Source organism: Adiantum capillus-veneris, chromosome 11, assembly GCF_014529385.1.
Source record: "Adiantum capillus-veneris isolate H3 chromosome 11, ASM1452938v2, whole genome shotgun sequence".
Lineage (NCBI taxonomy): Eukaryota > Viridiplantae > Streptophyta > Polypodiopsida > Polypodiales > Pteridaceae > Adiantum > Adiantum capillus-veneris.
In genome coordinates, this window is record NC_140941.1 from 49,240,625 (window position 1) to 49,312,713 (window position 72,089).

Sequence of the window (72,089 nt, forward strand, 5' to 3'; positions counted from 1 at the left end):
GAACCTTCTTGAGGTGCTCATTCTCCACAACGAGAACTCTTAAAGTACCATTCTCCATTGCAAGTGCGCGCAACTCTTCACCTTGTTTGTTGACGGTTTCTTGTAACGAGATCAAGTAAGCCACGATCATTGCTTCCGTTGTTGTAGATGATGTGGTTGGATTAGCATCCAAATTCCTTGGAGATTTTGCATCATTCTCCATGGCGAGTGTGGCTTTTCCACCCTTGCGAGTTTTGTCTGACATTGCCTTCAAGTCGGCAACAAAAACGCAAAGTTTTGACAGTTTTTTCAGTTCTGAGATGCTGTTACAGCAAAGCCTTCCATTACACAGAAAAATTCTGTCTTTACATCAATGCGTAGAGGGCTTCGTGCTCTTCGACTGAGGCTATAGATCACCTAAATCGGAGTTCGGATGAGCAAGTTATGGTCAAAAGAGTGAACTGTTGTCTACTAGGTCAAAGGGGGGACCTTTTTCAGCGAGTCCGGACAGAGGGTTGGCGCGCACACACACACACACACACACACACACACACACACACACACACACACACACACACACAGAGAACCCTTTTTCAGCGCAGTCCGGACAGAGGGCAGGCACACACAGAGAGAGAGAGAGAGAGAGGAGAGAGGAGAGAGAGAGAGAGAGAGAGAGAGAGAGAGAGAGAGAGAGAGAGAGAGAGAGAGAGAGAGAGTGCTGGAATATGGATGGCTCGCGAGGTGTGACACACACACACACACACACACACACACACACACACACACACACACAGAGGGGGATTGTCTCGCACCGTCAAGCAGGGTTTGTCAAAAATGTGTCGCACCTAAATATCGTGCCAGTTTCAATTTCAAAATGCAGGTTGAGGGCAAGAGGAAAGAATGAAATTCCACCCAAAAGTCAAGGAAAAACAGTGTTAAAACCCGAGAAGATAAACTTAGAATTTAAACATTTCCTCTTGACAAAATTAAGAAAAGGAAGTTTTTATGCTTGGAAAAACGGATTCTCCCGAATACTGTTGGCACGCTTCCACTCGAATGGTTTTTAGCAGATTGGCACTGAGCAGGGTCAGATTGTTGCGGGCATGACAACCTGTGTAGTTTTGGTAGCTTGAGCAAGGAGGATTGGGTAGCGCAGATCATAGGTAGGCGAAGAGTGGCCGTCGCAGTAGCAAGTGCAAAGAGCCCAGAGCAAAGAGCACCAAACGCTACAGAGTGGAGATCAAACTCCAAAATGCGCAAGGATCGAGGAGGGGATAAATATAGGGAAAACAAGGAAGGGGAGAGAGAGAGAGAGAGAGAGAGAGAGAGAGAGAGAGAGAGAGAGAGAGAGAGAGAGAGAGAGAGAGAGAGAGAGAGAGAGAGACGTGCCGCATAGGTGCAAGCCGAAGAGGGCGTCCAATTTCCACATGGGCACGAGGTTGTGATTTGTCGATGGACAACACGCAGCAGGCGGGGCATTATAGAGAACCCATCATAGTACAAGACATCGGCGTGGCACTCTATAGGAAGCACACCCGGCAAGAGCGCATGCTGCCCTATTGATAGTTGGCGATGGGGAGGTCCACAAAGAGAGAGAGAGAGAGAGAGAGATGAGAGAGAGAGAGAGAGAGAGGGGGGGGGGGGGGGGGGGGGGGGGGGGGGGGGGGGGGGGGGGGGGGGGGGGCTTTTAAGGCCTCAAAGGCTCAAAGCAACTCCTTGCACCGGGAAGAGCGCACGTTGTCCTATTGACAGCTGGCGATGGGGAGGTCCACAAAGATGAGAGAGAGAGAGAGAGGGGGGGGGGAGGGGGGGGGATGGGGAGGTGGCATTTAAGGCCTCAAAGGCTCAAAGAAACTCCTTGCACTTACCTCGCAAAAGAGAAAGTGGTATGGGGATCTCCTCTGCAGCACTGTGAAACAACGACACACAACGAGATCCAAAAGCGAGGTGGGGGGTGTAGGTGCACGTGATAAAGGGGGAGAGAGAAAGAAGAGAGAGGCCGGGTGTGTGTGTGTGTGTATGAGAGAGAGAGAGATAGATAGATAGATAGATAGATTTTATTATCGTCCTCGGAGGTCAAATATGACCTATGGGACCAAAGTTACATGTGATGTAGTATGTGTATGGCTGATGAGTGACTCTAGATGCTCCAAAATTGTAGTGATGAGAGTCGCAATGGAGAGCCCACACTTTGGCTGGGAGAGGAAAGTGTGTAGGTCTAAGTTATGGCTGAAAATGTGAGAGAAGCAAGTTCGGATGTGATCAAAAGCTGAGCACTCTAGTAGTGTGTGGTACTCAGACTCTCGAACTTGCAGTGAGCATAATGTGCACAATCGATTTGACTCTTCTCCATTGCCCCAACGCCCTATCTCGCATCGAAGGAAATGGGAGCTAAGCCGAATTGCTGCGATAGTGCGTATCGCGGACAAGGGAATAGGCTCAAGCATGTAAGTGTGAGTACGGTTTCCTCTCTCAGCGAAGAACATGGTTTTGTAGTTGGGGGCAATATAGGTGGTGTAATGTATGAAGCGTGACCCACCGGATATCTCCCAAGCCGTAATACATTGGCGTTGTAGAAAAGCTTCATTCACTTGAGAGTCAATTGAAGCATCATGTAGCAAGTGTAATGCATCCCATCTCCCAAACCACTTCTTTATGTCTTGCATCCATCCAGTGCTCAAGATCTTGCTTTTATGCGTCTTTTGAACTTTTTTTCTTGCTTCCCATGCAATTGTAGGAAGTTGATGTGAGGGGTTTTGACGCATCTTTATCATGTACTCCACAACCCTTTCCATGCCCATAACCTCAATTGGAAGAGATCCCGACTCAAGAAGTAGGAGCATATATGGTGTTTGTGTCTTAACTTGGAGAACGTTTGTAAGAAAACGCATTTGTACATTCTCAAACTCTTTCCAACTAGACTTTGAGATGCTCCCGCGCCACACTTCAACTCCATAAAGAAGAACCGGTGTCACCAATGCATCAAAAAGATACTTCTTGAGAACCCAACACTTGATGTTTCCCGCATTACACATGTTCTCAAATGCATAATATGCTCTCTTTACCGCTTCCAAACGACGCATAGCACATTCATGCCACTTGTGACTGGATGGAACCTCAAGGCCAAGGTACTTAAAGCTCTCAACAACTTCAAGTGTCTCGTTGTTGTACACAATGCATGGCTTCTCCTTATGGTTGGTTTTCACAAGCATAACCTTTGTTTTGGATTCATTTACAATCAGCCCACTATGCAAGCAAAATTTCTCAAGGACAACCATAAGCTTTTGTGCATCTTCTAAAGTGTGTGCTAGAAGCACTACATCATCCGCATACAACAAAAGCATGATTACCGCATTGCAAATATTCAACGCCTTCTTCTTGCATAAAGTCAAGTACCATTTGTTCCAATTGATCGATGCATAGACCAAAGAGAGTTGGTGACAATGGACATCCTTGTTTAACCCCAATAGTACTTACAAAAATTTCTGAAATTTCTCTTCCCATGCGCAATTGACAAATCACCTTCTCATAGATTCGAGAAACCGCAAGCATAAACTCACTTGGCACTTGGAGTTCTTTCATCCTTCTCCACAAATTGTTACGTGGAATCATATCAAAGGCTTTCTTAAATTCCACAAAACAATAATACAATCGCTTGCCTTTCAACCGACTTTCCTCCATGAGAACACGAAGAGTGACAAGATGATCAATGGTGCTATGGCATCGATGAAAACCCGCTTGTCCCTTTGCACGCTTGTCATTCTCTTCAGCCCAATCACTCAATTTCATCTCCATTATGCACCCAAACAACTTTGCCATAAGAGACCCAATCATTATAGTCCGGTAGTTGCTTACATTCTTTACATCCCCTCCTTTATGCAAAGGCTTAACCCAATTAGTACTCCAATCATAAGGCATACCATGTTGAAGTGCAAGGTTAAACATATCACACATCCACTCATGGGTAAAATCTCCCGTCCATTTGATCATCTCCGGATTGATACCTTGAAGATCTCCCGCTTTGCGAGTGGCCAACTTTTCAAGCCCACCGCATACATCCTCAATAGTAAAAAAAGACGGCATACATGGGAGTGAACCATAAAATGGCATTTTTTCACTATTTGCTTGCTCATATAATTGCCTACAATGTGTGTACATATCCACTAAACTCAAGTTACCAAAATTCTCAATCCGCTTGCCTCTCAAGTTTCTCCAAAATCTTCCACATGCATGTGCCTTTTCTTGGACTTGAAATTCTTGTTGCTTTACTTCCCATCTTCTTCTCTTCTTTTGAATCAATGCCTTGTATGTATGCAAATGATTTTGATAGTTGTCTTTGTCCATAATTGCATCAAGCTTTATCAAGGACTTTCGAGCATCTTGACATTCTTTATCAAACCACCTTTTGCGTGATCTATCTTTGTTGATACCATGGAGATGCTTTATGGCAAAGAGAGAGAGAGAGAGAGAGAGAGAGAGAGAGAGAGAGAGAGAGATCAAGGACCAAGGTGCACGGCAGCCAGTGCACAAAATTGCAGATGCAAGTGTAGCCTGTCTCGAACGACCTAGGGAGAGAGAGAGAGAGAGAGGACTCGCAGTGCTTGAAAAAACCTAGGTTTAGAGTAGTCCCACCTACAAATTTTGAAATTTACCTCTAAATTTTGTACTTGAAGGTAATAAAACCTTCAAATTTTGTCGATTTACCTCTGCTGTTTCACATGTGTAGGTTTGCCAAGTTTTTGGAAAAAAGTTTTTTTCAAGCATTGGCGAGGAGGTCCCGGGGGGAGGGGGGTTGCCGTTGCTGGTGATGGCCATGCCGCCGCCGAAGGCGGCGCCGTTTTACTAGTATTTATAATACTTTGAGTTCTTGGGAAGGCCATGGAATTTCACTTCAACCCTCAATTTTCAAGGGTGACCAATGACTACTTTTGCTTTCTAAAGCCATTTGAAGGGTGTGTTTCAATGTTCTGTAAAAATGTGTCTCAACTTATTATCGTGTCATTTTCAATTTCAAAAATGTCAATTCAGAGCAAGGGGAAAATGAGAAATTCCACCCTGAAATAGAGAAAACTACTACAAAAACCCAAAAAATGATGTAATTTTCTAAAATTTCCTCTTGGTAAATTCAAGGAAAGGAATTTTGCATGTTTGAAAAAAAGATTTTTTCCGAACACTGGTGGGTTTATTTTGCATTTTGAAGGCATAAAGAACTTCCCTCCATGTGTCATCTAAGGCTATGGTCATGCAAGGCTTAGTTGCCCGTTACATAGCTGACAATTTTTGATAGCGTGTAGCTTTTCACTGGCTTACTATGCCTAAAAGAGCATAATTTCAAAACTATGTCGGTTTCTTGCCGGTCAGTCCTTTTTCTCTTTCTCTCTCCTTTTTGCATCTCATTCTCTCTCACTATTTGTTGCTCCCCATGACGTTTTGAATTGTCGTGTCTCCCTTAATTAAAACTGTCGAAGCTTATAGACAACTAAGCTTTGCATGACCATGCCCTAATGAACCTCCCTTTGTAGGATTTCACGGACCTTCCATGTTGTAAATGATCTCTAGCCTAAGGTGCTCAAACCTCAATAACTGCATACATGTATCCATGTTTTGTCTGTATGTGTGTGTGTGTGTGTGTGTGTGTGTGTGTGTGTGTGTGTGTGTCTGTGAGAGAGAGAGAGAGAGAGAGAGAGAGAGAGAGAGAGAGAGAGCACTATGCCACTAGCAACTAGACAAAGAAAGAGAAAGAATGAGGTGGGTCACCAAAGACCAGAACCAAGACCTTGACTATGATAGCTACTCATGATCACGTATATGTACGATAGGCCAAGCGGTGGTGCTGCAAAATTTAGCAACAGTAACTTGGTTGTGAAGCAGAGTTGAATAAGGGACATGCATTGCTTGCGAGTGGGGAGCACTTGGTAGTAGCAAAATGTGTGTACATGGGTAATTTGCTCAAGCCACTGAGTGTTGGGGGGGCTGATAGCGAGAGGAAAAAGAGCAGATGGATTAGGTGGGAGCACCTCCAGCCATGAGTCGATAGACTGTATGTGTGTGTGTGTGTGTGTGTGTGTGTGAGAGAGAGAGAGAGAGAGAGAGAGAGAGAGAGAGAGAGAGAGAGAGAGAGAGAGAGAGAGAGAGAGAGAGAGTTCCCTTGGTAACCTCGTAGCCCTTCAAAAGTGACCCCGGAGCGTGGCACCAACCAAAGCCTATCTTGTTTCAACCAATAGAGGGTCATGAAAAGCATGTCTATGGCAAGTCATGGTTTGATAGCATGGCGCAACAAAAGCAAGTTGGTGAAAATCTGGTACATTGTCACTGGTTGATGAGCAGAGAGATATGGGCAATTTAAATTTAGTAGAAGTCGTTTGAAGGATGAGTCGCTCGCAACCATTTGGCTAAAAACACTCCATGTGCTCATTGAGAGAGAGAGAGAGAGAGAGAGAGAGAGAGAGAGAGAGAGAGAGAGAGAGAGAGAGAGAGAGAGCTATCCAACAAGTCCTCAGCTCAAAAGAATCAAGAAAAGGGGAAAAGGGGGAAAAAGACATAGCAGAGATCTACTCGATGAATCTTGATCTCAAGATCTAATATGAAAGAGAGAGAGAAAGAAGCAGAAGGCATAGCTACACATTTCTATCTTGCTAGAGTAATTCCAAGGACTATAGTTCTATTCTCCTCACATGTGGGTGAGTACAGAGACACACACACACACACACACACACCCCTACCTATATATGACTTCGTGTGTGTGTGTGTGTGTGTGTGTGTGTGAGAGAGAGAGAGAGAGAGAGAGAGAGAGAGAGATCTCCAATTGCCATGATTTTCTTAGCCATAGTAATGCGCGGGTCACATACTAGTATCTATCTATCAACATTAGAAGCTAAATGCATGGCAAAGAGATTCTGTCAACACATTGTACTATTCTTCTTTTTTGCATTACATACCATCCTTCTCTTTATTTTGTTGGTAATTCTCAAGAACCAGTTTCTCTTTCTTTACTCGTCTTCTGGGTGATTAGGTCTCCCCAATCTCAAAAAAATAAAAAGTCTTTCAAAACATATTAAGTGAGTAAGCGAAAGGTGAGTTCAAGAAATGAAAAGACAGATGAAGGTGAAAAATCAAAAGACCTTTTGTGTTTATATAAAGAGGTGGTCTACTTCACACTGTATATTCGTGTTTTTCTTTTCTTTATTTTTCCTTGAGCATTTTCTTTTCTTTAAAGTTTTCTCTCTCTCTCTCTCTCTCTCTCTCTCAAAGTTCTATCCCCGTCCTTTTCACGTCCAACTGATACTTTTGCAAATTTACGTGTTTCGTCATTGTCCATTGCTATGTACTATAGACTAGCGCATCATTTTTGTTGTTATTGAGAGAATCTTTGAATTGGAAATACCTTTAGTCTTTTTTTTTTTTTAAGCCATTGGGTGACTACTAAGAAGAAGAATATAGTGCATATGTTGTTTTTGGAAAAATGGAAAGTTATGTTAGAAAAAGGAACCATGTAGTGTTTGGAATGAGGTTCTAAGTCTCATTCTTGGAGAGCAAGTCCTTTCTATTTTTGTGATATTCAAATGGTTATGGAAGAGTAAACGTACACACTTTGTGAGCTCTGGGACCTTTGGAACTCACTAAGATCTCTACTAGCAAAAGAGATTAGCTTCTATGTTCATCTACCATATGACATGTCCACATTGGCCTTTTTTTTTTTGCAAACCTCACAATTGTGAGCGATTGTGTTAGAATGCCATCAGAAAATTTACAAGTCAGGCTTAAGCTCATGCCATGCCTTGAGGGCACAGCATTATTGTACTACTACCAAAAGTCCATACCTTTACTCAGCAAGGCTCGAGCAGACGGCGAGATCATCTGAGTTTTGCGTTTTACAAATAACATATATTAACTAACATGTCCACATTGTCTTCAGAAAGTTCATCCTTGCTTGAGAGGATTTACTCTATACAAAAAAGAATCTACTAGTTATTATACAAACAAAGAATCTACTAGTTGATAAATGGAGACTATTGAAAAGTTCCCTATTTACAGCTTGTATAAAACGGATTTTGACAACCCTTTTTATGCTTTTATAACTTTCAATACAAGAAGCTACTACACCCATATCTCAAATATGAAATTTGGTAAAGTTGCTATTGTAATGACCTGCTATGACTATAGATATATTGTTACTAGATGATCGTTATCAAGTGCACAGACCTTGTGATGTGGTGTGTGCAAGCCGCAAAGGCTCCAAACACACAACCTTGTTGTAGGCAAGCTCGACAAATGTAGAAGTGTGTTACTCACCTCGAAGTGTAGCCGTCAATGAGGGAAACTCAAGTCATAGTGAAGAGGGAGCTCACCTCTATAGCGCGACCACCTTGTGGTCATTGTACTGTCGACACTGCTCTATAGCCCACACCCTCTCCCTAGCGCTCACACACATTCACATGCAACCAGGGGATAAGGTGAGAGATAAGGAGAGCAAGAGCACTGTATTAGTACTTTGAGATAGAGTAAAAACTAAATTATAAAGCTTTATGTGGGTTGTATGTTCACATACGGGACCACATTCATCCAGCCAATACTAATTTCTTATATGAATAAATATGTGGTGTGCCTCTCATCGTTGATTATCGAATACTTGACCAGATCATTCCATACTCAATATAAGACAAATAATAAGAATGTCATCCTAAGTTAACATGCCCCCCTTTTTGATATAAATTTTATTCACGAAATTTATATATATGTGCTAACTGGGAAGCAAGAACTCGATCCATCCACTTTATAAGGATCTTGCAGTATTTAAACATCTTGATGAGAGTCGTGCCCCATGGACATGCTCACAATTAAGAAGTTGAATACTACAAGACAATGCACTTGTCCTCTACAAAGAGCATAATTCTCCACCTGTACATAAGTACTGCAAAATCAATTAAGTATGTGAGAGTATGCTAGATCAACATAAGGCACGTCATTGAAGGATGAAAATATACGAACAAACAAGCAATGGAAAGCATGAAATTATGAAGGTTTCATTTCCAAGGAGAGAGTATAAATCAAGCATCAATTAGAGACCTGCATAAATTAATGAGCTAGAGTATTGGCATTATTAGCTTGTCATGCAGTTAACTGCTACAATAAAAATTAAAGTTTGATTTAGACCTAAGTATCAAGTGTCAAGCCAAGGGCCAAGGACAAGTTGGACATGCGATCAAGGGGTGCTATATTCAGATGGCTACAAGCCTATATATGGCATGGTTGGGTGGAGAGTTGCATGGTCGAGTCCCCCGCGGTCTCATATTGGTATTAGAGTCCATGGGAGAGCAGAGAGGGAGGAAGGGAAAAATCTTGGAGCTTGCATGGTTTCTGTGTGTGTGTGTGTGTGTGTGTGTGTGTGTGTGTGTAGTTGTTTTACCATAGATAATAAGACATAACTGAACTTTGATATTCAAAAAACAGCTAGTTCCAGAGTAAAGGAAATGATAAGTACAAAAACAACTCAGTCTTAGAATTATCTTTGTACAATGTTTATATGAATGAAGCCTCATTCCAGTATACATATATCACAAGTACTTCCCTTGCAGTAGGTGTATGTGTAATCCTGTATTGGACAACTGCTAAAAGCCAAAAAAAAAACTTCCAAGATAAGATAGAGTCCTTACCTGCATCCATCCAAACAAGGCAATCATATGTTAGCCTTGGATGTGTTTTACAAGTATCAATGGACTATACCAGTTGTTATCCATGTCCATCTTACAAATTTTTTTCAAAACTTACAAGCTTAGTCCAAAAGTAATTTATGTGTTCCAAAATGTACTTCTCCTTTTAAAAAACCCCCAAAGTTTTTAGCAAAAAATATGATTAATTTGATTAGAAGGCCATCACCCCTTCTAATCCAAGTGTTTTAATCCCCCATCAACATATTTAATAGTTTATTTAGGTTATCTTTCAAGATTAATGAAGCTTCACCACAAGAAGCTATAAAAAAAGCTTTTCTGTATAAAAAATTCCTTTAATAGTTCAAAATATTAAGCTCGTTTTTGTCTAGATCAAATACAGTTTATGCCCTTCATGGTACAAGGAATCCAAATCATCCCCCAGTTTTTATTTCACTTACCTTAAACCTCTCTTAGCATGCCAAGTGGCAAGCAGCCCTTGCGGTGTCAAGCCAATCCTTAAGTCAAACCATCAGGCCAAAGGAATATGAGCCCATATGGTTTTAGTTTCCAACTTTACTTGTCCTTGTGAATGTAGAAGTATTGTAACACCTTATCAAGATACCCAATAAAAAAATAAGCCCAATAATTGTAAGAAATCGGGCCAAAACCCCAAAACCAAATAACTAACAACAATCCAATACCTGTGAGTAGCCGGACCAAGCCCCCTAATTTACCATAAGCCATAACGGTGCACGCATTGTAACCAATAACGAGTTTCAAACCAGAAGATACCCGGTGTAACCCCACCCTCATTAGAGGTTCCTTAGAATGAAAATGGTCTTTAAGCAGCAGGAGTAACCACAAAAAAACCCCCAACCATTGTTTTTTTTTAAAAGCCCGTAAACAGTACGCATTTAGGGCAAAACCCCTATTGATTAGATTAATATTGCATGACCTTCAAAAAAACCAGTAACAAACGTAGGGAAACATGCCCATACCATAGATTATGCTGCTACAATAGTATGCTATCAAGAATCAGGGCCCTATATTGCCAAGCCATGTGGTAACAGCGTAACCCAATATCGTAAGAACAATAAAACGCAAAAAAACCAGAGCTGTAATATGTCGGGTCAAGCAAAATTGACACCCAGTAGTGCGACCATACATGTGTACTTTCAACCCTACAATGTATTTCCAACCTGTAATTTGTTAAATGATGATGCATAAATTTTAACGAAGTATAGTATGAACAAGCAGGCGGCAGTAAACCCTTATAATGTTTCAAAAAATATTTTAACCAAACTAATGAATAGATTACATAGCGCAGTAGCAAGATCAAAGATATGCCCCAAGAATGTTTAAAATACTTCACCATTTACCATATAATGTCACACATAGCCAACATAATGGGCTGTACCAGGCATAAGCGTCAAGGAACAACACTCCTTAGTGGTGTCTCTAACTGCCAAGCAAAGCTTAACCACACCGTGGTCCTTACCAACCATCCATCAATAATCATGTTCTGCCAAGTAGAGCCAACCCAAACATTGGGCCTTACTAGGCTATAAGTGACAGAGCTTTACCATATCTACTACATTATCCCAAGCAAAATAAGAAAGAAACAAAAAGAAACCCTTGATACCAAGCTTAGTGGCCAACCTATATTGTTTGTGTTGCAAGCTCCATGTTTGGTGCAACAAAGAATAAACACACAGTCCTTACACTTTACGCAAGCAGAAATCACACAAGGCTAAGTCAGGGGCAGTGTGTGTGTATGTGTGTGTGTGTGTGTGTGTGTGCCCGCCCTGTCCCAGGCACCAAACACAATGAGTCGATAGTAGGCCCACTGTGAATAGGCCTACTACCTTATTAGAGAGATGAGAATATCATGGTTAAAGTGTAGCCCAGGCTAGTCATGCTAGGTAAGAGATAGTAGAATTTTATTAATTATGTTGTTTCTATTGAAGCCATTAAGGCAATACGTTTTTATAAGTATCTTAATATCTTTCCAAGCAAGGAGGTAGTTGGAGGAAGAGTAGATAATTAAGTAATGCAGGTTGATACAAGTGCTAAGAGCCGCTTTGTGGGGCCTATTACTATTCCTTTCAATGAACTCAAAAGGTGGAAGTTTTAGAAGATCTCTGTTCCATACAAATTTTCGGTCATACTCTCCGACACAGGGTATATGAAGAGAAATAGAAAAGTTAAGGAATTGTACTAAAGTGCAGAAAAATCCATCAGGCATCGTGAACCCTTGTAAAGAAGTTGGTTCAATTTTTAAGCACCTAGGATATATATAATTGATCTCTTCTGAAAAATCCTTATTGTTGATGCTTAGTATGTCATCCATATATCTGTAAGTGTGTCCAAACAATGAAAGTTTACTAGTTTATTTTTCATGGCTCTGAGAAACCATTTGTACTCAAAGAAGGCAAGGTATATATTACAGATAAGCGGGGAGCAGGAGAACCCCATGGGGATGCCTATGCTTTGGTTAAAACAGTGTCCTCCAGAGAGAATAATACAGTTATCAAGTAGCCATGATATATAAAGACATAGTTTCTCTTCATTGAAGTGCAAGGGGTGTGATGAGTATGTGTTTTTTAACCATCTAGGTTTTCTGGAAAGAGATATGTAGAAAAATCTTCTTCCTTTCATTAATAAACGCTATTTTGATAACCTGTGATAGTACATCTTTAAGCCCAAGATCACCTTCTATGGGAATATGCTCATAACACTGAGTAATATCTGTTGTAAAAAGATGGAAAATTTGTTTAGGGAGGTTAAGAGAAATCTCAGTAGAGTTTTTTGTTATCGAGAAGGGGTTGTAATTAATTTGTAGAAAGTTATGGCATTTTTTGTATAGAGGCACAGATAAGTTCAAACTCGGCTAATATAAGGTCAAGACAAAGAGTGATATCTTTGGTGATATCTGTAAAGATTCCATTAGAAGCATCTGATATCCATCTGGATTTATGTTTATGAGTTTTATAGGTGGGAAAAAGTATTGGTAGTTTAGTGTCCTGAAGAGAGTAGACTAGATTTTCTAAGTGTCTGGAGATGTTATTGGTAACTGTTTGTAGGGATGTGTTAATTCTAGTGAATTCTTTCTCGAATACCCGAGAATGAGCAGTTTTCCAAGCTAAGTTTTTGCAAATAAGAGTGGGGCAATTAGAGCTTTTATCCAGCCCAACTATGAACCAATTCTTAGCTAATTTTCGAAATTCATGAGCAAGTTGTGGTGTTATCCAGGAGTTATCTGTAGATAACCATTTTCTAGGTATTTGTGAGATTTTTTGGAAAAAACATTCTTCCACCACTTTGGTTAAGTCTAGCAGGACTGTCTTCTCCAGTTGGAGAGAACTGACGAAGTCAGTTTAGCAGCTAAGTAAAGTTGATAAAGCAAGATATGGGTTTTTGGGAAAGTTGGGTATGTGATTAAGCCCATTAGCCAAGATTCTTCGGACTTTGATATTTTCAATGATGCTAAGATCACAAGTATAAACATGCATACCATATGTATCAAAGTCTTTGCAAAATGTGATAAATTGTTTGCACATACATTCGAGAACACATTCATGTTGAAGAAAATCATTACTGTAGACCAAATTTTTAATGGGTTGTTGATACTTCTAGCCAATAAGTACATTGTCTAGTAGTTTATGGCTGCGAAAAAGTAGGTCCAAGCACTCATAAAAAAGTGTTTTAGGTTGTATCCAGTCGACAAGCTCATTATGGAAGAGAAAATGTACGTAAATAAAGTCTTCTCCTGGAGATTTTTTGTTGAGAAACATCCTTCCACATGGGCTCACAACAACCTGCATGTTCATCAATGATTACAATTCAAGAAAGTTCCTGATTGGGGAGTTTCTGTCTCTTCCCCTAGTGTAGCTATGAGATTTCCCTCGATTAGAGGAAGAACTCGGTGTCAGAAAAGAAGTGAAAGAGTTGGGAGTAGCAAGAGAATTGGGTCTTTTTAGAGAAGGGGAGTCATCTTCATCAATAAATGGCTTGAGTAAGCTAGTGATGATCTTTACTCCTTTATAATTAGCATAAGTGGTTAAATAGATCCCAAATTCATCAAATTTTATTTCCTTCAAGATATCCAACATTAGCCCACAAAAGATGTTAGAGACAATTTGAGCAATTACTATATGTTTAGCTTGGCCGCCTAACCAGGAACAAATAAGGGAGAGATGAAAGTCCATGGGTTTTTCAGGGAAGAGTAGGTCTAGATGGTTGAGAATATACCAAATGGCATGATCAAACCACATGATGTTGGATTTTCTTGAAGCTTTAGGGTCAAGAAATTTGCAAACACATTTAACAAAGGGTCGAAAAACATTCCAAATGGACTTTGTGTAGAAATCTGCGTTGCGTTTGGCAAACTCCATGTTACCCTTTGTACGGATGTAGAGGCCAGTATTAGAGGGGCATTTGGGATGATCGATGAGGTTGAGGTTCAAGGGGGCTTTTATGAGTTCCCCATTGTCAAGGAACTGTCCACCTTTTACAATGCTGACGGCCAAGGCATTTTTTGGAGTACCTCAAACACCTTCGAAAGTGGAGAGAGCTAGCAAGGAATGAGGGTAGGGAAGAGGAAGAAGAAACATTTCATAGGAGAAAGAATTAGTTCCTCACTTATCATCACTCTTCTTGCTAGCATACATAATAGCATAGTAACCAAGATGGAGAAGATGGCAAGCTTAAGCATTGAAGCATGGCTCTTGGTTGGATTTGCACTCCATAGCCAAGAGTGTTGGTGTAGGATCTCAACCTCTCTACTTGCTTGGTGAAGGAGAGGGAGCTCTTGAACTTTTGTGAGGGTCATACCCAGACTTGACCCTACTCACCTCCCTCAGTCTTCCAGACAGCTCCAGGGAATGATGTAGATCTATCTGCAGGTATCCCTCCCACTTGGGACTGACACCCATACAGGACTCCAGCCTATCTTGAATGCCAACCCAAGGGGGTAATCCCATCAATTTGATGACTCTATCCACTTATCATAATTTAATCCGTCCTTGGCATCTTTCAGTCACCCACACCCGAAATCGTGGTCCTTAGTATTGATTCTCTTGATCTTTAACTTGAGGATCTGCTCTTGATTTCTTGTTCTCCCTTGGTTCATGGAGATAACCCTTTTTCCTGACAAGCAGGCACAACAGTTATTGCTTTCCCCTAAGAAGAGGGATCTTGTAAGCCTACATGGTCTCCCTCGTTCCTGCTTACCCGTTTTTATCCCGCATAGTTCTAGCATTTAACATAGAATTCTTATTAAACATCCAGCCATCTGACCCTCCAGATCCATCCACCCACAGAACCATTTCATGAAAATCCCTTCCGGAGGTAGTACTTAACTACTATAAAATCAGGAAGACAGTCTATCAGACATCGTTAGACAACAAGCAGCATACAATCTGTTGCATACCCTCATTCAGGAGATTCATCTGGTTGTTCCCACAAGATTTTTATTTAGAAACTTTTAATTCATTTATTTACCATTATCTGCTACAATTAGCTTGTAACTAGTTTCCTAAATAATCATGCAACACATGTAGTTTCAACCAATTCATCTCGCCTTACTCAGAATCAAGATAATCAGTTAATAACAGCCATCAGAATGGCGACATCTTCACAATATTTACCACAATTAAGTGTTTGGAAAAGGCTCTTCTAATTTGATCATTCCTTCTTAAGCATTTTGTTTTGAGAGGTATAGCCCTAAGAGAATCCTCTCAATGGGCCAACCTTTGAATCAAATTGACCCCAAGAAGATCCATCTTGGTTTCCCGTCATTTCCAAACAATCTTCAAAACTCCTAGTTAAATTTATGTTTTGCAATGGTCTATCCCTATCAGCTCTCGAGATTTCTTTTTAACTCCAAGTTGGTAGTTTTTAGGGTCATTAATTTATCAACCTTAATTCATACTTTCATTAATTATCTACTAGCCAAGTTTATTTAGAAAATACAAGCGAGTTTTTGCCATAGGCATTTGATGGTTAATGTCTCTTTGGAAATGCCAACTTTTTAAGTTCAATCTCTGTTGTGTACGATTCCTAGGTTTTGCAATCCTTTGCCATCCATGGGGCATCTCCATGAAAGCTTGTAGAGTTTTCGGTTCAAAACAACACGGAGATCAATTCCGCGAAGTTATCCCCTATCTCCCCCATCCTGTATTTGCAAACAAACTTGAAACTGACAACTTTAAAAATAATCTTCAATACCAAAAATTGAACTACCTCTATCGAGCTTAAGCAACTACTCTTTTCTTATGGTGCGTAGCTTTCCATTTATGAAGCTAAAAGGTCGTCCTATAATTTATGAGTCTTCGAGCTTTCCATCAAAGCCTGGAAGAGAGGATTATAACCATACATTCTTCCTACCATAAAGAGACATGCAAACCCTAATCTTGATTACCATAATGAGACTAAACCTTTCTCTCTTTAATGAGACAAGGTTTCCATAGAAGCTTAACTCTAATCACACAAGGTCACCATGGAAGCTAAACCTTAAATTGCAAGCTTGTCTTTCAAAGCTTTTCCTAAGTGCAAAGTTACCATCAAAGCTTAGCTTAAGGATGCAAATCTACCTTTGAAGCTTAACTTAATGATGCATAGATACTTTTAGCACTTAACCCTAATTGCGAGGTTACCATTAAAGCTTAAACCTAAAATTTAAGGTAGTCACTAAAGCTTACATCTAAGTGCAAAATTACCATTAAAGCTTAGCTTAGAGTGAAAATCTACCTTTGAAAGCTTAACTTAATGATGTATAAATACCATTAATACTTAACCCTAATTCCAATGTTACCATTAAAGCTTAAACCTAAAATACAAGGTAGTACTACTAAAGCTTACACTTAAGTGCAAAGTTACCATTAAAGCTTAGCTTAAGGATGAAAATCTACCTTTGAAGCTTAAATTAATGATGCATAGATACTCTTAGCACTTAACCCTAATTGCGAGGTTACCATTAAAGCTTAAACCTAAAATACAAGGTAGTCACTAAAGCTTACACCTAAGTGCAAAGTAACCATTAAAGCTTAGCTTAAAGATGCAATTCTACCTTGAGGCTTAACTTAATGATGCATAGATACTCTTAGCACTTAACCCTAATTGCGAGGTTACCATTAACGCTTAAACCTAAAATACAAGGTAGTCATTAAAGCTTACACCTAAGTGCAAAGTTAAAGCTTAGCTTAAGGGTGCAAATCTACCTTTGAAAGCTGAACTTAATGATGCACATAACCTTCTTAGTATTAAAACACATGGTTTAGGTTAATTAGTCCTGCTAGAAGTGAAGATTACCTCCTCTAAACAAGAGGAAAATGGGGTTGAAGAAGAGATGTGAGGCTCAAGGAAGAAAGAAAGGGATTTAGGATGAAGAGGAAGGAGAGAGGAGCTTCTTCACAAAACCCTCAAGGGTTTTTCCTTCAAGAGAGTGAGAGAGCAAGAGCAAGGTTTAATGAAAACCTTGATTTACTTAAGGATAATCTTGAGCATGGTAGCTTAGCAATGTGTGGAAAATTACAAAGAGAGGGGGGCTTATATAGGAAATGGTGGGTAGAATACAGTGTATATACTAGGGGGTGGATGAAAAAGTACAAATACAATTCCAACCCACAAAAGTAGAGAGAGAGGGAGGGTGGTTGGACTCACCTTCATTGCAAGCTAGAGAGAGAATGAGTGCAAAGTTGCAACTTTTAACTCATTCAAGAATGTTACTCTAAATTGAATTCTTCAATCAAAGAATTTTATTTCAATATGAATTCTTCTAAATTCCTATTGGACCCCAATTCTCTTCTCAATTTCTATTGGACCCCAATTCTCTTCTCAATTCCTATTGGACCCCAATTGTCTTCTCAATTCTTATTGGGCCCCAATTTCTTCTCAAATCCTATTGGACCCCAATTCTCTTCTCAATTCCTATTGGACCTGTATTTCTTCTCAAATCCTATCTCTTAACTTTATCTTCCAATCAAGTTCATCTTTTTTTCTCCCAGTTCTAGATCTAGATCAGTTCTCACGCGGCTTTTTGAGAAAGAAGTATAAAACTAATCTTAACCTTTTTGGAAAAATATAGGGATGACGTAATTTTTTATCCGGAATATCACTGTCTTTTCATTCTGGAGTAAAATCTTGTTTTCCGTATGACTTCTTTGTCAGTCTCTCTAAATTATTTTCTAGGCTGAAAAAGTTTTGAATGGCTCTAGGGTTTAGGGAGGGACCTTACAAACTCCCCAACAAAAAGAAAGAGCTGTCCTGAGCTCGGGACATGCTTTAGAGAGTATTCAGACTCAATCTTTGGTCAAGTTATGATTGAAGATGGTCAGTAACTTTAGGGTATTTAGATTAAAGAACAGTGAAGCTGGTATGGACCTTGAATAATACACTTCTCTTCCATTTTTAGTGCTGACTCAAAAGTCTCAATCATAAAGAATTCTTAATGACTCGGGGTTATTTTATTTATTCACTGTGATCTCACTCAACTAGGTATTTTTCCTTTGGTGTGAATGGATTGTGTTTCTCTTGTGAGGTCTGAAGATCATTTCTTCACTTCGCTCTCTATTTAGCCTCAATACGCTTTGTAAAAATCTTACCATTCTTACCTAGACTTTAACTTTTTTCATTTTGAGCATTGACTCATTTCTCTATTGATATCATCCAACTCATACCATATTCTTGACAGTTAAGGATTTCATACCGATCTTTCAATTAATCTTGCAATATCTCCTCCCTTGTGTACCCAATTTATTTCCTCCATCCTTATTTCTCTTATATCTATAGCTTACTGCCTTATCTTTCACTTGGTAATCAGATATTTCATGTATCATAACAATTAGACTTGTAAAACACCATAGACGATTTGAATCTCAAAAGAATTGACTGACTAGAGATGCTTGAATTCCATAAATATGACAATTGATTACATACGCATAAAAATTACATGAAAAGTGCCATCACTATCTTGGAGAATAATTATAAGTTGTTCCGAAGAACCAACCGAAAATATGATCAAGGATTTGGACAAAAGGGAGATATTGATTTGATTCCAAAAGATTAATTACATGAGCTCATCCTCCAAAACTTGGAAATTGGGTAATTAGTTGGTCCCAATGTTCGCTGAAAGCATCTTCAATTGGATAGCCCTTCTACTTGATTAATATTTCTCGAATTGTCATGTGCCGCAGTTTCTTCTCTTTAGTGTCCGAGACTTCTTTTGGTTCCATTTGAAATTCTTCCTAATTGACGAGAATGGTGTCATCATGATTCAAAACATGTAGAGGGTCAGGAACATATTTCTTAAGGAGGCTGACATAAAAAAAATTATGAATGCGCATGTGAGGCGGTAAGGCTAACTCATAGGCTTGTTCTCGTATCTTTCTAAGGATTCCAAAAGGTCCACAATATCTGAATGCAAGCTTACGAAATTTCCCTAGCATTAAGGAACTGCATTTGGGTTTGACTATGAGGAAAACTTGTTCGCCTTCGCTAAAGTTTCTAGCGGAGCGGTGAAGATCAGCATAGCTCTTTTGCCTATCACTAGCTCTCTTCAGGTTGTCTCAATGGCTACAAGTTGAGGATCCATCTCTTCCAGGGTAGACTTAGTTGCAGGAACATGAAGAGCTGGGTTGCCTAGTCGAGGAGGGACTAAACATTCCTGACCATACAAGGCTTTAAAGGGTGACATTCCAAGGTTGTGATGGTGAGAAGAGTTATAAGCAAACTCAGCTAGGGGAAGAAGCTTGATCCATTGTTGGGGCTGTTGGTTGTAGTATGCTCAAAGCATCTCTTCAATGACTTGATTCACTCGCTCAGTTTGACCATCAGTCTTCGGATGATATGCTGAGCTGAGATTCAGTTGGGTACCCAGAGATCAAAACATGGCTTGCCAAAGCATTAGAAGTAAATTTGGCATCTCAATCACTGATGATTCTTGCAGGGATTCCATGTAATCTTACTATCTCTTTGACAAATACTTGGGCTATGTCGATGGCGGTGGCTGTCTACTTGACTCGAATTAGATGAGCCACCTTAGAGAGCTTATCTACTATGACAAAAATAGAATCATAGTTTCCAGTTGTCTTTGGGAGACGTGTAACAAAGTCCATACTCAGACATTCCCACTTCATCTGAGGAATATCTAGGGATTGAATCTTTTCAGGTAGTAAAGAAGACCATATGCTACGGTATAGTCAGTTTAGTGTTCCCTCGGTTTTCTGAGCTTGAATCTCTTGCAGAAGAGGTCTAAAGTAGGGGTCTCCCTGAATTTCTTGTTGAACTTCCTTGGGTAAAGAAGAGCTAAGGAGTGAATTAGTCAGGGTTGATGAGGACATGACTGTTGGTCAAGAGGTCTTTGAGTCTATTGAAGGCAGAATCTCTCCCCAACAGAAAAAGAAAGAGTTGTCCTCAACTCGAATAAAATACGTAATTGATGAAGCTTCTTGGATACGTCTTGCGACTTAACTTTTTGTTAACGCTTTCAACTTGACTTCTCTCTTACACTTCTTCATCCCCAAAAATCTGCTAATATAATATTGAAGTCATGGAAAATATTTCTTAATAAGCTACCTTCTTAAATAAGTCATCGCGTTTGTGGCTTCTTCAATACGCTACTTCCTCTTTATAAGCTACTAGTAATCCCTTCTTTATTAGCACTTCTTATCCTCTTATTTTTGCGATCTTCACTCTATTGTAACTTAGTCATTTTCTTATCTGATTGCATCTTGGCAAGAAGACTTGGTTCTTGCTATATGCATCTCTCACTTGCAGAGTGCAGATGAGGCAGTTAAAAGACAATTCTTAGAACGGTACAAAGATCAACTCTTTTCTTAACCAAATTCTTGTGTCGGCCAGACGATATGGAAGACATGGCGACATCTCAGAAGAGTGACTCTCTGGGGTAGAGACCAGTTTTGCAACAATACCCGACTTGCTATGGTTACAGAAGCTCTGGGACTTGGCCCTTGATACTACTACGCCAAAAGGACACGAGATCCTGGGTTCTCCACAAGGTTGTTCTTGCTTGTGCAGTTTATCCCCCATTGCAAGACTTGCCTTGATACCATCTAGAATCTTCCTCTTAGAGTTCTTTTTCTTTTCTCAGTTCATATATGAGAAATTGCTCAAGCTGTTTCTCGTAGAAGCATTCCAGAGGGTGAACGTCCTAATATGTGCGGTGCTTGTGATACTTGGTTATGTGACCATATATTAGAGGATCTTGATGAGCTGTAAATTTTCTTGCCTCTATTGTAATTACTTCCTGCCTCCCTTGTAATCCTTTTTGGCTTTAATTGAAGAAATAACCCTTTTAAAAAAACATTGAGTATTGTTCGTACTTCCTTGTCTTGAAGTGTTAGCCTCTCCTCTTTAATTACATTCTTAAGGACATCTCTATTTAGTGTTTTTTTAATAAATTTCAGCATAGCGTCTTTTGTGTATGATAGGCTTGAGTAAAGATTCCAACTTTGAGTTCTTGAATAAATCATAAGTTTGTTTTCTTATTCTTCTTCGGAGTTTTAAATGTTTGCAATATTTATGAGCTTATCTATTGCACTTTCCCATCTTGATTCCTTGTAAGTTTTTAAGCACGTCTCATTTACTGTCTTTTCTATTTGTCAAATTCACATCAATAACTTCAAATTTCACTACAAGAACTTGAAAGTAGAAGCTTGGATTGATCTTCTTTTTCCAAAAATTACAGCATCACGAGCTTACATATAATTGGAAAATTGTATTCATCTTATAATTAAAACATCAAGAGTTTACATATCGCAAAGGGATAGTAACGCTAAAAGAGAAGTGGTTACAACATGCATTGGATAGTTTTTCTAGGGGATCTTAAGCCCTCAAGATTCATAGGCTACGGGATAAACTTCTTGCTGTAGAATCCCTCCTATTTATAGGGGACATGGCATCTGCTACTGGAACTTCAAAAAGCTTATCAAAATTTGAAAGCTTCAAAACAGGTTCAATAGCTTTCTAAGACATTGTCATAGATATTGTTTTCGATCTTCTTGGCTTCTCAATAAACCAAATGTCATCTGCGAAGACCAAAAAAAATACCCCTAACTTCTTTGTGAAGAGATTTATCATCAGGCGATTAAAGGTAGGAGAGGTGTTAGCTCGACCGAAGGGCCTAACTGTAAAATTGTAATATCCAAACTTGGTGTTGAAGGAGATCTTGGGAATGTCTCCCTCCTTGATCCTGACCTGGTAGTAACATGACCTTATATCTATCTTGGAATAAATTGAGGCTAGGTGAGGAGTAGCATCAATAGTGGTGGTTTTAGGTATAAAGGTTACTGGAACTTGAATGACACTTGCTCTGAAGGGTTTATAGGTCTTTCAAGGCCAGCTATCGGCACAATAGTAGGGGCAACACTTTCTCTCAGCTTTCGACGGGGTGGCATGGTTACTATCTGCAATATCATATTCTTTATTTAGCAAGAGAGACTAGCACAATTCTGAGACATAATTCTAGCTTGGATAAATAAACATCTTTTCGTTAGGCAAATTAGATGCTATAAGTAGAAGTTTACTTTCAAAATTTGGAAATAAGATTGTACCATACCATATCTCTTTGGTCCCAATCCCAGCTTTCTCTCATCATTGCAATGCATAAATTATTCAATAGTTGTATGCGTTCCCATAGGGTTAATCGTGTAACTCCATTTGACCCACATCTTATTCATTTCTTAGTAGAAATGGCGCTTTCCTTAGGAGAGAAAAGTTTGATAAAGTATCTCAACATGACTAACTTGTTCTCTGGTTCGGCTATCCCCATTATTTCAGAACTATCCTATAAAATTCTTCTTCTTGAATATCCCAAGCCATCAGTAATTTCAAAACGACTCTTGCATATATACTTATAGCTTTATCTACGGTTAATCACAAGAACTTCTTGGATTTCTTCATTATTGCTCAAAATTATCTTCCAATCAATGTTCCAAAAATGAATTCTTCATGTGGTAGCTACCTTACCCAATCTTGCTCCTTATTACTAAGCTTAAGGGCGAATGACAAGTAAAGCTTAATAAAAGTTTCATCCATGCCACTTTCATGTGTCTTCGCACAAGTGCATGAGCTATTCTTTCATAAATTTCTATATCCTTTATTTCCAACTTTACTCACACTTCCCACTTGTTAAATCCCAGGGACAAGTAAGGTTTCTAGAAATAAGAGCTCCCTAAAATGTTCCAGCATAGCGAGCCTTCACTCTAGCGTAGCAGTTTCCACCCTCTCAATTTCTTCTGGCAGATCCAAAGCCATCATGAAAATTTTTGAATAATTTATTGGAACATCAAGACTTCATTTTGTAATATACTATTGAAATTTGGGTGTAGAATAGACTGAGTTGTTTTTCCCTCATGCATTAATCCAAAATTCCAAGGTCCAAGGTCCAAAATAAGGCTCTGATACCACTTGTGAGGGCCATACCCAGACTCGACCCTACTCACCTCTCTCAGTCTTCCAGACTACTCCAGGGAATGACATAGATCTATCTGCAAGTATCCCTCCCACTTGGGACCGACACTCAGACGGGACTCCGACCTATCTTGAATGCCAACTGAAGGGGGTAAATCCCATCAATTTGACGATTCTATCCGCTTATCATAATTTAATCCATCCTTGGCATCTTTCAATCACCCACACCCGAAATCGTGGTCCTTAGTCTTGATTCTCTTGATCTTTAACTTAAGGATCTGCTCTTGCTTTCTTGTTCTCCCTTGGTTCATGGCGATAACCCCTTTTTCCTGAAAAGCAAGCACGATAGCTATCGCTTTCCCCTAAAAGAGGGATCTTGTAAACCCACCTGATCTCGCTCATTCCCGCTTACCCATTTTTATCCCTCATAGTCCTAGCGTTTAACATAAAAATTTTATTCAAGATCCGTCCATCTGACCCTCTGAATCTGCCAACCCACCGAACCATTTCATGAATATCCCTTCTCGAGGTAGTACTTAACTACTACAAAATCAGGAAGACAGTCTATCAGACATCGTCAGACAACAAGCAATATAGAATCTGTTGCATACCCTCGTTTAGGGACATTCATCTGGTTGTTCCCACCAGATCTGTATTTAGAAAATTTTAATTCATTTCTTTACCTTTACCTGCTACAATTAGCTTGTAACTAGTTTCCTAACTAATCATGCAACAGATGTAGTTTCAACAAATTCATCTCACCTTACTCAGGACCAAGATAATTGGTTATAGCCATCAGAATGGCGACATCTTCACAATATTTACCACAATTAAGTGTTTGGGAAAGGCTCTTCTAATTTGATTATTCCTTCTTAAGCATTTTATTTCGAGAGGCATAGCACCATCTCGTGACAGATGCACAGGATAGCCCTTATTATTCCTAGCCTTTTCAGTTCCTTTTTTACGCAACCAAATCGAACAAATTTCTTTGATTCAATTCACATCATCCTCCTGAGTATGACCTCCTCATCCAATTATTGGCATCAGGCCATACCCGGATTATGGCCGTTTTCCAATAAGAAACCGCGGGTACTTCACCCGATCGGGCAAAAATAAAACAAACCCATTCATCCTTTATCCCTCGTGCATGAACGACCTAGGTATAACAAACCTTTCAGTTACGTTGCCCTAGCCAAAAAGGCCCATCTCCGTCAAGTTCCCCACGAGAATCCTCTCAATGGGCCGGCCTTTCAATCAAATTGACCCCAAGAAGATCCATCTTGGTTTCCGGTCATTTGCACACAATCTTCAAAACTCCTAGTTAAATCTATGTTTTGCAACGGGCTATCCCTATCACCTCTTGAAATTCCTTTTGAACTCCTAGTTGGTAATTTTCAGGTTCATTCATTTATCAACCTTAATTCCTACTTTCATTAATTATCTACCAGCCAAGTTTATTTAGAAAATACAAGCGAGTTGGTAATTTTCAGGTTCATTCATTTAACAACCTTAATTCCTACTTTCATTAATTATCTACCAGCCAAGTTTATTTAGAAAATACAAGCGAGTTTTTGCCATAGGCATTTGATGGTTAATGTCTCTTCGGAAATGCCAACTTTTTAAGTTCAATCCCCATTGTGTAGGATTCTCAGGTTTTGCAATCCTTTGATCCCTGGGGCATCTCCATGGAAGCTTGTAAAGTTTTCTATTCAAAACAACACGAAGATCAATTCCGTGAAGTTATCCCCTATCTCCCCCATCCCGTATTTGCAAACAAATTTGAAATTGACAACTTTAGAAATACTCTTCAATACCAAAAATTGAACTACTTCTATCGAGCTTAGACAACTACTCTTTACTTATGGTGCCTATCTTTCCATTTAGGAAGATAGAAGGTCGTCCTATAATTTATGAGTCTTCGAGCTTTCCATCAAAGCCTGGAAGAGAGGATTATAACCATACATTCTTTCTACCGTACAGAGACATGCAAACCCTAAGCCTGATTACCATAATGAGACTAAACCTTTCTCTCTTTAATGAGACAAGGTTTCCATGGAAGCTTAATCCTAATCACACAAGGTCACCATGGAAGCTAGACCCTGAATTGCAAGCTTGTATTTCAAAGCTTTTCCTAAGTGCAAAGTTACCATCAAAACTTAGCTTAAGGATGCAAATCTACCTTGAAGCGTAACTTAATTATGCATAGATACTCTTAAAACTTAACATTAATTACGAGGTTACCATTAAAGCTTAAACCTAAAATACAAGGTAGTCACTAAAGCTTACACCTAAGTGAAAGTTAGTATTAAAGCTTAGCTTAAGAGTGCAAATCTACCTTTGAAAGATTAAATTAATGATGCATAACTACCATTAATACTTAACCCTAATTCCAAGGTTAGCATTAAATCTTAAACCTAAAATACAAAGTAGTACTACTAAATCTTACACTTAAGTGAAAAGTTACCATTAAAGCTTAGCTTAAGGATGAAAATCTATCTTTGAATCTTGAATTAATGATGCATAGATACTCTTAGCACTTAACCCTAATTGCGAGGTTACCATTAAAGCTTAAACTTAAAATAAAAGTAGTCACTAAAGCTTACACCTAAGTGCAAAGTTACCATTAAAGCTTAGCTTAAGGATACAAATCTACCCTTGAAGCTTAACTTAATGATGCATAGATACTCTTAGCACTTAACCCTAATTACGAGGTTACCATTAACGCTTAAACCTAAAATACAAGGTAGTCATTAAAGCTTACACCTAAGTGCAAAGTTACCATTAAAGCTAAGTTTAAGAGTGCAAATCTACCTTTGAAAGCTGAACTTAATGATGCACATAACCTTCCTAGTATTAAAACACATGGTTTAGGCTAATTAATCCTGTTAGAAGTGAAAATTACCTCCTCTAAACAAGAGAGAAGTGTGGTTGAAGTCCTTCTTGAAGGGATGTGAGGCTCAAGGAAGAAGGAAAGGGATTTATGATGAAGATGAAGGAGAGAGGAGCTTCTTCACAAAACCCTCAAGGGTTTGGCCTTCAAGAGAGTGAGAGATCAAGAGCAAGGTTTAATGGAAACCTTGATTTACTTAAGCATAATCTTGAGCATGGCAAGTATGCAAGTAGCTTAGCAATGTGTGTAAAATTACAAAGGAGAGGGGAGGCTTATATAGGAAATGGTGGGTAGAATACAACGTATATACTGGGGGAGATGGATGAAAAAGTACAAATATAGTCCACTTAAAACCCACAAAAGTAGAGAGAGAGGGACCCCAATTCTCTTCTCAATTCTTATTGGACCCAATTTCTTCTCAAATCCTATCTCTTAACTTTATCTTCCAATCAAGTTAGTCCCTTTTTATCCTAGTTATCGATTTAAATCAGTTCCCACGCGGCTTTTTGAAGAAGTATAAAAATAATCTTAACCTTTTTGAAAAAATATAGGGATGATGTAATTTCTTATCCGGAATATCCTTGTCTTTTCATTATGGAGTAAAGTCTCGTTGTCTGCATGACTTCTTTGTCGGTCTCTAAATTATTTTCTAAGCTGAAAAAGTTCTCAAGGGCTCTAAGATTTAGGGAGGGACCTTACAAACTCTCCAACAAAAAGAAAGAGATGTCCTCGGCTCGGGACATGCTTTAGAGAGTAGTCAGATTCAATGTTCGGTCAACTTATGATTGAAGATGGTCACTAACTTTAGGGTATTTAGATTAACGGATAGTGAACTGGTATGGACCTTGAATAATACACTTCTCTTCCATTTTCAATGCTGACTCAAAAGTCTTAATCATAAAGAAGTCTTAATGACTCGGGGTTATTTTAATTACTGAATGTGATCTTACTCAACTAGGTATTTTTCCTTTGGTGTGACCGGATTGTGTTTCTCTTGTGAGGTCTAAAGATCATTTCTTTACTTCGCTCTCTATCTAGCATGAATACGCTTTGTAAAAATCTTACCATTCTTACCTAGACTTTAACTTTTTCCATTTTGAGCGTTGACTCATTTCTCTAGTGATATCATGCAACTGATACCATGTTCTTGACAGTTAAGGATTTCATACTGATCTTTCAATTAATCTTGTAATATCTCTTCCCTTTTGTACCCAATTTATTTCCTCCATCCTTATTTCTCTTATGTCTATAACTTACTGCCTCATCTTTCACTTGGTAATCTGATATTTCACATATCAATACAATTAGACTTGTAGAACACCATAGACGATTTGAATTTCAAAAGAATTGACTGACTAGAGATTCTTGAATTCCATAAATATGACGATTGATTACATCCGCATAAAAAAGTGCCATCGATATCTTGAAGAATAATTATAAATTGTTTCGAAGAACCAACCAAAAATATGATCAAGGGTTTGGACAAAAGGGAGATATTGATTTGATTCCAAAAGATGAATTACATGGGTTCATCCTCCAAAACTTGGAAATTGGGTAACTACCTGGTCCCAATGTTCCCAACAAGCATCTTCAACTGGATAGACCTTCCACTTGATTAGTACTTCTTGAATTGTCCCGTGAAGCAGTTGTTTCTCTTTAGTTTCCAGAATTTGTTCTAGTTCTATTTGAAATTCTTCCTGATTGAGGAGAATGGTGTCATCATGATTCAAAACATGTAGAGGGTCAACAACATATTTCTTAAGGAGGCTGATATAAAAAACATTATGAATGCGCATGTGAGGTGGTAAGGCTAACTTATAGGCTTGTTCTATCTTTCTTAGGATTCCAAAAGGTCCACAATATCTGAATGCAAGCTTAGGGAATTTCCCTAGCTTTAAGGAGATGCATTTGGATTTGTCTCTGAGGAAAACTTGTTCACCTTCGCTACAGTTTCTAGCGGAGCGATGAAGATCAACGTAGCTCTTCTGCCTATCACTATCTCTCTTCAAGTTGTCTCTAATGACCAGAAGTTGATGATCCATCTCTTCTAGGGTAGACTTAGCAGCAGGAACATGAAGAGTTAGGTCGGCTAATCGAAGAGGGACTAAACATTCCTGACCATACAAGGCTTTAATGGGTGACATTTCGAGGCTGCGATGGTGAGAAGAGTTATAAGCAAACTCAACTAGGGGAAGAAAATTGATCCATTGTTGGGGCTGCTGATTGTAGTATGCTCAAAGCATATCTTCAATGACTTGATTCACTGGCTCAGTTTGACCATCAGTCTCCGGATGATATGCTGATCTGAGATTCAGCTGGGTACCCAGAGATTGAAACATGGCTTGCCAAAACTTAGAAGTAAATTTGGCATCTCGATCATTGATGATTCTTGCAGGGCTTCCATGTAATCTTACTACCTCTTTGACAAATACTTGGGCTATGTCAATGGCGGTGGCTGTCTGCTTGTGAATGCTGCCTTCCAAGTCTTCTTAATGACATTCAATTAAACAAACGGTCCCCTAACTAACCTAAAGATGCACTGAATTGCCTTTCATTTGCTACTTTCAAACCCATTTTAGCAATTTTACTAATAGCGTTCGTATTTTAGTTAATCTGCTAAGTTTTCGTAGTCCAACAATGCTTGATTTATATCAATTTCCCACTTGTACGTTCTCGAATATACTAAAACTAATAGTAAAACATACAGTAATGCATTTCAAATTTCACTATTACAAACATTTCTTTCTTACCACCACTAATCACTTATTTTCAACGACACTTCTTTATCACAACCCCAGATCCCAGATTCATTTTCAAATTGATATATAAACTTAATAGATAATAATATCTTGTTATTTTGCAGAATCAAATTGACTCTAAATTTCCCATACACTCACCTTTTGACACCACGGATAGTTTAATATTCAAATAATTGCATTCAAAATGATTTATTTTTGACAAATTGTTCCCTTCTCCCCATCAAAATGCTTTTAATATGGAAGTTTTCTAGCAGACACTCACAATGATGCAGTGAAATGATTTGAGTACACTATTCAAGAATACGCAGTCATATTTTTCAATTTATATGCTTTAATTTTCTATCTTTTCTCTCTCTAGAATTTTCTGTACCAATTTTTCTCTACACACATTGAATTTCAGGATACATGTGATTTATTTGACATACAAACAGTCATACACACTCATAATCATTGTTCTTCAATCCTATTCTCCCTATTTCTAATCTTTTTTTCACTCAAACAGTGATATACCATCCACATGATTCAATTTAACAGTAATCAGTTTCCATTTTTTAATCCTTTCAATAAACGACATTTAGATAAGGATTCTTTCTCTAATTTATGTTTATAATTCATTGTAGCATGAAAAATAATAACAAATTGAAATTTAGCATACCTTTTCAATGGTCTTATTCTTCCAATTGATTTCCATCTCTCCTCTATTGGCAAGGATGCTGGCAGCAATTCTTCTTCTCTCTCCCGCTTTTCTGCTTCTCCCTCTCTCTAGAATTCTTGAATTCTCTTCTCTCAAATTTCACACACACTCACCCTCTAGAGAATAGTGTTCTGCTTCTCTCTCAATCTCTCATTCTTTCCCTCTTCCTCACTTCAATTTTTACTCTCTCTCTCTACTTCTTCTCTCCCGTTTTTCTTTCTCGTTTTTACTTTTCTCTCTCTTCCTAAGTTTTTCTACACAAACACAGTGTAATACACACACAATCAGCCCTACATTAACACACACAAAGTATTAAGCAAGGAAGAACATCAACAAATACACACAGTCAAGCAATTTTTATTTTCGCTCTCTTCTATTCTCTCTAACTCTCCAACTAACGCTTTCCTGCTTCTCTCTCTATAATTCCTCATACACATAGTCATACTTTGAAGAAAAGGCTTACAATAACACACAGACACATTATTTACCATGCAGGAATGCACACAATCAAGCAAGAAAGGAAGCAATTTTTGTTTTCTCTCTCCTATTTCTCTCTCTAAATTTCCCACGTTTTTTTTGTTTCTCTCTCTATAATTCCTACAATGCTACACTAATATGCAAGCAAGGAGACAAACACACACACTCTTCTCTCAAGCAAAGCAACACACACACAGTAATAACGTTTTATCTCTCTCCTACTCTCTCTTGCGTGTAAACTGATAACGTTTTTTTTTTCTCTCTCTCTCTCTCTCTCTTTCTCCTGTAGCGCTCCACTCACAGTCACACACACACTTACACACACTGGCAAGAAATGACGCTTTCCAAACTGCCTCTCCAGGCTTGCAACTCCACACACTTCCAGGTGACCCCACTTCCCACTAACTGGTGTCGTTTCTGATCAGAAGTCAAAAAACGAAGTTTTTAAATAAACTTTTTATATATTTTATAAACCTCATTCTCGCCTTTACTCTCAAATGAACTCATTTCACCTCCAAGGAACAATCCTCTAAGGATTCAATCAACAATCTGTCGGGAAGTCCTGAACTCAATTAACTTCTTTCCCATTCATCGGCATCGTAAGTAAAATCACTGAACTTCTGAAATCTAGACCGGCTAGTCTCGAACTCATGACTTTTCTCACTCACTCACTTATACTCAGCAAATAATGACTCTCTCTCTTCCATTTACTCTCGTGTCCACCAAAATAGTCCTCAAAAGGAAACATTTTAACGTTATAAGGATCATCGTAAAAGATTTTAAAGATCAATTTCGACAAGTTTTAAGGTCAAAAACCTCATCACTATCCTTTCACTCGGACTCGACTGACACGGTGACTCATTTATCCCGCCAAATTGGTCATAAAATGAAGAATTTTCCTGTCATAAAACAACTACAAATAACCTTTAAAAAAATCCATTCTGACTAATCTCGAGCTCGCAACCCCATTGCGGTCACTAACACCTATGAATTTTTGGAGTTTCTTTCGAACCAAGCTTAAAATCTAGCTAGTATCTGATCATTTAGTCAGATAAACTTAGGCTAGGAACTCATTTAAATTTGATAATTTCCTATGAAACTCAGACTGGAATGCCTAATGGCCACGGTTTGAATTTAAAGTCGCTAACCTAACTATCAGCAAACTCCCTAAAATTGACTCCAGTCATCAACTGATTAACTACTTTAGGTGAAAACATATCAACCTGCAGTTATAAAAGTTGACAAAACTTAGCACTAATGCATTCGTTATGGCAATCATTAACATGCTAATGCACCTAATATGCCCATGCAAATCCCCAAGTTACCCCAATTTCGGTACAAAAAAGTAGAAATATCTCGGGGTCTACATTCCTCCCCCATTGAAATGTGAAGTTGTCCTTGACGAACAAAAATCTCTTTCTACATTGGAATGAAATTCTTTAACTACTGCAACTCCCAGCTTGGCAGCTGCACTTCAAAGCAACTGTTGAAAAATAACCTCTTCTCTCCTTAAATGCGAATGCCCTCGTGAGCATAAAGCCTAAAATACATTATAGTAACACCAGTAGTCTGTCCATTCTTACGTATTTTAAAAGAAGAACTATATTTGTTTCAACAATAAAACCATTAATCAGTCACTCAGTCAGTAAGAACTCAGTGACAAATTAATAAACACTAGACATAGTTATATAAACATGTTAACCACAGGAAACGTATATGCCCTCACTAACTAGCATTTATAAAGATTTAAAAATCATAAACCTAAACCTCATCAATAGCAACTAAAACTAATATTAAAATGACTAGTTAATGGAATAACTATAAACCTGCACTTCCACCCCGTACAAAACCTGGCTACGGCTCGTGGCTCTGTCACTAGAGATGAAGTGGAACCACCCGCCTACCAAGCTTATACGGCGACGGTCACACAACATATACATAAAAGTTTTTTTTAATTCTCCCCTTGTCTCATCACTAGTGTAAATTAACTAGCATATCACCCATAATCTAGAGTTTAATGGTCTATAATCCCAACCATAGAGACCTAAATCACTTCTAAGGGATCGTTAGACCACCATTAAGAGCATAAATATATTGCCCAAAACTAGTTTAGTGTTGGAATTAGGGTTGCAGAGAAACACACACAGCTTGGAGAAGACGAAGGAAGCTCAAGGCACACAATAGAGAGTGTATTCCTTAGTGTGCAATGGAAAGATAGATAGCCCTAGAGTGATGGGCGTATATACAATGCACGGGGGAAAAAACCTCCTAAAGAGGGAAAAAATGCCCCGGCGGTCCTAGTGTGTTCACACACATCACTACCACATGTATATGGTAACAAATCCCCCCTGGAGTGATGCGGTGAACGAGAGCTGGCACATGAGTAAAGGGAAGTGCCATGCCCTGAGGACAGGATCAGTCCACAAAGAGGAGTAAGCCCAAAGCTTTGCGGAAAGCTTCAAGCTTCTCACGAGACAATGCCTTTGTGAAAAGATCTGCAAGGTTGTCCTGTGTTGGCACATAAGCCAAGCTGATCTCTCCTGCTGAGAGCCTCTCCCTGACATAGTGGTAATGCACCTCAATGTGCTTTGTGCGAGCATGAAAAACTGGGTTCCTCGCAACTGCCAATGCGCTCTGACTGTCAGTGTAGATAGTGTTGGCAGTGTCCTGTCCAACACCCAAGTCAGCCATAAGGCGTCTGAGCCATACACACTCAACCGTAGCTGTGAAGACTGCCCTGTACTCAGCCTCACAACTCGAAGTGGCCACAGTAGGTTGCTTCTTGCTCAACCATGATATACATGAACTGCCAAGCATGAAACAAAAACCACTTGTGGACACTCGCGTGTCAAAACAACCAGCCCAATCTGAGTCCGAAAAAGCATGTAAGTCTGGCGGCAATGATCCCCCCTTGGGATAAAACAAGCCAAGATGTAAAGTGCCACTAAGGTAGCGGAAAATCCTCTTGACAGCCTGCCAATGCTTAGACCCTGGGCTATGCATAAATCTGCTGACCTGCGAGACTGCAAACTGAATATCTGGCCTCGTGTTGCATACATAAATGAGGCAGCCAACAGCAGTTTGGTAAAGAGTGACATCAGCAGGATCGCCAGCATCATGTAGACTCAACTTCAAACCTGTTTCCATGGGAGTGGCAATAGGTTTGCAATCCTCAAGTCCAAACTTACATAGCAATGTCTCTATGTAACTTTTCTGACACAAGGCAATACCGCCATCACACTGCTTAAACTGTATACCCAAGTAATGATGCAACAGCCCCAAATCTTTCATCTTGAAAGTAGCATTCAAATCAGCCTTAAATTCAGCAATATGTCTCTCATTTGGTCCAGTGATCAGCAAATCATCAACATAAAGAACCACAATGAGAAATACATCATCCTCACGCTTTACATACAATGTGCTTTCTGTTGGACTGTTACGAAAGCCTCGTTTAACCAAATGAGTGTCAGCTTTCTCATACCAAGCACGAGGAGATTGCTTCAACCCATACAAAGCCTTCTTACATTTGCACACTTTGTCCTCTTGTCCTTTTATGACAAAACCGCGAGGCTGCGTTACATAAACTTCCTCAAATATGTCACCATTCAAGAAAGCAGTAACAATGTCTGATTGATGTACATCCCAACCAAAATGAGCTGCCAATGCACATAGAAAACGCACAGTAGTCATACGACAAGTGGGAGCAAAAGTCTCTTCATAATCTATGCCTTTTTGTTGTGCATAACCCTTTGCAACAAGTCGAGCCTTATGGCGATCGATCTCACCATCCGGCTTGCGTTTCAACTTGTAAACCCACTTCGTACCAATGGCCTTTTTGCCAGGAGGCAAATCACATAAAGTCCATGTGTCATTCTCTATAAGTGCATCATATTCTGATTTCATGGCAGCAATCCAATTTTCTGAATTCTGTGCTTCATCAAAAGACAGAGGCTCCTCAACATCATGTAAACTAGACACAGCCAAAGCATAACAATCTGATGCATAAGATGCATGGCGAGAGCCTGAACGAGTACGACTAGATAAAGGTGCATCCAATTTACTGTCACGCAAAGTGTGCACCAGCCATTTTGGCATACCTCTAGCCTGCTCATTTTCAGCCCTTTCCTCATCAAGTACATCATGTACATCTGCATCAGTAATAGGCTGTTCTAAAACATTTTCAGAAACCCCCATAGGCTGTACATTTGCCTCATTGGAACTTACATTCGTATTTCCACCACTGAAAAGAGGCAACAAAGTGTCATAAATGTCTTGTGAGCTTACATTACTGTCTCCAGTACATGACAGCAAGGGTTGAACAGAATCTTCCACAAACACTACATCCCGTGAAACCAAAATACGTTTTGTTTGCGGATGATACAACCTGTAACCTTTGCTTTCAGCACTATAACCAACAAAAATACATTTGACAGCCTTATCATCCAATTTTCTGCGCTGCACTTGTGGCACCAAAGCATATGCCAAACAGCCAAAAACACGCATGTGCTCAATAGAAGGTTTTCTATCATGCCATGCTTCATATGGAGTAATAGACTGCAAAGCTTTCGTAGGACACCTGTTAAGTACATAAGTGGCACACATGATGGCCTCAAGCCAAAAAGAATGCGGCAAAGCTTGACTTTTGACCATACATCGTGCCATTTCCGTTAGTGACCTGTTTTTCCTCTCAGCAACACCATTTTGCTGAGGTGTATAAGGCACTGTACATTGGTGTTTTATCCCACGACTAGCCAGAAATGCATTAAATTCATGAGACATATACTCCCCCCCTCGATCGGAACGGAGGGTGCCCATAGTACATTTTGAGACATTTTCAGCCATAGCCAAAAATTGTTTGAAGCACATAAAAACTTCGGACTTTGCTTTAAGCGGAAATACCCATGCATGCCTGGAGTAATCATCAATGAAAGTCACGAAGTACAGGTAATTGCCCAAGGACGGAGTTTGCATGGGCCCACAAACATCACTATGCACAAGCTGCAACCTGCATGTGGCCCTAACTGAACCATCCTTTGGAAACTTAGAACGCTGCATTTTACCCAGAATACAGCCTTCACAAACATGTTTGATAGGTGCTTCAAGAGGCGGCAAAGAAGCAACCATATCAGATTTCTGCAAACGCAGCAAACTGGCAAAATTCAGATGACCAAAACGTGCATGCCAAAGTTTTGCATCTGAAATAGCCCTTGAATCTGCAACAGCATTTGCAAAATTTTGTCCACACTTGTCATACAAAGTGAGCTTATACAGCCCACGACACAAAAGCCCAGATGCAACAATTTCATCACCAAAACTGAGATCATGAACTGTACATCTGTCATCCACAAATTTGACTACAAGTCCAAGTCTAGCAAGTGCGGATACAGACAATAGATTCTTCTTGATCCCAGGTACATAAAGTGCATCAACAAGTGTGAAGGAACTGCCATTAGCAGCAGTGAGCACAATCTTTCCAACTCCCTGAACTGGATAAGAGGCGTTGTTGGCACAAGTGACTGAATTCCCATGAGGGACAGACTCGAGAGAGGTAAACAATTCACGATGTGAGGTAATGTGCTTTGTAGCACCACTGTCGAAATACCACACATGTGAATCTGCAGCAACTAACAAGCATGCATCATGGACAACAGGATTGTAAGTGCACTCTGCGCTAAAAGCCCATTCTGCATCAACATCAGCATCACAATCTCCTTTCACAGAAGACTCAACAATGGCTGCATTTGTAGTGGAACCAGCATTTGCAGTGGAACCACCCTCTTTCTTCTTAGCCTCTTTGGCCTTCAACTTAGGACACGACTTGATCAAGTGATCATTGGCTTTACAATAATGGCAACGCATATTCTTTTTGCCCTTATCACCAGAATTGCCAGACGAAGTGCTGCCAGCAGAAGCATTAGGAACAGAATTTTTGCCACTCGCAGCAAAACCATAAGAAGTGGCTGCATTACTGTTACCACCCTTTCTTTGAGAAGCAATAAAAGCCTGTTCAACTGCACGCTGCCTAGTCCTGTTTTTTCTAGAAAGTGACTCTTGCAACAGCAATGTGCATAATGCATCAAACTTGACAACTTCAGGATTTCCTTGGGTCATCAGTCTCCAAGTACTAGCAAAAGTCTGGTAGGAATCTGGTAAGGCATCAAGAACAGTCTGCACAAGGGAACTGTCAGAAATGACGTCACCTGCAGAAATGAGTTGCTCATTGATATCCTTGACACTAGCAAGGAAAGTTTCCATATCATCTTCCTCATGCATAATCTTCGACTCTAGCTCTTTACGCAGCAAAGCAATTTTAGCCTCATTGCGGCTTGCATAAAGACCTGCTAGAATATCCCAAGCCCGTTTTGCAGATTTTGCTGAACGGATGTGAGGAATAATGGTGCGCTTCACAGACAACGCAATCAATGCATGAGCCTGCGCATCCTTAACATCCCAACGAGCTTGTTCTGCTGTAGGCAAAACAACTCTAACAGCTGCAATCCTTGCAGCAAGACCTGCAACATCCTCAATATCGCCTACATCTTCAGAACCAGGACGTACATCAATGCCCTGCACAATGTTCCAGACACCTTTTGACACAAGAACGTGTTGCATCATATAAGCCCACATAGGGTAGTTGTCCCCATCCAACCTGTCCTCAGCAGCAAACATCTTGAACACATCTGTGTTGTTGTTGTCAGCCATGGTAAATGCTGCTCCTGATGTGAAAACTGCCCGAAAATAGGAGAAATGGAGCGGGAACAACTTGTGCTATATAGCACAAACCGTAGAAGACTATAAGGCACCTGTTATGCAGAAAACGGCACTGACAGAAAATCTGCACAAAATGACGAAATAACCTGTGCAGTACTGCCCGTAGTGGAAACGGAGGCCGAAATGAGCCCAAATCAAAATATTTGTCGACCTGCGAATGCTTGCCAAAGCTCACTGAAATCGGAGAAAGTGAGCAGGCGTGTGCTGGAGCAGCTGGCGACTAAGCCCGGGAGGACGTGACCTGCTCTGATACCAATTGTTGGAATTAGGGTTGCAGAGAAACACACACAGCTTGGAGAAGACGAAGGAAGCTCAAGGCACACAATAGAGAGTGTATTCCTTAGTGTGCAATGGAAAGATAGATAGCCCTAGAGTGATGGGCGTATATACAATGCACGGGGGAAAAAACCTCCTAAAGAGGGAAAAAATGCCCCGGCGGTCCTAGTGTGTTCACACACATCACTACCACATGTATATGGTAACATTTAGCTATAGTGACCCTATTAAATAATCACCTTGACTACTTCTCTCAGCCACTACAACTTGGTCACCGATCGGTGATTGCTAAGTCTAGATAAAGGAAAGTTAAAAAGAACTTATAAACCCCCTAAGCTAACAAGTTTAATATAACTATGAATAGTGTGGTATTAACTTGTCACTGACACATGTATTACTTTTTGAATTTTTGTGGAATTGTTTATTTGTTTGTATTTTTGTGGTTATGTTTGTTGTTTTTTTTAATTTTACCTCTCACTATATATGACGGAATAGTGCAGGTGCATTGGCTAAGCCAAAAGGTGTTGCACTCTGAAGACCCCCTCCATAGGGTAAAGTTTGGCCATATTGGATTGTTGCTTGCTCTCTAGGCAACAATACATGATATAATCCCCTAGGTAAACCCAAGGGTACCCCCTCATCCTCATCATCAAGAGTAATAAACTACAAATTTTCTATGGGGTCTACCATGATATCCTCATCTAAGACAGGAAACATCTCCATAAATGTGATAGGGTCATTCTCGCAAAGTGCAATAAAAAAATGTAAATAATCCCAGTCATACACCTCTAAGTCAAAACCCATGGCCCACCATTGTAATAGCCATTCTACCTCATGTATATCATCAATCATGCACACAACAGTCTCTATGCCCAACCCACGAATGAAAGGTCTAAACACAATAAACAAATAATATATAGAAGTATCCATGACTCACCAAATGTAGATGGAATGGAAAAAATATGATGATGAACGGGGCGATAATCCCTGCCATAGAATAACCATTGTTAACACTCATTCTAAAGCAAGAAAGAAATAAACAAACTGCTACTACAACTAATTTTTTTCTAATTTTGTTGTTGTTTTGTTTTTTTTAATGGTTTTACCCTTATGTCGTTTTTTTAAAAAAATAGAGAACTAAGTGAAATAATGTTTCACTCTCAGACCATTGACTTTAAAAGGATCTAAAGCTTCGTCAATGTCTTGAACTAACAAGGACCCATTAGTAAAGGTTCGAAGTACTTTAAAAGGACCTAACCATCGTATCTGCAGTTTCCCAGGAAATTTATAGTAATGACTATCATAAATTAAAACCTTATCGTCTTTTTGAAAGTTTTGAACTTTAAAATGGTGATCATGCCAAGCTTTACGTCGCTTTTGCATAGCCTCAAGACTTTGTAATGCTAGCAAGTGCATCTCGTCGAGTTTGGTCAAGGTAAACAGCTTATGTTTTAAAGATTCCTCTTCACCAAATCTAGTAGATAAGGCAACCCTTAAGGTTGGAATTTCCTTTTCAATTGGAAATATGGCTTCAACACCATAAACTAAAGTGAAGGGTGTATTTTGGGTTGTTACCTTAAAAGTGGTGCGATAAGCCCATAATGCTTCAGGTAATTGTCCATCCCAATCATGGAGATTATCAGCTGCCGTTTTTGTTAAAATGTTACCCATAATTCTATTGGTAACTTCCACTTGCCCATTTGCACATGGATAGTAAGGTGTAGAATTTTGATGTTTAATTGTATATAGCTCGGTCAATTCCCTAACAGTGTCATTAAGGAAATGAAAAATCCTCGATCGCTAACCAGCTCTAGTGGACAACCAAATCTTGTAATGATATCCTCATAGAGGAACTTGGCCACATCTAAGGCCCTATCAGTTTTCAGAGTTTTAGCTTCAACCCACTTGTTAACATAGTCTGTACAGACCAAAATATATCGATTAGAACGATATCGGGATGGAGGATCTATGGGTCCTACAAAATCTATTCCGCATTTCTCAAATGTCTTCAAAGCTAGTATTGGTGTTAACGGCGTTGCATATTGAGCAGTAGGTCAACCGACTCGCTGATATTTATCACACTTTTTACAATGTGTAAAGGAGTCCTTATAAACAGTCGCCCACCAATATCTTGCCATCAATACTTTTCTTGCAATTAATTCCCCTGCAAAATGGCCTCCACAAGGCTCATCATGTAATGCCTTTAAAACTTGATAAATCGCATCCTCTCTTAAGCATCGTCTACAGATTTTTTCACGAGGAAAATAACGATACAAGAAACCCTCCATCAATGAATAATGACAAGCTTGAAGGAGTAGTTTCTTCTTTTCATGCTTAGTCTCTTTATGAGGATATTCAGACGTGCTAAGAAAGTTAGCTATGTCGGCATACCAAGGTAACTAACTTTTGACCAGAAACAGGTTAGCATCAGGTAAGTCATCATCAAATCCCCTCTCTACATCATCAGTAAGTAGTCTAGAAAGATGATCAGCTAACACATGTGACTTGCCTGGTCGTACAACTACCTCAAAGTCAAACTCTTGTAAAAGTAACATCCATCGGATCACTCTTCCAGAAATCTCTGGTTTATTTAACAAGTATTTCAATGCGGCATGATCCACATAAAATACAAATGATTTCCCAAAAGAAAATGTCAAAATTTATCAATAGAGAAAACCATAGACATGCATTCTTTTTCAGTTGTAGTGTAATTATGCTCAGGGTAACTTAAGACCCTACTAGCATAATAGATTGGATGATCAACTTTCTTATCATCGGCCTGACACAACACACTCCCAACTGCTGTATGTGATGCATCAGCGTGGATATGAAATTATTTTGTCCAATTAGGACTCACTAGAATTGACGCTTTTATCAACCGGTCTTTAATGTCTTCAAATGCAACTTGACATTTGTCAGTCCACACATAACCTATATCCTTTTTAAGAAAATTTGTCAGAGGTCCCACAATTGAAGCAAAGTTCAAAATGAACCTCCTATAGTAATTTACATGCCCTAGAAATCCTCGCAGTTGACAAAGATTTTGAGATACTGGCAAATCTTTGATTTTACTAAGCTTACTCTCATCAACCGTAATGCCATCCCGAGAGACAACATGACCTAATAGTATCCCTTTGGTTATCCCAAAGCCACACTTCTCAGGGTTTAAAGAAATGCCCATTTAAATGATCAGTTCAAACACTAAGGCCAACTTTTCAGGCATATCCTCTTCAGTTCCTTGCACTGAAAAATCATTTAGAAAATCTCCATCCAGTTTTGCAGGAAATTATGATAAGCTACAGTCATAACATGTTGGAATGTGGTCGGGGCATTACATAGCCCAAATGCCATAACTCGATAAGAAAATGTTCCCCATTCAGTAGTAAAAGTAGTTTCTGACTGATCATCTTTATGTATTTGAATTTGATTATAGCCACTGAATGCATCCATAAAGGAATAAAGGGCATACCCGGCAACACGATCTAAAACTTGATCGGTAAAGGGCAAAGGGAAATGATCTTTATTAGTTTTCCCATTGAGTTTTCTATAATCTACACAAATACGGATTTCTTATTTTTCTTGGGTACTACCATAATTGCGGAAACCCAATCACTATAAGAAACCGCATAAATAAATCCCACCTCCAAGAGTTTCATTATTTCTGCCTTAACCAATTCAGCATAAACAGGATTGGTGCGATGCTGACGTTGACAAATCGGTCGAGCCCTAGGTTCTAAATCGATATAGTGTTGACATAGCTCATGCTTGACTCCTCGTAGGTCTTTATACAACCATGCAAAAGCATGTTGATACTTTGTAAGTACTTCTTTGAAACTCTCCAACACTTCTCCTTTTAATTGGCTTCCCAATGTCAAAAACTTTCCTTCTGAGACTTCCCATTGAACAGTTAAATTATCTTTCGATAATACAAAGTAAGATTGTGTACATGGCATAGCCCTGATTAGAGGATGTTTGTCCTCCTTATAAACAACATTTTCAAGTAAGTTGTGTTTATTTATAAGAGATTCCTGACTCTTCCTTTTTAGTCTCCGTATCACTCACAACAACCACAGATTGTGTCCCACAATAGGGTACAATCATAGTTTCACTACTCGTTGTTGAAAAGTCCTCAATATTTACCATATAGGTATCAAGTGTTAGTTCATTCATAAAAGAGCCCTTCGTTTGGAATATAGGGACATCAGTAATCCCATATTCTTCTAATTGTTCTTCCATGTCTTCTTGTTTATAATAATCTTCCCATTGCTTCAATAATTCTTTGCTATGCTTAGCCTCTAAAATAGCATGCCCTTTTTCTTTTTCTAGTCTGGCCATCCTTTAATGTGCACCTCAGCCATAAATTTGTCTCCTAACTCATGCTCTTTTAATAATTGTTCCCAAATATAGTTTAATTCTACTAATGCACTGGATTTTCCTTCAGGCTTATCAATATCCTCTAAGTCATCCTCCAGGGTTATATTAAAACAATTTGTCAAACACTCATCTGAGATGGACATCCATTGTGCAATGTCCTTACCAAAATCATAACCCGAAGAATAATGAACTTCGTATTCACCCATTCCTAGGTGACGGGCATAATTACCAACACTCTCTGGTGTGGAGATTGTCCTAGTGGAATCATCCTCTATCCGCATATGGTAACCATTGTGCAAAAATCGAGAGTATTTTTACGTATCTAATGAGAAGTGTTGTTTAACTGCTTCTTCATCCTCTGATTTATCACCACTATAATTTGTGTTGTCTTCCATTTCTGACACAGTCCACTTTTTATACTCCCTCAAAAACTCCTTAGAGACAACTCGCAATTCTACTCTATCATCGCGAGGACCAATAGTGATCACACCTTTATGCCAACTTTGCACACACCTAGCTTGCACAAGCCAAGGTCTTCCTAACAATATTGGGAAAGAGGCCCCATACTAATGTGGTCGGACTATCAAGTAACTCACATGAAACTCAAGTCCTGCCACTATAGTCTTGACCCCTTGTAAAATCCCTAAAGGTTTTACATGTCGTTGATCAGCCAAGCATAGAATAATGTTCATAGGCTCCACTTGTTTCAATCCTGCAATTTCTCAACCTCTACTAAATTGGCAGAGGTACTAGGACCCTCATTGACCTTCTATTTCCCTTTGTCATTTTCCAATGAAGCTACCCGTTTTGGGCATAGATCTTCATAATGACCCTCCTCGCTACAGATTCGACATAACGGTATATAGTCTTGATTTTTACGAGGATTGGGTCAATAAGGAGCTATATGTCCTTCGTGTTGACAGTTATAACATACCACATGGCTAGATGGCCCCATATTTGGGTTAGTGTATCGGAAATTATTTCGTCTAAACGGAGGTCTATATGGAGAATTTCTCTTCATTTGTACTTGTAACCTTGGCGTAGGTGGTATCCCCTGTGTGGGTAACCCTTGCCTTTGTTGTTGTAACTGCTGCTGATATGTCTCAGGCAATCCCCTTTGCATAAAAGGTTGTGGTGGTGGACCTATCTCATAAGCCGTATTGCTCCTATCCATAAAGTTATAATTAGTTTCCATAGCCCTTGCTTGACGACGTTCATACGCTTGCTTTACAAAGCAGTTTTCTCCCGGGGGGTTCACCTTACATAGTATGTAACCTATCACGTGAGTTCAACAGAAGGGTATTTAAATCCCTTAAAACTTACAGAAATAAACTTACATAAGGATATGTTTTTTACAAATCTCAAAAAAATTTACAGAATTTAAAAGAAAAGTGTTCATTATATTTCCTAGAAAATTTACAGAATAGGGATTTTAGAAAAAGAGCCTGAACACATGTGATATAGTGGTCTTAAATATAGTGAACCCCCCGGGAGTTTTCTTCCACATGATTGTTTTTTAGACAAAAGGTACAAAACAATGTACGTACTTGGTCTGGCACTACCCTTGATGCAGTTGGACATTCAGTTGGCACTCATAGACGGGCCTGCTGCTTGTTGAGCTATAGCATATCCTTCTTCTTTTTGAGGTCTTAAGGCACTCAAAATTTCTTCTTTTAATTTTCAACTATGACTGTCATCAATTGGACTACCATCTCTTGTGGTGGTGGTGTACTAGTCTGCAGCATGTATGCTGGAGTTGTCATGTATGAATTTGGAGTATAATAAGGATTTTGATTTGTATTTACCACCACTTGTGGTGGTGTAACTCCATAACCAGATACAGGCTCTTGAGTTCGTGGAATTGGTATAGTGGGAGAAGTAACCATACTAGGTCCACTAAACAATTCTCTTCTCCTCCGTTGGCTTAATTGCACCTCTTCCTAGTTTCTAGCTTCTTGTTTAGCAGCTGTTAAGTCTGCCGGTTTTCTTAAACTCACATATTGTTGAGCGTTCGGATCTTGCAAGCCATCTACAAGCCTTTGCTTTTGAGTATCCATATTTCCGATCTTTTGTACTATTGTCTCCATCCTTTGGGTGCCGTATTTCCCATTTCGTACTATTTTCTCCATCCTTTGGATGTAATGGTCAATGCTTTCGTTGATCCGCTACTGAATATAGTCTAACTGTTGGGAGAGTCTAACTGGGAGTCCATGACGGAGAAACTTCACTAAAAATGTTGTTGTCAGAAGCCATTTACAAGCCTTTTCTTTTGAGTATCCGTATTTCCCATCTTTCGTACTATTGTCTCCATCCTTTGGGTTCCGTATTTCCCATCTTTCGTACTATTTTCTCCATCCTTTGGATGTAAGGGTCAATGCTTTCGTTGATCCGCTGCTGAATATAGTCTAACTGTTGAGCGAGTCTATCTTGGAATCCCTGACAGCGAAACTTCACCAAAAAATGTTGTTGTCAGCTCAGGGTAAGTAGCCCTATTCACTGTTGGTACATTACCATACCAACTAGCAGCTTCATCCTTAAAGGTAGCTGGGAAAATATGTAGTTTTTACTCATTATCTACAATTCTGTTTGCTACACATGTTACTTTAAATTTTTTAAGATGAGCATCAAGGTCTTCATCCCAGAGCCCTACAAACTATGTAAAGTCGGCCAATCGTATCGTACCTCGTGCTACTGGCACTGCCATTTGATTTAATGGATTTTCAAAGTGTGTTTCTTCCCAAAAATTTAGTACTCGTGGTCTGGGTAGAGCAAATAAATTTCTTAACCACAAGTCACGACACTGGTCTAAGTTAAACCGTTGGTCAACTATTTCTCTCACTGGCATGGGTTGGCCCACTAGTCTACCTTCTCTTAATCCCTCAATAAGAACTCCTGGTACTTGTTCTAAAAGTAACGCATTAACGCGCTTGGGTTGATTGGCAAGATCTTGAGCAATTATCTCTTCTCTCCTCTTTTTACGTGCTTCTCTAGCCCTATTTTGGTCTCCTCTTCTATTAGAATCTACTCTCACTCAAACGATGCACACAATCGTGTAGCCCCTATTGATACTAATCCTTCAATGTAGCGTATACCACTGCTAGGATTTCACGCTCAATCTTTATATTATCCTCTCCAGTCTCTCTAAGCGACTTTAGTAACTGGTTTACTAAGGGTTGTAAAAGAGGTTTTATTTTGCTCCTATGTGCTACTTTAACAGTAATGTATCTTAGATATTTTCTCTTTACTGTTACCGTTGAACTTGTGTTTCCAATCACACAATGTGGATGTGGAACACGACAACAGTAATGACAACAAGTCCTCCTTCTACTCTCTATTTGTAGTTGACTTAGTGACCCTACAGAGTTAGTTGACACAATGTTTTGGGGCTCGAAATCCCAATTTTTATACTCCTGGAGCCACTCAACGTTAGGCCGTAGTTTTCCAAGCATACTTTATAGCTACTTGCTTCTACAAAAGCCACTTAGACACATCTTTTTCTTCTAGCTCTAGGATGTCTCTATGCTCTTTAATCATGTAAGGGTCCAAATCTCTAGGAACCCTGCTCTCTAATGCGAAGTACTTCCAAAAATCGCTAAATGCTAGCGGCCTTTCTTTTGGAATCAAATACCTTTCAAAATGGTATCCCCCACCTGAATCAAATGCTATTGTCTTATAGTATATCACATCCACTAATTTCCAGTGGGCGATTAGTTGGATTGCTGCGTATGTATCTACATGCGTTAAGGGTTTTTGCACAGGATCACTAGGGGTGTTAACGATTATTTTTGATGTCTCTAACTGTTGAGCATCTATGTCTAGGGCCCTTTCTGTTCAGTTTACTCGTGCACACACTCTCCTTCTTCCCCTAATGCACTACAAATCCAACCTATGTATAGGCCTTTATAAGTGTATTGAACTGCGCTCGTGGCTTTTAAAAGCTTGTCTAAAATTTTCCACTTAATGAGATCAGGCAAATTGCTGACCCATTTTAATGACATAGGATTCTTGACTACAGTCGTATTACTTTGAGTATGGAAACTCAACTTATTGAGATTTGATTGACTCTCCCTATCAATTGGAAAGTCCTAAGTGTCCACGGACACTTGTGTACTATATTTGACCTGATTGTCGCTCACACAAAACAACCACCACTATTTAAGTCCAAGGACCCCGCGGGAATGTTTACGTGTGCTCTCGCTCACTAACTTAGACTAAACAGCTCTATATCTCACTCTAGGTCTCTAGGTCAATCCAGGGAAAGATCAGCATGCAAAGTCTATGCACCGGGGTACCCCATAGCTAAAGTAGTTAGCAAAACTCCCGGCGGACGCACCAAATGAACGCTGCCTTCCAAGTCTTCTTAATGACATTCAATTAAAGCAACAATCCCCTAACTAACCTAAAGATGCACTGATTTGCCTTTCATTTGATACTTTCAAACCCATTTTAGCAATTTTACTAATAGGTGTTTGTATTTTAGTTAATCTGCTAAATTTTCGTAGTCCAACAATGCCTGGTTTATATCAATTTCCTACTTATATGTTCTTGAATCTACTAAAACTAACAGTAAAACACACAATAATGCATTTCAAATTTCATTGCTACAAACATTTCTTTCTTACCACCACTAATCACTTATTTTCAACGACACTTCTTTATCACAACCACAGATCCCATATTCATTCTCAAATTGATATATAAGCTTAACAAATAATAAGATCTTGTTATTTTGCACAATCAAATTGACTCTCAATTGCCCATACACTCACTTTTTGACACCTAGAATAATTGAATATTGAAATAATTGCATTCAAAATGATTTATTTTTTACCATTTGTTCCCTTCTTTCCATCCCAATGCTTCTAGTATGGAAGATTATCTAATAGACACTCACAATGATGCAGTGAAATGATTTGAGTAAACTATTCAAGAATACACAGTCATATTTTCCAGTTTTTATGCTTTAATTTCCTATCTTTTCTCTCTCTAGAAATTTTTGTAGCAATTTTTCTCTGCACACACACTAAGTTTCAGCATACATGTGATTTATTTGACATACACACAGTCATACACACTCATAATCATTGTTTTTCAATCCTATTCTCCCTATTTCTAATCCTTTTTCACTCAAACAGTGATATACCATCCCCATGATTCAATTTAACAGTAATGAGTTTCCATTTTTTTATGATTTCAATAAAAGACATTTAGATAAGGAGTCTTTCTCTAAATTATGTTTGTAATTCACTGTAGCATGCAAAATAATAACAAATTGCAATTTAGCATACCTTTTCAATGGTCTTTTTCTTCCAATTGATTTCCCTCTCTCCTCTATTGGCAAGGATGCTGACAGCAATTCTTCTTCTCTCTCTCGCTTTTCTGCTTCTCGCTCTCTCTCTCTCTCTCTCTCTCTCTCTCTCTCTCTCTCTCTCTCTCTCTCTCTCTCTCTCTCTCTCTCAAATTCTTGAATTCTCTTCTCTCAAATTTTCACACACACTCACCCTCTAGAGAACAGTGTTCTGCTTCTCTCTCAATCACTCATTCTTTCCCTCTTCCTCTCTTCAATTCTTACTCTCTCTCTATTTCTTCTCTCCCGTTTTTCTTTCTCGTTTTTAATTTTCTCTCTCTTCTTAAGTTTTTCTACACACACACACACACACAGTGTAATACACACGCAATCAGCCCTAAATTAACACAAACAAAGTACCAAGCAAGGAAGAACATCAATAGATACACAGAGTCAAGCAATTTCTATTTTCGCATTCTTCTAATCTCTCTCTAACTCTCCAACTAACACTTTCCTGCTTCTCTCTCTATAATTCCTCATACACACAGTCATACTTTGAAGAAAAGGCTTACAATAATACACAAACACATTATCTATCATGCAGGAATGCACATAGTCAAGCAAGAAAGGAAGTAATTTTTGTTTTCTCTCTCTTGTTTCTCTCTCTAAATTTCCCACGTTTTTCTATTTCTCTCTCTATAATTCCTGCAACGCTACACTAATATGCAAGCAAGGAGACAAACACACACACACAATAATAACATTTTCTCTCTCTCCTACTCTCTCTTGCATGTAAATTGATAACGTTTTCTCTCTCTCTCTCTCTCTCTCTCTCTCTCTCTCTCTCTCTCTCTCTCTCTCTCTCTCTCTCTCTCTCTCTCTCTCTCTCTCTCTCTCTCTCTCCTAGCGCTACACTCACAGTCACACACACACTTACACACACTAGCAAGAAATGGCGCTTTCCCAACTGCCTCTCTAGGCTTGCAACTCCACACACTTCCAGGTGACCCCACTTCCAACTAACTGGTGTTGTTTCTCATCAGAAGTCAAAAAACGAAGTTTTTAATTAAACTTTTTATATGTTTCATAAACCTCATTCTCGCCTTTACTCTCAAATGAACTCGCTTCACCTCGAAGGAACAATCCTCTAAGGATTCAATCAACAATCTGTCTGGCATGTCCTGAACTCAATAAACTTCTTACCCATTCGTCGACATCATAAGTAAAATCACCGGACTTCTGAATCTAGACCGGCTAGTCTCGAACTCATGACTTTTCTCACTCGCTCACTTATACTCAGCAGATAATGACTCTCTCTCTTCCATTTACTCTCGTGTCCACCAAAATACTCCTCAAAAGGAAACATTTTAACGTTATAAGAATCATCATAAAAAAATTGAAAGATCAATTTCGACAAGTTTTAAGGTCAAAACCTCATCACTATCCTTTCACTCGGACTTGACAGACACAGTGACTCATTTATCCCGCCAGATTGGTCATAAAAAGAAGAATTTTCCTGTCATAAAACAACTATAATTAACCTTTAAAAAAATCCATTCCAACTAATCTTGAGCTCGCAACCCCATTGCGGTCACTAATACCTATGAAGTTTTGGAGTTTCTTTTGAACCAAGCTTAAAATCTAGCGAGTATATGATCTTTTAGTCGGTTACACTTAGGCTAGGAACTCATTTAAAAGTGATAATTTCCTATTAAACTGAGACTGGAATGCCTAATGGCCATGGTTTGAATTTAAAGTCGCTAACCTAACTATCAGCAAACTCCCTAAAACTGACTCCAGTCATCAAGTGATTAACTACTTTAGGTAAAAACGTATCATCTTGCAGTTATAAAAGCTGACAAAACTTAGCACTAATTCATTCATTACGGCAATCATTAACATGCTAATGCACCTAACATGCCCATGAAAATCCCCAAGTTACCCCAAATTTGGTACAAAAAGTAAAAATATCTCGAGGTCTACAGTTTGACTGGAATTAGATGAGCTACCTTAGAGAGCTTATCTACTGGAACAAAAATAGAATCATAGTTTCCCGTTGTCTTTGGAAGACTTGTCACAAAGTCCATCTCAGACATTCCCACTTCATCTGAGGAATATCTAGGGGCTGAAGCTTTCTAGGTAGTAAAGAAGAACATCTGCTAAGGTATAATCAGTTTATTGTTCCCTCAGGTTCTGAGCTTGAATCTCTTGCAGAAGAGGTCTAAAATAGGGGTCTACCTGAATTTTTTGTTGAACTTCCTCGGGTGAAGAAGAGCGAAGGAGTGAATTAGTCAGCGTTGATGAGGACAAGACTGTTGGTCAAGAGGTCTTTGAATCTATTGAAGGCAGCATCTCTCCCCAACAAAAAAAGAAAGAGTTGTCCTCAACTCGAATAAAATATGTAATTGATGAAGCTTCTTGGATACGTCTTGCAACTTAACTTCTTATTAATGCTTTCAACTTGACTTCTCTCTTACACTTATTCATTCCCAAAAATCTGCTAATATAATATTGGAGTCATGGGAAATATTTCTTAATAAGCTATCTTCTTGAATAAGTCATCGCGTTTGTGGCTTCTTCGATACGCTACTTCCTCTTTATAAGCTACTGGTAATCCCTTCTTTATCAGCACTTGTTATCCCCTTATTTTTGCGATCTTCACTCGTTGTAATTTAGTCATTTTCTTATCTGATGGCGTCTTGGCAAGAAGACTTGGTTCTTCCTGTATGCATCTCTCACTTGCAGAGTGCAGATGAGGCATTTAAAAGACATTTCTTAGAAGGATACAAAGATCTCCTCTTTCCTCAGCCAAATTCTTGTGTCGGCCAGACGATATGGAAGATATGGAGACATCTCACAAGAGTGACTCTCTGGGGTAGAGACCATTTCCGCAACAATACCCGACTTGCTATGGTTATAGAGGCTCTAAAACTTGATCCTCGATACTACTGCGTCAAAAGGACATAAGATCTTGGGATCTCGGCAAGGTTGTTCTTGCTTGTGCAGTTTATTCCCCATTCCAAGATTTACCTCCATGCCATCTGGAGTCTTCCTCTTAGTGGTCCTTTTCTTTTCTTAGCTCTTACCCGAGAAATTGCTCAAGCTATTTCTCGTAGAAGCATTCTAGAGGGTGAGCGTCTTATTATATGTTGTGCTTGCGATACTTGGTTATGTGACCATATATTAGAGGATCTTGATGAACTATAAATTTTCTTGCCTCTCTTGTAATTACTCCCTGCCTCCCTTGTAATCCTTTTTTGCTTTAATTAAAGAAATAACCCTTTTTTAAAAAAAATTGAGTATTGTTCGTACTTCCTTGTTTTGAAATGTTAATCTCTCCTCTTTAATTAAATTCTTAAGGACATCTCTATTTAGTGCTTTTTTTAAAAAGAAAAAAATTAAGCAAAGGGTCTTCTGTCTATGATAGTTTTGAGTAAAGATTCCAACTTTGAGTTCTTGGCTAACTCATAAGTTTGTTTTCTTATTCTTCTTCGTAGTTTTAAATGTCTGCAATATTTATGAGCTTATCTATTGCACTTTCCCATCTTGATTTCTTGTGAGTTTTTAAGCATGTCTCATTTACTGCCTTTTCTATTTGTCAAATGCACAGCAATAACTTCTCATTGCACTTTAAGAAATTGAAAGTAGAAGGTTGGATTGATCTTCTTTTTTAAAAAATTACAACATCACGAGCTTACATATAATCGGAAAATTGTATTCATTTTATAACGAAAACATCAAGAGCTTACATATCGCAGAGGGATAGTAACGCTAAAAGAGAAGTGGTCACAACGTGTGTTGGATAGTTTTTCTTGGGGATCATAAGCCCTCAAGGTTCATAGGCTGAGTAAACTTCTTGTTGTAGAGTCCCTCCTATCTATAGGGGACATGACATCCACTACTGGAACTTTAGAAACCTTATCAAAAATTTGGAAGCTTCAAAACAAGTTCAATGGTTTTCTAAGACATTGTCATAGATATTTTTTTTGATCTTTTTGGCTTCTGAATAAACCAAATGTCATCCGCGAAGACCAAAACAAATACCTCTAACTTCTTCGTGAAGAGATCTGTCATCATGTGGTTAAAGTTAGCAAGGGTGTTAGCTCGACCAAAGGGCCTAGCTGTAAAATTATAATACCCAAACTTGGTGTTGAAGGCGATCTTGGGAATGTCTCCCTCCTTGATCCTAACCTGGTAGTAACATGACCTAAGATCTATCTTGGAATAAATTGAGGCTAGGTGAGGAGTAGCATCAACAGTGGTGGTTTTAGGTATAAAGGTTACTGGAACTTGAAGTGACACTTGCTCTGAAGGGTTTACAGGTCTTTCAAGGCCAGTTATCAGCACAACAGTAGGGGCAACTCGTTCTCTCAGCTTTCAATAGGTGGCATGGTTACTATCTGCAATATCATATTCTTTATTTAGAAAGAGAGATTAGCACAATTCTGAGACAGAATTATAGCTTGGATAAATAAACATCTTTTCATGAGGCAAATTAGATGCTATAAGTAGAAGTTTACTTTAAAAATCAGGAAATAAGATTGGACCATACCATATCTCTTTGGTCCCAATCCCAGCTTTCTCTCATCATTGCAATCCGTAAATTATTCAATAGTTGTATTGTTAGCAGCAAGCTAATGCAGACACCATTTTTCAGAGTTCTCCTTGTAAAACAATTATTATTTTGATAAATCGAAAATATTGTAACTCCTATTTTCTTGTTAAAATTTGTAATTAATGAGCCAGGGCTACAAGATTCCAGATTGTATAAACCAATCAATTCCCAGCTTTGGTAGAACTCCAGATTATTAGTTTTGACCACTCAAAAACCTTGGCTAAGGTATAAAAGCTAATTTTTGTAAGTTTTTTATAAGAAATACACAGCGTGAGCTAACGGCGCTCATTTCTCTTCTTCTCATGCTTCCTACTCCCTCTCTGGTTGTCACATTGTGAATGCGTTTGTTGCATTGCAACCACAAGTAAGAGCTCTACGCATTGACGTAAGCCATTCACAGTATTTCGTAGCTTTTGGCATCGTGGACCCGCATCCTAATCTCATCATAACTAAGAATTTATAATTTCAAATCAAAAACTAAGCATAGGCGTGGTATTGGGGCATCATTGCTAAGCATTTAGATGCATTCTGGGTCGAAAACGAGTAGGTCAAAAATCCAATGCTGTTAATAATTGTGATTTTGGAACTTGACCTAAAGTGGGATTTGAGGCCATAGGAATGTGTGCTTAGGCCTTATAAAATTGTCCTAGAAGTTTCGTTACGTTTGGATATCGTTTGATGCTGTAACGGATGTGAATTGTTTGTCAATGAGCGATTGGCTTTTGGTGATTTCAGTCACTTGAGTGTAGCTTGAGCTAGATGTGAGTTGTTAGTTGTTTTCCGAGAGATTGAAAACCTCTTGTAGCCTCTATGCACTAGTCGAGTCAGCTTCGTCCCATGGTTTGACAAATTAATCGTGGTTCTCGCTAATAATGCAATAAGATAGGATAGTGAGGTTAGACATGCATCCCACATTTGGCACCGCTGTTGAGGATCGAAAAGACCTAAACTAGGGAAAAACACGAGTGTCTTGTGTAGTTGTCCTTTAACTTCCTCTAGGTTTGCCTAGAGTTCAAAACTTTCTTTTAAAAACCGCATAGCTTAAGATGGTCGTCTTTTGCTGTGTAGAGGTACCTTGGAAGTAATCGTACTTGCTGAGTACCTTTAGGACTGTAGGATTGTAGATTTAGATTAGGATTTGGAGAATGATTGGTAGACGAGACAAGTCTTAAGATCAAGACTCTAGAAAACATAAAAAAACACAAGAAAATGAGTGTTTGTGGACACTTTCCACAACCCCATGAGAAACTACGAGTAGGGTAAGTAGGATCCGAGGTGGATTTCAGAACATTTCTCTCTCTGAAAGAATCAAGCGTGAGTTGTTATGTAAAGTTGCAGAATTTCAGGTTACGACTAGAAATAGCTTGAAAAGACTCGGATTCACTCAATCCGACTAGAGAGTAAGCCTAAGAGTTGTCCAAACCAGTGGGTAAGCTCAAAGACACTTCGAGGTAAAAATTTCAAGAAGTTGACCAAAACTCAAATTATTTACTTTTTCTTGACCTTTTAGGCCAAAGTAAGTTTTGACTTGATTTATAGGCTTAAAAAACATCATAAAAAGACTGTCTTTGAGAAAATTGCAAAAAAGTGCTCATTTCAAGCCTCAAGTTAATAATCGCGATTATTAACTTTCTGCTATAAATTGGTAAAGGTTCATACCATTGACTCATTGCATGTGTACAAACAACTTTTGTAAAGGTCCAAAAGATTTGGATCACTAAACTGTCAAAAAACAGGATAAAAACTAAAGTTTGTACTGATTTTTTGAATCTTGCTTATAAATTGGAAAACAATTTATCCAAACTTGTTGAAACTTGATCCATAGGCTTATATTGATGTGATAAACAAGTGTACATACTCAGTTGACCAAAAATTTACAAAAAAATTGTCAAATGTAAATAATCGCGATTAATTACATCTGCCCTTTTTTGAGCTTTTTTGACCAAGTTGGCATACCACTAGCTTTACCATGTTGTAATAAGCCCACAAACCAAATTTGGTAAGATTTGAATCACTGGATTGAAAATTGTGACTAAAAGTGCAAAGCTAGTCTGCGAACAGATAATTGATGACCATTTGACCAAGAATTACCCAAACTTGATGAAAATTGGCTAGTGACCTTAACTTAACTGCTTAACAGATCTGTGTCAAAGTTGGGGCGAAAATTTACAAAAATTTGTCAGGAGTAAATAATCACAGTTATTTACATCTGCTTCAAAACTTGATGATCTTGCAAATTTGAGTATACAACAAGGTCAAGCACATCAAGTAGACCCCACAAATCAGTTTTGGTGAAATTTGGACCACAAAAGTGAGACTTAAGCCAGATTCTCGAAATCAAAGTTTGCGGACACGGAACAGTTGATAAACTTGATCAGAATTGGTCCAAACTTGTTGAAATTTTTCCAGAGACTCTAACAAGTTGTATACTTGCCAAAACTATAAAAAAAGTGCAAAAACTTGATAAAAGTAAATAATCGCGATTATTTACTTCTGCTATCCAGAGACTTCAATTTTGACTTTTGGGCTTATACAATGTTAAGACCAACATAATATAAGGCCACAGGGAATTTGGGTTCAATCAAATCAAAATTGGTACATATACACTCTGTTTACAGGTTGCAGAATAGACCTTTGATTTTACTAAAGCCAAATCTGAAAGTCAAATTTTGACTCCCATAACACAATTTGAAGTGATATATAGAGACCAATCATGAGAGTTCTCAAGAGCTCTACTGTCTTTATAGAAGAATAGCTAACATGATTATATTTTGTACAGGGATCAGGTTGCAGACGAGGAATCAGTGGCTTGACAGAAAGTTGCAATTGGAACGAGTGAAAATTGATGGCAAGTCAACCCAAAGGTGAGTACTCTATCCAGAGCTTCATAAGTCTATATGAACCTTAGATTTGGTCGTGTACTAGGCAATCGGGGCATACTCGGAGAAACCTCCAGTAGAGTATCTACCAAGAAAGCGTGAATCAAGGCAATTCCTTGCATACAATTCCTGAAGAAGTCTTAGACACTTTTTCAGATTCAACATCCGAAATGTCTTCTTACTTGACTCACTCGGAAACCAGAACGACAATGCGCTATAAGCATATACTCTCTTTTTACAAGACTAACCGTCATGGACCCCCGGTTTACTTGGACCCTAATGAGGAGTATGCTATTCGCATTGATGACCATGGTATTGAGTTCGAAGAAGAGGTTAGGGCAACAAACAGGGCAAAATGTACATGAATCGAAACGGAACTCAATATGTGTAAGGTTTTCAGTTTTTGAAACCTTAAAGATTATATAAATCTTAATTCAACTGATATGATTATTGAAAAAGCAATGTAGAATTGTCCGACCATGGCAAATATTGGTATTTTTGGAATCTTAAGCACAACAAACCCCGGGCTAGAAATTTTCAGAATAGAATTCCGATAAAATCCGGTAAAGTTACGGGCCCTGAAAGGTTACACTAGGAATTCAATTAGTTAAGAAAAATTGGATGATTTCAGTAATTATTATTAACAAAGACTTTCTTATCCTAAGGTTCTAGAAATTACTGATATTTTCAATTTTCATCATTAAAAATCAGTGAAAATAGTAAAAATCGATTCTGTAAGCTGAGGGGGGCTGTGTGGGGTAATGATGAACTCTCCCATACTAGATTTAGCGGCAAGGGGTATTTTCTGACGTGTAGCGCTGCTTGGGATGCAAGTTACTGTCATTTTCCAGCCTGTGAGTGCCCAAAAACCTATAAATATGACCCTTGCTTCACAATTTCAGAAGGACTTGGAGCCTTGATACACTCTCTCTCATCTAAAGAGACCGCTATGTAGAAATCACTAGAGATTAAGCTCTAGGTTGATTAACTTAAACGGTAATTAACCTAATCCTTCTTAATTAGCAAGGATAGATTAATCTATTTTCTTAATAAATTAGAGATTAGGCCTATGTATACTCATAAATCCTCTCTTAAATTAAATATTCTCTGCTGATTGTTGTAATTAAGCTTCGAGTATTAAGCTAATTAATTATCCTATCATATTAAGACTGAAATTATCCAAATTAACCATAAATTAATGGAAAATATATTAATTAAATTTAGATCAATTTCACGTAATTATCAGAGCTGCATTAGACAGTCATTAAGCTAAGAAAATTATCTTGTAATTATTTTGAGTAATTTTCATAATTAACTAGGAAGAATTACATTGTTTTTTAGAGAAAATTCAAGGGAAAAATAATCAAATTGATTCAAAATGTTTTGAGTTATTTATCAAAGGTTAATTCCATGTTAGAGAATCCATGATAATTACGTCAAGCTCAGATAATTAATTTACCTAATTACTTTACCAAAATTACTCTATTTTTAGGACAAATTAAATAGGGGAAATTAGCAAATGGATTCAAATTGGTTTGAGTTATTTATAAGAGGTTAATTACATGTTATAAAACCTGTGATAATTATGTGAATCTCAGAGAATTAATTTACCTAATTACTTTAGCAAAACTACTCTATTTTTAGGACAAATTAAATGGCGGACATTAGTAAACTTATTCAAAATGATTTGAGTTATTGATCAGAGGTTAATTATATGTTAGGAAACCCGTGATAATTATATCAACCTCAGATAATTAGTTTATCTAATTATTTTAGCAGAATTACTCTGTTTTTAGGACAAATTAGCAAATTGATTCAAAATGCTTTGATCTATTTATCAGAGGTTAATTACACCTTAATAAAACCTTGATAATTATTTTACTCTCAGATAATTATTTTACCTAATTACTTTAGCAAAATTACTCTGTTTTTAAAAGGGGAAAATTAGCAAATTGATTTAAAATGCTTTGAGTTATTTATGAGAGGTTAATTACACCGTAGGTAAATCGTGATAATTATGTTACCCTCAGATAATTATTTTATCTAATTATCCCATTAAGTTTACATTATTTTTAGGAAAAACTAAAAGGGGGAAAATAGTAAATTAATCCAAAAATCTTCGATGTAAATATTAGAGGTAGAACACACCTTGAGAAATTCGTGATAAATAGCCCAATTTTAGATAAATATTTTAAATATTTATCCTCAATAAAAGTAACCAATTTTGCATATAAATAGAGAAAGCAAATTAGTAAATGAATTTATCTAATTACTAGATAAATACCTGAGGTCCAAAATTACTATAGAAGGGTGAGAAAATTACCTCAGCATAAATGGTTGGTATAACAAATTACTATCTGTAAAATTCTGCCTAAATTAGACCATAGGTATAGGGAAAAAATATTATAAATCAAATTTATGAAATTCCTAAAGATAGAACATATTCAATTACAATTTAGGGTGAGTAATCCATTAGCCGATAGAAATTTATAATCACTAAGGCTAAAATGGAATATAGACTAAGGATAAACCTAGTTAAAGGGTTTCCCAAATTAAATGGTAATTATGGGAAATTACTTATAGTATAAAGAAGTTACAGGAGGAATATTTGTAAAATTAACTATCAAGGATATCTACTTACTCCAAAAATCCTTATTTTTGGATAAAAAAGAAAAAAAAAAGATTATTCAATTAAACTTCTAATCGATTAAGTCTTTTTATAAGGCTGTCGACATGGTTCCAAAGAGAACCAGGGGAATCCTCTTACGGAGGAAGAGGATGCGAGCAACAAAAGAAATAAAGCCACTAATGACCATGAGGCTGTGCCTAGCCATAGGCCAACAGAGGAAAGTTTGCAAGCTCCAGCACAGCAGCAGATGGCCGAGCAGTCCAGGTGGATTTCTATTTTGTTCAATCAAATCTTTTAAAGTTCATTTTTAAGTTAGCATTGCATACGTAAGGAGTGAGTACGAATAAGAAAAGAAATAATTGACCAAAAACGGAGGGTAACTTCCAACGTGCATTGTTTATAATGTAGAAAAGAATTTTTTGGGTTAAAATTGGTTGAATTAGGAAAGAGATGATTGATCATCCTTAAGACAGCTTGTCTCAAGACACCTCCGACTCCTTGGTATATTTTGATGATAATGATTGGCTTTCCAGCCACGGATAAGTCATTTACCCCCATGAACGTTGAGTTTCTACTCTGTGTCATGTCTTGATGTTTCTACATAAGTTAGGATACCGTTTTTTATCCTAGGGGAGCCGCCCGGTTGTATGGGCAACGGGTTTGGTGTATGGGCACCCGGAACCTTGGGTGGGGGTTTATCCACTCCGGATTATGAATAAGGAATGGGTACCGTTTTTTCACCCTTAGGTGGTCTTGAGAGAAGACGAGTACTAGTCATGGTTATTATGGACAATGTTTTGATTGACAGTACCCTGTCTTAAGTTTAAAGATGTCTGTTTGCTAAAAGAATGTTTTCAATACTGTTTTCAAGGACTGTTTTAATAAAATCCGTTATGAAAGATAAAAGGAAACATTATTTTAATTGTGATAAGAACGTGGTAGTAAGTAAATAACAAAAGAATCATGTGTGAGTGCGGGGTGGTAAGTGGGGATTGACTAAGGTTGTCAATCATAGACGGGTGGACCTGATTAGTCAGGTAACTATCCATCTCTGCACATTAAAACGTTTAGAAAACTTCTTCACTTGGAAGAGGAATCTACCAGCGGCTGTGCCCTCACATATGTTAGGGGGAAAAAAGCGTTGGTTGAGGATACCTTAGCCCAATTTGTGGAAGTTATAGGGCCGAAATAGTTTTTGGATTTTTAATACGTTGTCCCGTTTCCGCTGCAAGACAGGACTAGGTCTTCTTCTAAGGCTATAGACCCAAGCCATTGTCAATGGTAAAGGTCTATTCCTTGGATTTTTCTTGTTTAGAGACTCTGATTTTTATCATACCTAGAGACCTGTCAAGGATCCCATCCCGATCTTGGTGTTGGCGGGTTGGGGATCTCACAATATGTACAAGTCAAAAATCCTGATGGTAGACAAATGGGGGTTAGAAGTAAACACTAAAATCCCAGATATGTCAGCAAAAGAAGGACCACTAACTTTGGAATTCGAGGGATACGAACAAGTAGACTTGAAGCCTTTGAAACGGCTTAGTACGGATAATCCTAGGATTGGAGTCTATTGTTGGGAAGATAGAAACATGAAAGATCTTTTGTGGACTTCTCATGCCAGACCAGGACAATTAACGGCCATGAAGATCATCTATATCTTCAAGATCAAAGATAAGGGATCTGCAAATCTACCAACTTACCTGTTTAGGGATTGTTATAATGAAAACTTTGTTATGATGACTCCTGAGGAGGTAGAACAAACCAAATACCAAGGTATTCCATAAGGGATTGGATCTTGGGTCAAGGACTAGAAACAAATCCAAGAGACAAACATCGTGAGAGATCATCTGAGAGTAATGTGAAGAAACCAGAAACCACCTTATCACATAGAAAACCGGGTGACACTAAGGCCAGTCCAGGGCTACATGAGTCACTATTTCCAACAGACTGGTTTGAAGGACTCGGAACAGGACCAACTCCCAAAAGACCTAGAGTTGAACCAAATAGACGTGCCAGACCAGCTAATTTTAAAAAATGGGTTAGAAAATACAGTGGATCAGGGGATCCATATGGCCACTTAGCAAGCTTTAAGCAAGTGCTAAGAGCAGAGCGTATATTCGATTTCCATACTCAATTCGAGGGGTTTGAAATGACATTAGAAGGAAAAGCTTTGACATGGTTCCAAAACATTTCACCAAGGTCAATCATGGACTTGAACACATTAGCTCAAGGATTTGTAGTTGCTTGTTTCAAAACGGGGATTAAACATAATACGGTAGCTCAAATCTATAGCTTTAAACAGAAACATGGTGAGTCTGTTAGGGATTGTGCAACTCAAATGAAACAATACATTGCCAGATGCCCAGAGATGGAGATACCTGCAAAAGAACGACTTGTATCCTTGTTTTTGGAGGGACTGCTAAACAAAGAACTTCATGCTATACTCTATAGTAAAAAGAATACAACCCTAAAAGCGTGTGTGTCTGATGCTATTGACCTAGGAGACAATTGCGATATATTCAATGAAGAAGATGTCCCTAAGGATAACCAAAGCGAGAAAAAAGCATCCACAAAACCAGCACAAGTGGGAACGGCTGCTGCGACACCACTCTCACCCATAGAAGATATGCTAAAAAGGATGAACGACATGATGAACACTATGCAAAAAGATCCTATGAGAGGACCAGGACAAGGGATACCTCCACAGGGACAACCAATTAGGCCACAAAAATGGTGTGAAATCAAGGGTACATGGACCAACCATGAAACCCACGAGTGCTACTTCAGACCAAAGTATGATGGGAATGTTGAGTACGTGCCCATGAGGCCCCAGGGACAACCCATGTACACATATCAACCTAATATGGCCCAAGCTCAAAGACCACCAATGGGTATGGAAAGACCTCAACCTGTGTTGGGACAACAAACTCCGTATCCAGGACATAATGCAGTGCCTGTAAAGTACATGCACTCGGAAGGAGTCATAGATGAACAAGCATTAGTGCATGTTACACCATATGCAGAGCCTAGTCCATCTACAGTAATGGTAGAAGGAGATTGGTATACTCCACATCCACCACCAATGGAAGAAACCATGACTTATGCTCCACCAGAGCTTGCACCAATGTATTATGTAGCTAATCAAGGTGTCAGACCTCCCATGGAAAGACCCATGATGAAGCCTAGAATAGGAAACTGTAATAAGTGTGGTGTTGATGACCATTGGAAGAACAAATGTCCAGAGCTTGACAAAAACCTCAAACCAATTGAAGCCTATTGCATACAATGTTGCAAAAAGGGAGGACACTTTTCAGAAGATTGTCCTAAGAATCCTTTGAACAAGGGAAAAACTATTGTAAACGTAGTCCAAGTGATGCCTAGTAGCTCATCAGAGAGCGAACCGATTGTTCCAATCAAGGTAATCACTAGAGCCTAGACAAAGAAAAAGAAACACAACTCCTCTAATGATTCGGAGAACACGAAAGTTTCTTCTCAAAGAATCAAAAGGAGCAGAAGCAAAAGATATGAGATGAGAAAACAAAAATAACGAAGAGAAAGCAAAAAAGCTAGCCCAAGACGAGTTGAAAGCAAAAATGAGATGAGATATATGAAGAGAAAGCAAAAATGCTAGCCCAAGATGAGTTGAAAGAAACTGGCAGTGAATTCAAGGAAACAATCGTGAAATCTGGAGGATCCATTCTGGTTGATAAAATTTTTGAGCTTATTAATGCTGCCTTGGAGGCCTACCAAGCAAGATTTAAAGCAGGCCAAAACATGGAAAACAAATGGAAAAACTATCCATCTCCAGACATGGAAGCAGCAAAGCTGGAGGCTTATCAAAACTTGGTAAGAATCACACAAGAAATGTTGTGGATAAACAAAAACCCAAGCTTGAAAGTATTGCAAAACCTGAAGAGCTTGCAGTAGAAGAAACGAAAGAAAAATCCGATGTGGTGGCAGAACCCCACCTTGAAACAAATGAACCAGAGCTTATAGTGCCGGAAAGCGAAGATGCCTTAGACGAAATTCCATTCATAGAGGAAGACTGGCCAGGACACTTATGGGAAAAGGTAAGAGAGATCAATGATAGGAGCCTAACTTTAAAGTCATCTCCTATAGAGGAAGTCTGGTTGGATAACCTACCGTCTGATATGAATATGGATTCACAATCCTTGTACGGGGATTGCGGATCGGAGGCTTCAGGAATATCTAAACCATTGAAATTAAAAAAATTACCTTCTTACTTGGGAGATAACGAAAATAAATCCATCGTGTGCAAGACCACTCAAGTAAAAAGAGCCAAACAGACCCTAGAAGTAGACAACATTCATTCAATCATGTCTACCCCCATCCAATGCACTCTTACTTTGGGAGAATTGTTGAAACTCAGGCCATACTTGTGGAACGATTTACAGAAAACCCTAGAGAAGGTGGGGATAACGGGTTTAATCTTTAAGAATTTGGGAAAATTGAAAATGAAATGGAAAACAAAGAGATTCGATCAATTCCTATGAACAAGGTCAGAGAATATTATGAAGGGGAAGAAGGAAACACTACCCTGCCAGTGAAATATAATGACATTGAAACCATGGCAATAGTGGATAGTGGAGTTGGCATAGCCATAGCCACTAAAGCAGTATGGGAATCCTGGGGATAGCCAGCCATTAGACAAACGCAAATGAAATTGCAGTTGGCTGACGGACACATTGAGAGACCACTAGGGCTACTTGAAAAAGTGATAGTCAAATCCTGTGGAATTGAATATCAACACACTTTTTCCATAGTAGACGTTGGTAAAAACTCAACTATGAAACCATATTGGAAAGACCTTTCATGCGACATATACAGCTTATCCAAGATTGGAAAAACAACTATCTGTACTTGAAGAAGGTGGGATCTATAACAAGAGTCAATCTAAAAGATCACACTTATAGAGATGTTTTGAAAACACCCATCCAAGAGTTTGATTTAGTCTCTTCAGCTGAAACTAAGCTCCCATCCTGGTTAAACAAAGACACTCCTATTTGGATGTGCGGAGCTTCAGAAAATGGAAGCTTAAGACGAGAGGAATGTATCCTAGAAAGGGACTGTAAAGACAAAGACTACATACCTAACCCTTTTCAGAGCATTTATTTGAACCATTCGAGTGGACTCAAATTTTAGCGACAATGGATGTATGTGTGAATACATCTATGCCTACTCAATTTTGCAATGAGGATGGCTACGACATAAACCCCATCCAAATGATGTCAGTCCTCAGCATTGAAAACAAAGATGAGGAAACCAAGGACTTGATGAAAGCTCAACAAGTCTTCTCTCACCTCTATTACGATGCATCTGATGAGTTAGATAAACACTCAGCTACCTCAAAAGATTCAGGGTCAGAAAAAGAGCATACGAGAGCTCAGTTACTCTTAAAGGGAGGGGAGGAAAAGTTTTTTGACTTTCCAAACCAGAAATCAAGAAGACAAAAATGGTATAGATAAAAGAGAGACACCAATATTGTGAAAACACGACCTATGCCATCAGTCTCCAGTAAAACACAATTCCTGATGCAAATAGATGCTAATGATTGTATCAAGGACAAAATAACTGGCAGATATCCTTCAAACAGAAACTCAGAAATGTCTCAGACATTGAGAAAAGCAAGGAAGGGTACTCAAGAAAAATCTCAAGATAAAAAACCACTCATGACCAGAGTCGAGCGAAAAAAGAAATATCAAGAGTTAAAAAAATCTCTAAAGGAGATATACACAACCAAAATGGAAACCACGGAAGAGGATGGTAAGGATGTAATGCATGTTCCATCCCATTAAAAAAAGTATACTCTCCGAGATCAGAAAATCATAATCGAGCAACCTGCTAGGGAACTACGAAAACAAGGTGAGTCTTACGAAAGACTTGAAAACGCTAAAAGGATAGACTTGGCTGAACCAGGAGAAGAGCCTAGACCTGCTTACATTGCAAATGACCTAATAGAAGAAGAAGAAAAGCTTTTGATGAGCTTGTTAAAGGAATACCGGAATATCTTCGCTTGGTCTTACAAGGATCTCAAGGGTGTTGATCCAGAAATTTTTCAACATACTATACCCATGAGAGATGATGCGAAATCAAGTAGTCAGAGACCATACACTTATAATGAAACATTTTCCAGGAAGATTAAAGAAGAGATTGAGAAACTAAAGGAAGCTGAATTCATTTACGAAATTGAACACACAGATTGGGTGTCTCCAATTGTGGTAGTACCTAAGAAGAATGGGAAATTACGAGCGTGTGTTAATCTCAAAAAGGTGAATGCAACTACCATTAGAGACAACTTTCCTCTTCCAATAACTGAGCATGTTTTAGAATGAGTGGTAGGAAAAGAAGCTTACAGCTTCTTAGACGGATTTTCAGGATACAATCAACTTTTGGTTGACCCAAAAGATCGGCATACAACTGCTTTTGCAACAGAATGGGGTATATTTGCCTATCGGTTTATGCCGTTTGGGTTAACTAATGCTCCAGCCACGTTTCAGAGGTTGATGAACCATGCTTTCAAAGAGTATCTTTGAAAATTCTTAGAAGTATACATGGATGATCTATGCGTACATTCGTCAATCCGGGCTGATCATTTTGAACACCTCAAAAAGGTATTCGAGAAATGTAGACTTTATAGGATTTGCTTAAATCCTGAAAAGTGCACATTCGTGGGAAGATAAGGGAGAATTCTTGGACATATCATGTCTAAAAATGACATAATTACTGATATCGAGAAGATTCATGTCATTGTTGATTTGCCTAGACCAACAACAATCAAGGGGGTACAAGCCTCCATGGGACATTGTGGATATTACCGACGGTTCATCTACATGTACGCTATAATTGCAAAACCCATGTATAGCTTGATTACGCACTTTGAATGGAACGAGGCATGTGAAGAATCCTTCATGAAGCTAAAGCAAGCTCTCACCTCAGCTCCAATATTGAAAGCACCATAATGGGATAAGGTTTTCCACATACATGTAGATGCTTCAAACTTTGCTATTGGTTGTTTACTAGCCCAATCAGGAGATGGGAAAATTGACTTTCCTATTTCTTATGCTAGCCGACAATTGAACATGGCAGAAAAGAATTACACCACCACCGAAAGAGAAGGACTAGGAATGATCTATGCCGTTAAAAATTATAGACATTACCTATTAGACAACAAGTTTATGTTCTTTGTGGACCACCAAGATTTGTTATATTTGGTCAACAAGCCATGCAACACAGGGAGAATAGTGAGATGGTTCATCATTCTTCTCAAATTTGAGTTCACTGTGGTTGTAAAAAAAGCACTACACATCAACGAGCAATCATTTGTCAAGGATTGTTTCAGGGGAATCACCTAAAGGGGTAGATGATGATCTACCAGATGTCTATTTGTTCTCCGTGGAAATAATACCTAGATGGTCGGAAAACATTCTGTCATTGATGACAATAGCTCAAGTGGATTCACAAATACCACTTCCTATCACAATTGATTTAACTGAGCAATCAGCTATGTATCAATTACTAGCTGGAAGGCTATATAAAAGAAATCGGGACAGGATATTGCTTTTATACATTAACCCTGAAGAAAAGGAACAATACCTAAGTCAAGCACATGTTACCATAGTAGGACTTCACTTTGCGGAAGACCAAACTATGCAACGAATCTTAAGACTTGGAGTATTTTGTCCGACTATGAGGAGAGATGTTAGATCTTTTGTAAAAGATTTACCTCAATGTCAAAAACAACCACCCATTCCTCATGTAACATTGTTTCAAATGTCACATGTTCCTAAGTGGAGTAATTATCTGGTTACTTACTTATTGAGTCGAACAATTCCTGAGGATATAAGTAAACACTGTCAAAGAGCAATTGAAGTTGAAGCAAGATACTATGCTCTTATTGGGAACCAATTGTATTGGAGAGGTAAATATCAACATTTGTGTCTTTGTGCAAATGAAAATGAGTATATTCCAATTATAGAACAAGCACATGATGTATTAGCTGGAGGTCACTTTTCTAATGATACCACTGCAAGAGCAATCTTGATGGAAGGCATATGGTGGACAACACTTTTTACAGATGCCAAAGAATATGTTCGAAGGTGTGATGCTTGTCAACGAGCAAAAATGCCAACACGAGTAGACAACATGCCCTTAAGACCAATGATGGGGCTAGAGCCTTCACAAAATGGGGTATAGATTTTGTTGGACTGATACAGCCATCTGCTTATAGAACCCAAGCTCAATATATCATTGTAGCAATGGACTATTTGACCAAGTGGGCCGAGGTTAAAGCGACTCAAAAGAATGATGCCAGAACCAATGCTGCATTCTTATATGAGTATGTATTCATGAGATATGGACTGCCAATAGAGATTGTCAGTGATTGGGGAACTCATTTCCTCAATGAGGTAATAGAGTATTTTCTTAATGAGTTTATGGTCATCCATAACGAATCATCTCCCTATCACCCACAAGCAAATAGACAAGCTGAGCAAACAAATAAAATTCTTAGCTCGGTAATGACCAAAGTGGTTAGTTCAGGAAGGATAGACTAGGAAATGAATCTCCATGCTGCTCTATGGGCTTATCGAGTTTCATTCAAAACAGCTCTAAATGCTACACCCTTTAACCTTTTTTATGGTCTTGATGCCATACTATCAATAGAATTTCTATTGCCGACACGAAAGGTAGCACAGAATCTTGAGTGGACTCGACATGAATTGTCAGAAAGACTTGAAGATTTGGAAAAGCTAGACGAGCAAAGGCTAACTGCCGTAGCTCATATCTATGCACAAAAGCAAAATAAATAAATAAAATGATTCCCACTTAATCACAAAAATTTTCAAGAAAGGGGACTTAGTTCTAGTCTATTCCCTTAAGCAACACATTCCGAAGTTTAAGAAAAAGGGAAACGGACCATTTATCATTGAAGATGTATCTCCAAGTGGAGCAGTAAAATTGTCCACCCTAGATGGTGAACCAAAGGCTAATTGGATTAGTGGATATCGTTTAAAGAAATACAATTTGCCACTAACCAATGAATTGCTAGAGAGAATGCATGCAGCCAAACAAAGGAATATTAAGCGACAACAGGTTATTGATGAAGCCCAAGAGGAAGCTAACCTTCGGGTACTCAAGCGTAAAGCTGATCTCAAGAATCAACAGATACCGATTCCCATCAACACGTTGGAGCTAGATGATCGAGAATGGGAATTAAATAAAGACGCAGTTTCAATAGATGACGACTGGTTAGATGGAATGGATTTGCGCATCAAAGTACAGCTCAACAATCATAGCACCAATGCTTGGTAGACACAGGAGCTAGAGTGAATGCAGTCAGTTATTCCACATACAAGAAGGCAACAAGTCAAGCATTGACAGCAGGAATAGCGACAATCAAAGGATGCAACAAGAATCCAACTCCAACATTGGGAGTAGTCAACTTGAATGTGGTAGTACATGGATGTTCATGTCTGCATCAGTTTGTATGCTTGCCAGATGAACACATGAATGAGACGATGATTCTTGGAATTCCCTAGATGCGTACATACAAAGCAGTACCAGATTGGGATACAAATAAGCTAAAGCTATCACCTAAAGGAGGGCAACTCATTCTTCCAATTGCACCAAGCAAGGAGGAATGGAAAAGAAGTAATCAGCAGACCAATCCGCGAAGCCAATCTTCTCCATCCCCTTGATAATCAAATGCTACAGATAGCATGCAAGTAGTCAGGAAGATTTGGGTACCAAAAGCACAGCTTAAGGATAAACCAATTCAAAATTTGGGTGCCTAAAACTTCACCAAAGAAACAAAAGAAGGTTCCATGGATTCGAACACAGAATCCAGTATCTCCGAGCAAGAAACCTATCTTCTCCACAAATTGTGAAACCAATCAAGCAATGGCGAGTTAAGTCTCAATAGAATCCACCACACCATGCAGCACCAAGCCGACCGAATTACCAATGGAGAGAAAAAGCTCGACAACAGTCTAAAGTGCTACCAACAGCTCAAGCAATCAGAGTGCTAAAGCACCCTGATGGTACAATCAAACAGAGAGTACAAAAGCTACAAAATTTGCTCTTTGGAAGACATCAGCAGCAAACCTCGACATCGGAAACCCTTGAGTTAAATACTCAAGACCCAGCTCTTGCACAGCATATTGGTTTGCATTGCATTGATCTTCATATCATGGTAGAGCCAATCACGGCTATGCATAGACACAGTTATTCAACCCATGCACGCAGTCGCCCCGGAGTACGCAATCTAGGAGGGGTAGAAGGGCACTAAGAACTAAGTAGTTAAGGGAAATGTTTGAAGAGGGAGGAAAAATTTCCATGTTAACGTGTGATTTTTTGAAAATTACCTGATAATACCCTTATAATTCATCATCAAGGAAAAATTCATTGTGATGATATTTTCCCGATCAGTGTAAATAGTGTATATACTATCAAAACATCATAAAAAATAGTCCTTTTTTGGATATTTTTATCATTTTTGTCGATAGGGAGGCCTAAAAATGGAGAAATCCAACAAAAAAAATAAAGCTGTGTTTTTCAAGGAATTTTCTTAATTATTGGATTTTCACTTTACTTTTTTCTAGCATATTGCTATTTTCTTTGATTTTTTCAAATAAACCGGTCAAAATTAATAAATAGAAGGGAAGCTCAGATGGAAAAATTGAAGACACAATGGTGATAAGAAGGAAAAGGCAGACAAGCACAAAAATTTTCAATGAAATCAAAAGACGGAAGCGGGAAGCCTAAATTAGGCGGCCGGGCCTACTTTTGCAAAATTCTTGTAGAATGAGCTACAGGAATCCGATCAGGGAAATTTTTGAGTTTAACATAGATTTCACAGCTTAGTAGGACTAATGGGGGAATCTGGGGAAATTTGGTTCTGGAAGTCCAGGTATAGATATCCATGGTAGGCTAAAACCACCTCATTTCCACTTGGAGCCTTTGCAGAGAGAGATCTCGACCTCTTTCGTGTGACATTTCCGGAGCCCACAGTTGACCTTTTTCAGTGCCATCTCACACGAGACACAAGGGGTAAGTTCTTTACTCGATAATGATCCATTTTGTACGGCCGGTAGCTAGTCGAAAGCCTTTGAAAAAACCCTAGAAACCGAGCAGTGCACGAAGACCTACGACCTAAAATAGACCATAGCGGCTTGCCAGCTTGACCAAATCAGATGGGATTTGAACCATACCATGCCCTAACATAATAGAACGTTTCTATACCATCGGATGACCATTCGGCTGGGGTCAAGGGGGTCCCTAGTAGAAAAGTTAGGTTTTTGTCAAATGCCAGAATTTCGACCTGACTCCACAGATGGCTTGCTAATGAGGTTCATATACAATGTATATGATTGGTTTGGTGAAATCCATCAAGCAAAGCCCTCAAAAAGCAAAAGACGGCTTAAAGGTTACAAAGCGTCGAATTCAACATACGAGGCCAAACTGACTCCAAATGAGCCAGAATTGGATAGGTAGCTTCACGACTATGTTACGGACAAGTCCAAAGCCTCAAAGTTGACCGACCAACCCAACAGACAGAGTAATCACAAAAAACGGTGTTTCAGAGTTGACAGAGCACAAAGTGATGCCGGCATGATCAAACTTGACCAAATTCAATTTAGGACTTGTATTAGGTGTATGAAACATGTCTAGGTCAAAATTTGTGGGTTTTGCAAAGTTTTTGTCACTGAAGTTAATAATCACGATTATTTACTTTTGCATCATTGTTGCTTGGATATTGTCAAATCACCTCACCTATCATGTGTATACACCTATTACATGCCAAAAATCAAGTATGAGCCAAAATGACCACCCATTGCTTGGAAAATTGCCAAAAAATGCAAAGAAGTCTTTGAAAGACAAAAATTGGGTTATGAATAACATTTCTTGATCCAAATCACCTCATATCTCATACCCAAGGTTTATACCCTGCCTAGAACCAATTTGTACCATTAAATGTCAATTTTGGAAGAAAAGTAAATAATCGCGATTATTTACTTTTTGATCAAAATTGGGGAATTTTGATATTTGGCCATCATACATCCAAAGTACATGTTTTGATAAGCCCACTAGCCAACTTTGAATCAATTTGGATCTCAAAATCTCAAATTTCCTTTATATCTATTGTTTCAAAGACTTAAAGCCAAAATCTAGTACCATTTTCAACTTGTGCATCCAAATGAGCCCATATTTCCCTCAGAGCATATATTTGGCATATACTTCAAGCCTATAAAGCCAAGTTTGCAAAAAGTTGAAAATTTTTCTCAGCTGTAAATAATCGCGATTATTTACTTTGGTTGCAAATTTTTGTTTTGACCATACAGTTTTGTTCCTTGCATGATTTTATGCATCTTTGCTTGTTCAAAAAATTGATTTGAGGCAATTTGTACCAGATTATCAGCGACGTAGTTATCACAAACTTTTACTTGGTGTTTTAGAGACTTCGTTATCACAAAAACATGATTCTAAGCATGCATACTATTTAAATTTGTGCACAATTTAAAAGAGAACTAGTCTTATAAGACAAAAACATGGGTCATTTAAAAGAAATTTGTACATTTGCTTATTCTAATGTAGCATTGTAAGCATTGACAAAGTCCATACTATCTTTAAGTTGTATTCCTTGCATCCATCTAGCATCTTCAAAAGGATAATTTTTGAACTTAATAAGATATCGTCAGATAATCTTACCATGTTGTAGTACCTTGTCTTCATGTCAGAGGATAACTTTGGGTTGTAGCACCTCTTCTTGGTCTTCAACTTTGGGAGGGTCTTCAGTAATTGGTTCACTTGGTGGCTCTCCTTTGTAGGGCTTAAGTAGGCTCACATGAAATGCATTTTTTATGAGCCAATGGTTGGGAAATTTAAGTTGCTAGGCCATCTCATTGATAGGCTTCAAGATTTGGAAAGGACCATAGTATCTTTTTGCTAGCTTAGCATAATACTTTTGATGGCCCGTAGGATTTTTTATTATCGTTTGCCTTAATCGAGCCTTAGGAAATTTAAGTAGGACCCAATCATTTTCTTGAACGCTAAGGCTCTTTTGTGCTTGTCAGCAGTAGCTTTTTGCCTTTGTTGTGAGATGGATATATCCTCCTTAATCTTTTGAAAAGATTCTTGTAGTTCACGGCTATACTCATTGGCAACAAAGATCTTCCCATGTACTTTTAGTAGCAAGGGACTTTTAAGTCTTCCCTCAATGATCTCAAAAGGTGCTTTTCCCGCAGAAGTATGTACAGTATTATTGTAGGCATATTCTACAAGAGGTAAGTACTTTTCCCATTGTGAGCATCGATCTACTTCTATAACATAGGTCTTTAGTAGATCAAGTATTGTAAGATTTTCTATCTCACTTTGGCCATCCGTTTGTGGGTGATAGGTCAAAGAGAAATTCAATCTTGTTCCTAGATTTTCAAAAAGACCTTTCCAAAAATTACTGGTCATTCTAGGATCTCTATCTAACACGATGGATGTTGGTAATCCATGGTGTTTCAAAATTTGAGATATGAAGAGATTTGCCATTTGGTGTGCCTTAATATTCTTTTTGATAGTGTGCGCTCCTTGCCGCACTGTCGAAGCAAGGGACTTGCCAATACACCGTGTGCGAGCCACAAACGGCTCCAAGCACACAACAAGCCTAAACTAGCAAGCTCAAGAAAACAAAGGGTGTGTCACTCACCGCTCTACGCTCGCCTTCGTGGTGGATTCCTCGCCGCGATGAAGAAGAAGCTGCAGTCGTGCCGCGCTCAACCGCTTTGCCGCCGTCGTGCCTTCGTAATGCTCGATCGCACACACACTCTCCCTCTCTCTCTCTCTCTCACACACACACACATACACACAAGGAGGTGAAGAAGAAGAAGAAGATGGAGATGGAGCAAGAGCACTCTTCAATTGCACAAATGAGAGAATGAGTAAAAATTAGGTTTAGTTGGCTTTTATAGGAGCTCACCCCATTCACACTTGGGCGCCCATTCTTAACCAACTAATCCCTTGAATGTCCAAGTTAAAGTGTGCCTCTCATCGGCGATCACTCTACCTTTCCCTATTGGTCCGACAAGCCCGGTACCTGACTCTATCGAATACATAATACGCGTCCATCGTAGGTGATGGGGTGTCTGTGAGCCGTGAGGGTTAACATGCCCCCCTTCCTGATGTAGATTCCGTCCTCGGAAGCTATTGAGTTGAAGCTGGTTCGTCGAGGTGGAAGAGCATTTGAGATGAATGTCCTTAGCCTTCTTCAGTCACTGCAAAATCAAACAACATTGGCACAGTAATTGCATTCTCTTAAAAAGCATATGCAGTTTTAGATAGAAAAATTGATTGGTCAAAGAATTTCAAACAATTTGTTAGCAATGAACATTAAATTGCAATGTAATCAAATGCATAAACAGATGTAAAGGTAGAAAATTAAACAAGTCTGGGGTCGCTAATTTGACGGTCGAAAAGCACTAGAGATCGAATATTAATACCATGGGTAAGCTTCTTAACTTTCTGTGGTCAATTAAGTTGTTTAATCGCGAGAGCCAAGTATTCATGTTCAAGGGCTCACTAGAGGCTATATCTAGAAAACCTTGTAGTTAAGCTACCATAAAAGGAATTTCTCATGAAATCATCGCCTGACTGATTACTTTTTCTTTGACCCCCCAAGGTCTTTTCACAGTGATTCAATTATGATGTGTGTGCTTATTTTGTATGCCTTGGGTTTTTTGCTTTTCAAGGAAAAGCGCCCACGCTGGGAACCTCTAGGGCTCTAGTACCATAGGCAATACATGTGAGTGAAGTACCAAATCAAGCTGAGATTTCTCTTCCAGCTTAAAATTTTACATTGTGGCACTTTGATTTTTTGCTTGTTCATTTTCAGCATTTAAATTTTGTAACTTTGGGGGGTCATATAACACTGATACACTCCCCAGGCTCATCACATTAGTAAACTCCCTTTATAATACTTAAGCTAAAGGTCGATAGGGTTAAGCCCACTAGAAAGCCCTAGTACATTTCATACAATGCTGCCTAAATCGGATTAAGAACCTAAGTAACCATTGTTTATTAGGAAGGCATTCCCCATGGTATTAAGAGAAGATTTCTAATACCTAGCTTGGTCAAACTAGCTTAGTCGGACTGCTTGATTTTTAAACCTAGACAAGTGATTATGACAAAACATTACATTGAATTAAATGTTTGATACTAAGCCAATGCGCTGAATATTATGCTACCAATCACAATCAAAGCAGACAAACATGGATGCAAAAAAGATAAGGGCAATGCTAATGGACAAGAAACACTTGTTTGTGTTGATGGTCGCGCTTGATTTGAAGGTTCCATGAAGATCCAAATCCTATCAAT

The 72,089-nt window shown here is 38.7% G+C and overlaps 1 protein-coding gene across 1 annotated transcript; it reads right to left on the reverse strand.

Moving 5' to 3' along the window:
- Nucleotides 1-38,064: 38,064 nt before the first annotated feature.
- Nucleotides 38,065-38,598, reverse strand: LOC147447215 (uncharacterized). The gene has a single exon (XM_086523588.1). The coding sequence runs from the start codon at nt 38,596-38,598 to the stop codon at nt 38,065-38,067; it is 534 nt and encodes a 177-aa protein (XP_086379714.1).
- Between the last annotated feature and the right edge of the window lie 33,491 nt (nt 38,599-72,089).

What these genes read in the sequence shown, in the direction of transcription:
- LOC147447215 (XM_086523588.1), bottom strand. Translation starts at nt 38,598, where the DNA reads ATGGGTAACATTTTAACAAAAACGGCAGCTGATAATCTCCATGATTGG.